The sequence below is a fragment of the Pinus tabuliformis genome, chromosome 7, assembly GCF_031772625.1.
Source record: "Pinus tabuliformis cultivar Carrire ecotype Pingquan chromosome 7, CPIR1, whole genome shotgun sequence".
Classification (NCBI taxonomy): domain Eukaryota; kingdom Viridiplantae; phylum Streptophyta; class Pinopsida; order Pinales; family Pinaceae; genus Pinus; species Pinus tabuliformis.
In genome coordinates, this window is record NC_142293.1 from 201,421,257 (window position 1) to 201,493,345 (window position 72,089).

The window sequence follows — 72,089 nt, forward strand, 5'->3', positions numbered from 1 at the left end:
TGTTATAACACTCTAGTTTCTACTTATAGGAAGCATTACAAGGGTTCTACTCAGAAAAATACAGTCTAGGTAAAAAAAACAAGAACTCAAATAAATTAACCTAACATGCATGCAAATGATAGGAACTCAATTAGTGATGAGATCAGAGATCCAAGATCTTGGAGAGAAAAATAAGCCAGTAAGATATATGCCCCCTAGTGGAGTTGTCAATTTTGTTGTAGGGAATAATGCTCATATGAATAAAAAATTACCCTCTTAGGTTTTCCCAGAAACACGAGATAGACAGGATAAGGGATTAACTATCTTAATACATGACCCATTCAACAATGCAAGAAATAAATCAATATTGACAAAGTAATGCTAAGGAAGAACCTTCTTGTCTTTCCATGTAGATGATTTGGAGTTGTTAGTGTAGATAGGAAGTGCTCCTAGATAGCTCCAAAGGCTTATCTTGCACACAAAGGAACAAACCAAACCCTTCACAACATAATAATATCATCAATCAAAGCCATAATAGATAATAATAAAAACTAAGCATCAATGAATAAACCATTATAATCCAAGCTTCCAAACAATCATTAATCAATCATAATAGAGATAATCAATGGACAATGGTCTGGAAGGAAGAATAGTCGATCTATATATTAATGAGAAGAAGGAAGTTTACAACCAAGTGTTGAAGTTGCAACATGACCTCCTCTAGCTCCTATCTCTAATACTCCCTCTCAATGATGATCTTGATAGCGTAACAATGCTTTGAATTCTAATCCCCTTTATGAATTGCCAAGCTCTCAATTTATAGGAAAATGGAGGCTATGAAGACTATCAATTTCTCTCTAGTACAAATTGGTAAAAAGATTTGGAGTGGTTGATGTTTCCTATTGTCAAATACTTTAACACTATAAGGAAAATACCTTCTAGCAGAGGTTATAACAAAGGTTTTTAGTGTTATAAAATTTTCAAAAAAACATTCATTTGTGATAGTGGATGTTTTAGCAGAGATGATAACGGAAATTCATCAAAGCTAAAAAAATCTAGGTGACCTGGGGATTTTAGCAAATGTTTTTTTGTGGTTCTTAATGGAAAAAGTAGCATTGGTGCGCTATATATATCAAAAGCATTGAGGCTACATACATAAATAAAATCACCAGGGCATTGACTGCAAAGAACACTAGTCCCTTAAATGTATACTTCCCAAGTGCGCATATATCAAAAAATGCCATGAGGCATTCTTTTAAGGAATGACACAGGGCACGCAAACAAATATTGTCAACCCAGTGTTTTTATAACTCGCAAAATCGATGTGTATTGTTTATATAAATGCACTAGTGAGCTAAAATTATAAAAGGACCATTGTTGTTAACTTTAATATTGCACCAGAGCTGGAAATGGTATTTTGTAGGATTGGGGCAGTAGTTTTATGAAAGTGTTGGTGCGTTAAGAATTTCAATGCACCAAGGCATTAATTGCAAACAATACCAGTGCTTGAAGAACTAAATACCTTGATGTTGTCATTTTCAAAAAAGGCATTGATCATCCAAAATAGATGTTGGCACAATGATTTTATATAACATAATGCACCAATGCATGCTTATGTTATGAACACACCAAATTTTTGTATGAAATTTTCTCTTTTTTTGGAAACATCGGCATGTGACAATTCGATTATTGTAATTTTTTAAATCTATTATTCATCAAAAAATCGACATATATATTACAACAATATTCATATAAATTAAAATTTGATTACTGCATTTGTATATGATGTTTGGATTAATTTGTTATATTATTAGATTTTGTATCTCTTCATTATAATATTTAATCATTCATATATTTAATCAGTGGTGTAACATTTCACAACAACATTGAATAATACAATAGAATAAATTAAAATGCATTTTATTATATATAGATAAGAGACTCTTTGTCATACAAAATGGGAGTGTTATTGGTAACCCCTTTTATTTCAATTGGGACACTATGTCCATTACATTCATTAAAATGTTTGATTTTCACAGACAATTATTTCAAAAAATACAACAAGTTGCATTGATATCCAAATAGATCACCATTCTTCGTTGGAATTGTTGTTAGTGTTTGAGCTACTTCCATGATTTAGGTTATTTAGATGAATGTTTTGTTGATTGCATCGATTGTTTTCGTCTTCTTGATCTTGTTCCATTTGAAAACATAAAAATAAAGTGTAATGAGTGTATATACATTGGTGAGAATAATGGAAATTGAAATAACTAATATACATCAATGTAAATTGAATAGCAATGTACCATAGAAAGAAATGACGCATAAAATGTACACATGGTTTTACAACCAAGTCTCACGCCTTACTGCAACAAGTCTTCTATAGTTCCATACCTTTTATTTTTATATTAATTATAAAATCAAAGAAGTAAAACAACATAGATACTTACAAATTCCACAATTAATTTTTGATATGCCAACATATACTCACAACCCATATTTAACCCAATGTCAATTAATTCTTCTCATGGCTCTTCTTTGTATGTTAACACCTATTTGAAGGCATTCAAGGATGTTTTTTGTAAAACAACTTAAAATATAAAAAAAAATGAAACCTTGAGTTTTTATAAGAAAATATTAACAATTACTCACAAACTTTGATATCAACCCTCTTCTTCCTTGTCATCATGTTTTATGTCTTGAATGAGTTCCATTTTCTTTTCCTTTCTGTAAGAAAATACTTGAAAAATAATATTTAATGCTAAATATTTTTTTTATATGTACAAATTCAATCACGATTATATACATTTGAATCACATCATTTTTTAGATGACTCCTCTTGTGATGTCGTTATGTACATTTCTTTGACCATCTCCTTATAAACCTTTTTGGACATTCCTACTAGCATGTTTCACATATCAGTTCGTTGATCATTTAATATTTTCATAGTCTTCCTGAAAAAAGTAATAAACTATTTCTATATTGATATATGAAAACTAAATATAAAAAAATGGATATTAATAAATCAATGGTTTGTATTAATATATACATATGATTCTAGAAAATCATTTTAATTAAGAATATTACCTTTTGAATGATTCTTTTTTGTTATTGCATATTTTTACCCTTGTAAGTTTGACATGTTTCATTGGCCATTTCTATGGAAACGCTTCCTGTAGTTTAGATATAATTTGGTTCTTGGAATCATTGGATTGATTTTTTTATTGTAAGTGGAAAGTAAGTCTATACATTTGTTCCACTAGATCCCTCATAGTTTTGTAAAAATTCACCCCCTTTCATTAATCTCCAACACCACTCTAGATGAGCTCATTAGAGAAATTTTGAGGTCTAAAATGGGCCTCTTAAGAAAAATGTACAACCAGAATAAATTTTATAAGGACCAATAGGATTCAAGATGATGATGTTAACCATGGGGGATGATTCACCATTTTTAGAGTAAAAATGTAAAAAGATTATAAAATAATCAAACTAATTTTTGAACTTGCATGTTCAACTTATCTCCCTATGTTTTTACTCAAATTTCGAGTGAGAGTACTCGTTGAATGGAAAATTTAATTCGTCATCCAAGGAGTACCCATGTTGCATACTTTTGATGGACCCTGCTACATGAAAAATGAGAAATACATGAAAAAACATGATTGTGATCACGTTTATCGTGTATTTCTCATTTTTCATGTTGCATGGTCCATCAAAAGTATGCAACATGGCTACTCTTTGGATGAAGAATCCAATTCTGCATCCAACGAGTGTTTTCGCTCGAAAATTGAGTAAACCCATATGGAGATAAGTTGAAAATACGTGTTGCAAAATAGTTTTTTTCTTTTTTCCCTCTAAAATTTGATGACATAATATAATCTTATTTTATTATTTCCACTATTATTGTATAATTTCCTTAGGAGGCCCATTTTATACCTCACAATTCCTCTAATGAAGGACCAATTCATTGTCATTTATATGTTCTATAAAAAAAATTCTTAGAATGACATTGATCTTTTTATTCGTTGTTTCTCCATGTAAAATATTAAACATATCTGAATTAATAGATTATTTGAAACAATTATCTGATATTCTTAAGTATATTATTAATTAATGTTGAATAGTATTTTTCCATTCACTTGATTCATTCTTCTGCAATTTTTTTATCAAGCTTTTACCTTCTTCAGCATTTAGATTAGAAATAATCTTATCTGCCTTCTTCATTTTGTGACTGTGCATGACATACACTAACTAATACAGATTAGTCAAACTTACGTATAGTTCAAACATATTAATTTTGTAAATAATTTACAAAGGACTTGCCTTCTCTGCTTTTTTCAATGTGTTATAATTGTGTCGATCAATATTTTTGTTATTTGACATCTTCTCAGACATTTTTTTATCAATATACAACTTGCACCATTCAATACAGAAGACATTAAATATATTTTATACATAAATCAAATAATTTTCATCCAAAACAAGCTCTGGTAACACGTGCATTTAGGCCATTAAATGCACCCGGAGTTTAATTGTTCAGTTCAATCAACGAATTTTTTTTTTTATAATTTTAAATTATTACACTGCGATTTGCAATGATAAACACACTGCAATGACTTAATGGTGCTATTTGGCAGAGGCGCACCGATGCGTTATATTACACCAGGAGCACTGGTGAACAGAATGGACATAACCAACAGGGTTATAATAATGTGTTGTATTACACAGGGTGCACTGGTACATTATATTACATTAGTGCATTGTGAAACATACATTATTTTAAAAAGAAATGGATAGGGTTGATAGGTTTTGGATCTAATTCAATAAGTGATCCCCTACTTTACATGTCAAACACCCTATATATAGTAACTACATAAACCCATTAAATCTAAAATACCTAAAATGAAAAACCATAATTGTCAAGTGGTAGATGGATTTAAACCGTAAGTTGAAATTTTGTAGTCACATAAGCAAGAAGAAGCAAGGTTTTAAAATAAGTATTGATCTTTTTTTTTTATTTTTTCTGAATTTTAATTAAATTTAAATAGGAATAGATGTCATAAAATTTGTACTAGTAAAATCAATTGTAAAATTTTTACTATACACAGTTTTTAATTCTTATTTTATTTTTGAAGTGTCAATAAATCTAACAGAAATTGTAAAAAAAATTAACAGTAAAATTTAAAATTTTTGATATGCAAGGTTTTGAGTGAATCACCATACCTTTCAAATTTTGATCTTTCTGGATTTCCAAAATATTATGCTTCTCCATAGTGTTCCCAATATGTCTCTCTTTCAAATGATCTCTCTTTTAATTAAACCTAACAGAAATTGTAAAAAAATATATTAACAAAATCAACAATAAAATTTAAATTTTTTACTATGCAAGGTTTTGAGTGAATCACCATATCTTTTAGCTTATGATCTTCTAAATAATTATGTTGCTCTAAAGTATTTTGTTTCTGCACAATGCTCCTGGTATCTCTCTCTTGCAAATCACTCCCTAAAAAAATTTGGGAAAATAATGAAATAGTGAATAACTTTTTACTATTTAAAAGACTTTATGAAATTAGATTCAAAAAATCAATTGTTGCTCATTTAGAATTCTAAAAAAAAGAAAAAAAAATCGTGTTTTTTCTTCACTTAATTTGAACATCGATGCGTTTAATAATAAAGAGCGTTGGTGTATTTACAAGTAAAGTGCGCCGACATTGCTGAGGCACCAAATTATTTCAACACACCAACGCGATTAAAAAAAAATTGAAATCCTAAAACAGTGTGATTAATATTTTAACACAACGGTGAAGTTTGTATTTAAATGTATCGTAGTTGTATCATAGTATCAGCCATACTAAATTTTGTAACTTTTAAAAATATCTTTGTAATTTTTTTTAAAGTAAGTCGTTTTGCATGCAATTTCATATATAAAATTTTGATATAAGTTCACCAATACATAATCTCTAATAAAAACTATCATGATGATAACCATCTAACAAACATAAAACATCTAAGATACAAATTCAAATTCACTACCATCGTCTAATTATATACACCTCTAGCATATATAAACGTCATTAGATAGCACACAAACCTAATAATCTAACAAGACATCATCATCTTGATCACATCTAACAAAACACAAACAATGTAATTTAACATCATCATCGTGATCACATCTAACAAAACACAAAGATTGTAATCTAGCATCATCACCACACACATCCTCAAGTTAATATACATCTCATGGCAAATAATTGTTATCACATACACATATATCTACAAGCACATTAAAAATCATATCTGTAGGTTTTAACCCTGTACAAAAATTACATGCAAACGAATTCTTAAAACAAACAAAAAAAATATACAATTGCAAGAACATAAAACAAATATGCACAAATATTTTCCCCTAGGTCCCAAAACCGAGACGACCAAATTAATGTTTCATTATATTCCTTTCAATGTTACAATGCATATATATACATGTTGAAGCATTAATATGCCCCAACCTATTAACCCTAGATTGGAACATAACCATAGTTCCATTGACCGAATCTATAAAATATCATGGGAAAAAAACCATCATGCCCAAAACCATGTGCAAAACCCATTCACAAAAACATGGGTAGGTCCACCCACAATTTTTTGGTCTGCCATATATATATATATATATATATATATATATATATATATATATATATATATATATATATATATATAAGTCAAATAAATACAATCAAATATTTGATACAATAGACATAGTATTGCCAACATGTTCTGTAGCAGAAGACAATGGATGGTCAACCACTGCCTCAACGTCTGCCGAACTCTAAGGTGGAGGAGGAGGTGGCTGGTCTGCAGTAGAAGATGATGGATGGTCAACTACTACCTCAATGTCTATCGAACTCTGAGGTGGAGGAGGAGGTGGATAGTCTGCTCTATCAGGAGAAACATGAGGCACATCCTCTAGCTCTGGCATATGATCATCAAGGGAATGACAAGGAGGTGTACTACCAAAAGGATCACTGACACCCTAACCATGATCTGGTGGGGTGGAACCGCGTGAAGGCTCATCTGAAATATTAGGCACAACATGCCTACATCCTATATCACTGCTAGTAGCCTACTAGCTCTGGCGATATGACACATAAGTGTCATCATCTCATGTGAAAAGTCCCTCAAGAGATCCACAAACCTAGGATTTGCATTGATGTCTCGAGCCCTCATAGGGCGAACTCCCTCAACCAAAACTCTAGACAATGTATCGCAATAGTCCATCCTAAATATCATACCAGCCCTACAAGCCCAGATGCCTACACCCCCCTAAGGATGCGCCTCACCCTCTTTGGCATCACACATGTCATCATCTACTCCCTCCAGTGGGGGAGGAGGCATGTTCCCAACGAATGTGTCAATGCCTACAAAATACATAGTACACAATAATAATTAGACAATTTCATTAAATAGTTTAATAAAACAAGTTAAAGAACGTGTTAGAATAAATTTTATTCTAAATAATTAAGGCAATAAAATGAAACTAGATTAATTTAACGAAAACACTAATATCATCTACAGGTTCATCTAATGTGAAGAGGATGTTGGGACAATGTTTCCAATCAATACCCATGTATGGAAACAGAAACAAGATAAAAACATGGTCATCCTCATTGGCCAATAATTCCAGTGCCTGGGTGGAAATCCTAGCCATATTATACTCTAACAGACCCCTCTTGGGCATCATCTAACCCCACATGTGCTTTTGTACATCAGTCATCGACCTAGAAGGGTGATGGTCAAATTTAGGCCTCATCTTTGGAAACCTCTCAAACAATAAACAAAAAATATTGGAAGTGAAAGGGAAGTTCATCCTCCCATGTATCATCACATGACATCTATCTAAAGCCATACAAAATTACCTCAAAAAAATGGCAGACCATCTGATACATCATGGCACCTGAATCAAAGAATCAACATAATACAAAAGCTGACAACTAATACAATTTCCATCACTAGTAATGTGTGCAATGGTGGTCACTAATAATCATAGGTGTTGAAAAGTCTAGCAAGAAAGTCTCAATTTGACTTTGCCTTGATCAAATTGAGAAAATTTGAATTTTCACATCAACAGACAATTTGGAGGCAGTTAACTTGTGTGACACAACTCTTGTCACTTAGTTAGCTTAGTAAATTTAAGTTAGAAGGCTTGGAGTTTAGTAAGGTCAGTTATTTTCAGTTGTATTTAGTTAAACTAGTTCTAACAGTTAATGGAACTAGTGGAAGGTCAGTTATGCAATGGGACAATAGTTTAACTTAGAGATCATCCATTTGTATAGGTGTTGCATGAAATCAATGATCCAACCTTGGGAATTGCACAATCAATTGGAGGAAAATTCCTATAGAATAGGGCCTAATTCCTCAGTATTTTCACAATGAAATAGGGGCTCAAACAAAGCTAAAATTGACTAAGTCTGGGTCAGAGCTTCTCATTAAGCAGAGAGATAGGTTATTCACTTGCAGGGTGAGATTAGATTCACCTAGAAATTGTAATATAGTCTCTATTCATATGATTAATGCAAGCATACTTAAGGGGTTTTTAGCAGTTGCTTTCCCCTAGAAAAATATTAGGCATGTGTATTGTTTCTTATTGTATGTATCAAAAATTTGTTCTAAATTGTGAATTAATTTCCACAGAGTAGTAGATTAGAATTGTGTCTCTTGATTTAGATTAAAATATCTCGAGAAGTTTCAATTATACACCATATTTCTACATCGCATCATAGCATGATTCACATTAGATCAAGAATTTCGAAGTTTTTCCTTAGGAGGTTTGAATTTGCATCTTTAGCATAGCAAGATCTCTTCAGAGTTGGGAAGATGACCTTCAACAGCTTGAGATTAGAGTATGCCTTGGAAGGCAACTCAAATTTCATTGCATGGACTTGATGACAACAGATTGCTAGAATATATCAAGACATACATTTCAAAACCAGGATCAGTTGATGCCCAGAATCTAGCCTAATGGAAGAAAGTTGTAGCAAAGGCGAGGAGAATAATCTTGGAGGGACCGTGAGACCACATTGTCTCAAATATCCATGGGAAAGAAAGTCCTTTCACAATTTTAAAGGCACCAACGAAACTATTTGAGAATAACAATGACCATAGAAAATGGGCTCTCAAAGACAAACTTCGAAACATTAAGATGCAAAAGAATAATACTATTTCGTAGTATCTCACCAGATTTACACAAGTTTAGGATGAGCTTGGAGGGGTTGGTGTGAAGGTTGCAGAAGATGACCTAGTGAGCCTATCTCTTCTAGGCCTTCCCAAAAGTTGGCATAGCTACCAAGAATCCATGAACGAGAGGGGGAAATTACTGAATTGGGAACGCTTATGGTTCAATTTGGTATAAGAAGAAATCGGGAGAAATACCAGAGATGGAGTAACATCCACAAAAGAAGAAGAGGAATTTTCTCTAGTTGGCAAAGGATTGAAGGCCAAGGGAAAGAAGTCCCAAGGAGAGGTTGAATCCAACCAAGGGGGCAAGAAGAAGGACTTGTCCAAAATAAAATGCTTCAATTTTCATGAATTCAGGCACTATGCTACAAAGTGTCCACACAAAAAGTTTAGCAAGAAGGAACATGCAATAGGAGGAATAGGTGAAGCATTGGCTTCACAGTTTGAGTTTGTATTCACCTTGGTCGTATGCATGGCCAAGATTTTGATGGGGAGTGTGTGGTACATGGATCCAGGTGCCTCATTCCACATGATAGGGTGTAGATAGTTTTTTAGCAACCTGGAGGATAAAGATATCCATATGCATATTCAATTTGGGGATGATGGAAGGTAAAATGTTACTGGGATTGGTACAATAACGTTTAAGAGGGATTGAGTCTCCCCTTTTTGTGTCAGAGACATGGGGGCTTCACTCAATGAACCTCTAACATAGCACTTGTGTTCATAGTATACTAAGCAATACCCTTAATTTTACTACATATTGGAAAATACCTCTGAAAATAACATTATTTAACCCACTACCAATGCGAACTCAGTACACCTTCCCAATTTAAAAAACCGCTACTCTCAGTATATATTGTAGGTATCCATTTTTTCATTAACATTTTTTACACCCCTTTATATTTTTTCATTAACTTTGAGCTCCATTTTTATACATACCAATAAATAAACCCCTTACCCCCTATTATATGCTCAATATATATCCCCCAATATGAATGCATGTGGTATGGTATTGCTCCCCCAGTGAAGCCCCATGGTCAGAGATGTTATGTTTGTACCAGGAATGAAGAAGAACCTCATCTCTTTAGCATTTTTGGAAGACCGTGGCTATGGTGTGATCTTTTGTAATGGGAAATCCTTTTTGAGACACAAAGCTGCCAGGAGAGAGAAGTAGATTGGAGTCAAAGTGAGAAACCTCTACAAGCTAGAGGTAGATTTTTCCATGCATGTAGTTATACCTCCAAGATTGAGGTGGTAGCCTTACGACCGACATGGAAACCCTGCTCCTGGACACTGCGCCAGTAAATTAGATGTGCCAACAAGAAAGACTGTGCCTTCATGGATGTAGCCTTCTCATAGTACTTGAGGAGGCCTACATTCCTTAAGAGTGATCGGGTTCTTGCGCTAATAGGGCGAGGGTATAAATCCATCTCCCTCTCTTGGGCCTCCCATGGTTAAACCACATTGTATTGGTCCACCATTTCCTTTTGCTCATGTTGTTGCTCTCTTTGCTAACGTCTTTGCTACATGATTGACATATAAAATACATCAACCTCATCCATAAAACACATTTTTTTGTTAGATGAAAAATGTATTTATAAATATGGAAACATAACTTTCAATTAAAAATAATATAACAAATCCTCGATACACCCAAAAAACAGTAATGCACTGGCTCTGGTGCGCTATCAAATACAACTGCACTAGATACAATGCATATATACGTATAACACATAACTTTTGGTTCACATATATAAATTTTCATCGTCGTGTGTCTCAATCTTATGCATTGGTGTGCACGTATAACCTTTTTGCACTCATAGGGAACATTCAAGTTATCAAATGCACTGAGCTATATTTTTTAATATAATTTTTACGATATATTTGGTAAATATAAACACACCGAGTGTAACCTAAAAATGTATACACTGATGTACAGTTTATAGCTTTTCCCGGTACATTTTCATTTACAAAAAACACCACAAAAATAGCAATGTGTTAGGTTCATGCATCGAATGATGGTGCACCTTATAAATTTATAGGATGCATTGTTATCGGTACGAGCCAAAGTTGTCCAGCGCACTATGCAGAATATTTTTTTTTTAACAATGGATTTTTTGAGCTAATTTTCAATTCTAATTCGCTAAAAAATTAAATTAGAGAGAAACATAGACATTACCTAGAGATTTTCTCCTCAGGGAGGCATTGTTGATACGTAAGTGAGAAAAAAAAATTCACCATCGTTTGAGAAAATTGGAAATCCATGCATTGAGCATGGTATGGAAGGATGGTGAGCAAGAGAAGCACCAATGTCAGGGCACTAGCATGAGGCAAGAGTGGCACTGGTGCTTTAGATCTCTAAAACACTGTGGATGGTAAAAATGAAATTTATGACAGGGAGGTTTTTTTAATTTAACCCTCTTTCGGTGCATTATTATAAAATCACTAATTTGTTAGATATCCAAGAGAACCATTTTTTTTTTAAATTAAAAAGCATATAGTTGTGCTTTTGTTAAGATGCCCCGAGGCATTCTAATACATGTCCCACACTGGTGTTTTATTGGAATATAGCACCACACTTTTTTTTAAATTAAAAACCACCTAGTAGTGCTCTTTAGAAGACACACTAGGGAATTTTAATACATGAACAACACTAGTGCTTCGTTGGAATATAACACCATATTTTTTTTGAAAATTAAAAACTATAGCGGTGCTCCTTTTAAGTATGCAACGAGGTGTTTTACTACAAGAAGGGCACCAGTGTTGTGGGTGTATATAGCACCGAAATTTTTTAAAATTTAATCCTTTTTCGGTTTTATCGATTATTCAAGCATTGATGCATGGTATATTGTGCATGCACCAGGTCCTTATAGTACTAGTTTAGCACTAGGTTGTCGTCACAGTATAACATAGGACTAGGCAAAATTAATACGACTGTCATTTTTGTAAATTTAACCATTTTTTAGTGCTATCAAGTTGTATACACATTGGTGCTCTTTTTTATTTAGTGTACCAATTTTTTTTTATAAAAATAAATCTACCTCAGTGCACCATGTTCTATTTGGCATCAGTGCTTATATCGATAGAAAAACATTAGTGCATTTGTATATTGTATATGCACCGTAAAAAACCATCCACTAAAAAATTTGTCTGCCCAAATTTGCTAATGACCTTCGTTACAAACAAATTTTTGGGCTATTTTTATAGGGGCTTCCACAAAAACCTTTCCTAGAAGGTCTTTTCCTTGTAGTGTAAGCCACTTTATAGTGCTTTATTTGAATTGGAGAAAGCTCTATATGAGGTTGGGGTGATAAGGTTCCATTGTGTAATAGTTTCCTTATGTGAATGAGACTATCACAATGAGTTAACTCAGGATTTTTGCTCGTGACTAGGTGAGATTTTGGTAGCACGGGCTAGATGAAGCGACAAAGCATTACATACTAAGGTAAAGTAGGCTACATAATAGATGACCAACATTATGACTCACTTTTCTTAGTAGTAAGGTGTGTTACAATCTTAAATAGGCCAGAGAAGGAGGTTAACTTTAGCCAAAAGCACAATGATCTCCTCTTAGTTGATGAGGAGGTATTTTATTTTATTTTTTTCTAAAATACTGATGCCCATCGAATATCCGATGGGGTTCTTTAGCAGTCAAATATTCAACGGATTGTCCTATCTCATTGATTATCCAACGATTTCCTATAATCCATTATGTCATCGAATATTCGATGAGAGTCCTTTTATCGTTAGATATCTGATGCTATATCCAATATAAAAATGTGTTGTCTAATTTTCGACAAATGGAAAATAATCGTTGCATAACATTCAATTCCACCATTAATTATTTTTTTCACTGACAACGTCTAATATGCAACTGCTTTATCTTATCAGTTTAACTAATTAAAATAAATATAACATTAATATTATAGTTAAATATAATATAATTAATATAATATTATATGATTATAATATAAATTATGAATATAAAGTTACTATTATATATATCTATATATATATATATATATAGAGAGAGAGAGAGAGAGAGAGAGATCATATAACTTTGACATAGTTTATATATATATATATATATATATATATATATATATATATATATATTAGTTGTGATTGTTTTGAAAGGTTGTAGGCTTAGTTTTGAGGCTAATTTTTTAACAAAATCATCAATGAAAGTTTGGTGATAAAAATGTGACATAACATTCCTCAAGGATACCAAGGATATGTGGAATCGACATCGAGGGCTTCTGAGGATTGAAAATGTTATTTCCCTTGTAGAAATTTCAAGGTCTTGAGGCCAAGGAGAATTCTAATAAAATCGGCTAAAAAACATTGTAGAGGCTCTGGACACGCTGAAGGCGGACATTAATATCATCCATTTGTAAGTTATTTATTATGTGTCTTTGTATTGTAGATTTTTTTTGTAAATGTTTATATGTATTATATTTTAGATTGTATGTCTTTCTATTGTAAATTGTATTATCTTTATATTGTAAATGTATTTTATAATATTCTTTTTGGAGATGTTACTTCTATGTTTTCATCTTGATGTGGACTAGAAATATTATTTGATTATTTCGTGAGGTTCGATTAAGGGGTTAGGTCGAGTTACGAGTTAATTACTTTAAGGGCTTAGGGATAAGGGGTTATTGTTTAAGAGTTTAGGGGTTAAGGGTTAGGGGTTAAGGGGTAGGGGATTAAGGGCTTAGGGGAACAAGGTTAAGGTGTTAGGGGGTTAATTTGGACCTAGATGATTTATAGGTTAATCATGGGTTTTTATGAAGCATTATAAATAACTTTTTAAAGTATATTATGCAAAATATGATATTAAGAAAGAATATGACATTATAATGATGAATGCAAAATAGGAGAAATATGTTTTTATTATGGTCGTGACTTTATATCTTAGAAAGTTTCTCACTTCCTACATGTCAATAAAAGTAACCTCTTTCTTAGATTGTTTCAACATTCTCTTAAATATATTGATAAATGTCACAAGCATCATCACTGATTTGTTTGTTTTGTTTCTTGGTCTCACCTAAGTGTCTTTTTGTTTGTCTTTGTTGTTTTTGTTTTCCTTATATATTATATTTGTAAACTATTATTATATTGATGTTTCAATATTTGATATATATACTAATTTACTTTATTGATTTTAATTTTATAGTATCGCCTCCCTATGGAATTTCTCGACGAGGAAGAGGTGGTTGTAGTACAAGTGTCTATTCAAGAACATCAAGCGATTAATATTGAGGATCAAGCTAATGATCCTATGGAAGAATATAATGATGTTGATAACATAGTTGAAGAAGATGGGACAAATAGATTGATCCAGGAGATATTTAATAATGTTAAAATGGATGATGGTGTTAGCCAATATGATGACCGTGCTTTTGATTTACTTGTACTTGAGAGGAAAACTAAACCTCTTTAAGAAGGCTCAAAAACATCTCTTCTTTTTGGTGTATTGTTGTTGGTCAACTTAAAGGTGGTGAATGGTTTGCCAAACACGTGTGACACAAATCCTAAAGTATGTAATATATTTTGTGCCATTTAGTACTATATACATGATAAAACAATATTTTTTTTTCAGTGTTTTTAATGTTAGTAGGTTGATTTGCATCATTTCATTAATTTGTAACATTTGGATGCAATATGTACGATTAATATTTTTTAGTGCATTAAACAGTAATATTTTTTTATGTTGTAGACTATTATGTGAATTTTTGTTACCACCATCAAGTGTTTTACCTTGTATGTACTGAGATTTACATGCCATTATGAAATACATTGGAATGGAGTATCAAGTTATTCATGCATGCACTAATGATTATATTCTATATTATAAATAACATGCATTGAAATAAAAATTCCCAAAATGTGATGAGAGTAGATTCTAAACCCATAAAGTAACAAAAAAAGTTGCCTCACAAGGTTCTCCATTATATTTCCATAATTCCATGTCAGCGACAATTGTTTGGGTACAAAAGAATAGCAAAACTTATCGATTACCATGTAACGGATAAAAGTGAAGATGGTGTTCTTTGAATGCCTACCGATGGATTTACATTTAGGAATATAGAGGAAAAGTGGCCAAAGTTTAAAAGAGAACCTCGTAATCTTAGGCTTTCATTAGCAGTTGATGGTGCCAATGCATTTGGAGAGCCCAATTCTGATTACTCGGTGTGAACCGTTTTTATTATCAACAATAACATTCCTTCGTGGAAGCCAATAAAGAGGGGGCACATAATGTTGACAGTGATTGTTCCATGTATTAATTTTTCTAGAATAGTTTTTTTTAGCACAATAACATCTCATTTGTCTTGTTTGCTTCATAATTGCATCTTATATTTTTTTGCTAATTTACTCATATATATTCACTTATTCCTTATAATTATGTCTTACAAAATTTTTTATTTACTCATATATGTAGTAATTATATATTGTATGTTCAATCAATTAGGCAAGTACCAGGTCAAAGATATGAATGTATATATCAAGCCTCTTATTCTTGAGTTAGTGGAGTTATGGAACAGAGTTACTATGTATGATATCTCTAGACCAGTAGTTGCACAAGGGGAATTTGAATTGTCCATGCTTGTATGGACAATTCATGATGCCCCAGGGTTAACACATTTACATGGTATGTTATATCATTACCCTACACTTTAATAGTGTTTAATTTTATGAAGTTAATGAGGATATAACATGGTAACAAATTATATATATATATATATATATATATATATTATATATATATATTATATATATATATATAATATATATATATATATATATATATATATATATATTTGTGTGTGTGTGTGAATTATTTTATTTTAATACAACCGGTCGAGAGTGGGATGCAATACATTTATACATTGTGAACAATAAAGAATGGATGGAGGTGTGGATTTAACAATGAAAACAAGCTAATAATGGTAGGTTATCATGGTATGATGTGTCTTCATTGGTAAAATAAGCTCAACGTAGTGGAGATACCAATCTTACATAGAGGGAAATTGATTTAGCATATGGTTTAAAAGATTATTAGGCAAGCATATTCACCCATACTACTTGGTTTTTTTTACAATTATTTTGATGCACATGGCGTGTTTTTTCTCTTAATTTTCAAATTTTACAAGTATAAATATGCATGCTTATCAATTGAAAATTCATTTTTTTATGTTTTTGACATATTGCAGTTGAAATACCACAACAAAATGTGGTGCAATGACCGCAAATTTCACATCAAAAGCTTTGATGAAAAGATGAAAACTTTTGATAGTGGGATATTTGCAATATTTTAAGTTATCAATGTTGCCTCTAGAAGCGACAAACATCCAAAACTCTCTGAGAATTGGTACCATGGGTATCTGCATGATATAATTAAGTGTGACTTTGAATCTTTCAAAATAGTTGTGTTCGATGTCAAATGGTTTAGGCTATGAATCCATGAACGTGACCTTGATAGAATTGTTATTAAGCATGATAACGGATTTACGATGGTTGATACAAGGAATCCTGAGCCAAGATCAGAGTGATATGTTCTTCCAAGCCAATGTGAATAGGTATTTTACGTAGATGTTCCACATAAAGCAGGTTGGTCATATGTTGTTATATATGATCCTAGAGGAACGCCAGTAAAGTATAATGTAGCGGGAGAAGATGAAATTGAAGAAGAAGATGATGTAGAGGAGAAGGGGGTTCATGTAGTGTCAGAAGAAGATGTCGAAGAAGTTCAAGGAATATATATTAATCGAGACAATGTTAATTTGGATGAACTATATGATATTAACGTTGTGACAGACGAATAACTTAAGGAAGTTGAACCTAATGTAGAAGAGCATGTTCCAGATGATGATGATGATGTTGATATGGTGAATCCTTTGAACATGAATTATGAACTAGATGATACAAATGATGAGATGGATAAGGAAGAAGATTAATGATATCAAAATTTTGAAAAGTGTGAGGTATGTATTTATATGATTTCAGTTGATTTGTTCTCTTTCGTTCACCTAAAAATTTTATTTTCCTAATTTTTTTTTTTTTTTAACATAGTCGGTTGTTGGTTATATTCCAAAAAGATTTGGGAGGCTAAGCTCCTGGATTACATGATTGAGGCTCATAGACTGAGCTTGGAGGTAGATTGAGATACAAAATTCTCCTAATATATTGTCATTTCTGACTTGAAGGAAACAAATGCAAGTGAAGATTTTGAAAAACTGAGATAAAAGAAGACAGAATTTGCAGTACATCCTAATCTATGTTGATATGGCTAATCTAGCGAGTCATTGACTCATCGGGCTTGTTATCCAATTCGGCGTTCTTGAGGCTGGATGAGCTAGTGCTGGGTGCATTACGTTTCTCCAGCATGTATTTAAGTATTTTGATTGACTCTTGAGTGTGGCTGAACCGATTGACTAGATTGTTGAACTACTCCTAGAGTGAGGAGACCCTATGGAGGAAAAGATTAAGATCAGCTTCATATTTTTCGCTGGTCATCCGAGCATTTGAGTCAATTTTTGCATCCAGGATTCTTTGGTGCGCTCTGATCTGTTCCAACTCTGCCTGGAGGTCTGCACAATGTAAACAATCTTCACTCTGAGCCATCTTTGAGTCCTTAGAACTGTCCTGTTGCTGAGTGGAGAGAAGGGGCCTGCTATGATGAGAATAGACTATTTCTGCAGTTAAAATAGAGATGGAGTCGGGACTATAGACAATTAGTGAAACAGGGGAGAGGGAGAGGTAAACTATCGGGGGAGAGAGAGGAGATCTAGGAGGAATGTCGCTGCAAGAGGCACGAATAGAAGGAGCTAAGGAGCGGTTGGAGAAAAGGGAGATAACAGAGGCAACAGAGAACTTTCTACTGATCGGAGGACAAAAAATAAGCGCAAGAGTACGGGACCTCAGCTGTTGATTTCTGAAATGCGAAAGGGGAAGTGGATTGATGAAGAACGGATTGATGAGGAGCGGAATAGAAAGCAAGGACCAGCTACAATGAGAAGGGACAGTATCCACGATTAGAATGAGGAAGAGATTGGGACATACACTGATCAGTGAAACAAGGAGGCAGAGGTAACTTTTTGGAGATGAAAAATGATATCGCGGGGAACTGGCACAGCAGGAGGCACTAAAAGCGGGATTTGAGGAGCAACTAGAGAAGAGAAAGATCACTGAGGTGATAGAGAACTCTTTTTTGAACAATGCAGGGAGTCAGGGCCTCAACATCAGAATACTAAGAAGCAGGAGGGGAAGCAAGTCTATGTAGAGCGAGCCACAAGAGGGGTAGGACAAAATCATGAGAAGAAGGAGGGAAAAATCACGGAGGCCACGAGGGCGACCAGAAATCGAGAGGGCAGATGAGGTAGCAGGATTAAGGGGCAAAAAATTTGATGGCAGAGAATTAGCAGAGGCAGGATTGCGATGGATCCTGTCAAGGTACTCCTTGAGGTTGCTACTGGGATCAGATTTGGAAGGACTATCACAAGTCATGAGAGAAATTAAGGAAGATGATGATGGTGTTCCTCATTATTGCAAAGGATATTCCCTTTGAATCTATTGCACGCTTGGTTGGCACATTTATCAGCTTCTTTATTGAAGTCGCGGAGAACATGGAAGAATTGAAGGTCCCAATTTTGGCAGATTAAGGCTTGGCATCTGCTTATTGTTTGTTGGATGAAAATATTGGAAGATTTACACCTGTTGATCATAAGGCTAATAATGGCAGCAAAATCTCCAAAAACCATTGCATTTCTAATACCAAGTTTTTGGAGCTGGATAAGACCTTGATAGAGAGCAAGTGCTTCTACTATGTTATTAGATAGAGTTCCCAATCCCCACTCAAAGGTTGCTACGGTATTGCCATTGGGATTGAAAATGACCCCCTACCCCTACCGCTCCCGGATTGGATTTGGAAGATCCATCAAAAAAGAGGGAATAGGACTTGCTGTTCCGAAGCCATTCTGAGAATTCTTCATGTTTTACTCTGATTTTCCAACTGTGACTAGGAATGTTGGAATGGTGGTTGTAGATGTTTGCTACTTGTATGCCCCTATTGTTGTCTATCAAGCTGCTGATAAAGTCTCTTTCTTATACACAAAGGCTGGCAATATCAATTTTCTTTGTGTTCTTAGTAGCGATGGTTTCTAGCACTAGACTTTAGGCTTTGTTGCATAGTTGCCTAGTGATGGTCTCCTGGTCCCTGAAAGTCTTGTGATTCCTTGCGAGCCAAATTTTCCATTGGAGGGCATAGGGGAGAGCATCCCACACCCTTTTAGCTATGTTGTTTTTCTTATGCTGCTAGGGGTAGCTCTTCTTCCATTTGCTTAGGATCTCACCAATGGAATGTTGTAGGTTCCAAGTGAGAGGGCCAGAAGGGGAGATACCATTCCAACAAGAGATTGCAAAGGGGCATGAAATGAATAGATGTTGGATAGTTTCTTCTACCCCTTGGCAGTTTGGGCATTGGGAGGGCCCAACTATACCCCTCTTTTGCAAATTATCTAAGGTAAGGATTCTCCCTTTTAGGAGGGTCCATATGAAAAATTTTACTTTGGGGATGGCCTCATACTTCCAAACGATTTTCTAGTACATCCAAGGAGGATCAGGATAGTCCCTACTGCACAAATAATGATGGCCAGCTTGAATTGTGTAACTAGAACCTGTGGGGTCCCATCGAAAGCCATCAATGCCATTTTTGATGATTGGTGCAATGTTGTGGAGATGAACCTGAAGACTGTCAATGCTCTTTTTGAGATTTCTAGGAATGGGAGGGAAGCTCCATCCCTTCTAGGTTTGTGTATTTATGTCCCATTGAGAAATTTGATCCAAATAATGTATTCCTTTATTGTGTAGGAAAAGGAGAATTTGATCTGTACCGAGCTGACTGCTGATAGGTTGGTTCCCCATAATCTTGTCTACTCCAATGTTGATTTTGCTGCCACCTTTGGGAACCTTAGAGATATTTTGTGCCATGAAGGGGATAACTTTTTTGCAAAGTTTCCATACTTTTGTGCTGCTTCTGGTGGGTATTTCGCTTTCTAATAGCTGCTGCCTTGGGCTGCTAAGATATTTGGCTTCAAGAACTATTTTCCACCAAGCTTGTTGTTCATCAATTAATATCCATACTATCTTGCCTCCAAAGGCCAAGTTTGTAAGTTTAGGAGATCTGATTCCAAGTCCTCCGCATTCCTGGCATTGGATAACTTGCTTCCAGCTTGTAGAAATTTTGAATAATTTAACACATATTCAACAGAGATTATCCTGATCATACAATTTAAGCGGAACATGTATAATACATAATCTCCTCTACGTTGATCATCAATTTACAAAAGCAGAAACATCCACAGGCACACATAGAAGCATCAATCAAACTCATAAACACAGTATGTATCCCGGGGAAAGCATCTCGCTAAAAACCCCACACTATCTGTATATTATATTGATTGAATCATGTAACATTACAAAGTATAATACTTCTCACAAGTATCTCCACCTGTTACACATAATACAGCTCAGATCTGATCTCCAAATCTCTTCCACTGCTTGCCTGCCTCCACTGCTCAATACCTGCTCAAGAACTGATGAGAATGGCTTCCCAAACTCGTTTTTCACCTGCAAAATAGTCACTCACTCTTTGTGGACGTGAGCAAAGGCTAAAATGTGGGCCAAATACGTGAGCAAACTCATTGGCATACTCAATCCTTTGATTGTGCAAGATCTGATGGACAACTATAGTCACAACTGATAGCAATCTGATTCTCTACCACTTGTCCCTGTTGAACTGAACATGCACTGACATGCAACTGAGTTAACTGATGTATTCTTTAGTTGTATTATGAGTTAATAATTAGTTTAACAACTCATCATTAGTCTATCTGCAGTTAGACTAACTACAACTAGTTTAACTAAGTCAAACTGAACACAACTCCATCAACTGTACCTCCAGTCCACTAAACTCAACTCACTTGAGTTCTAACAGAAGTCATGCATGCAACAACTCAACTGACTCATAAGAAAAGCGTATTTCCTTCTGACAGCTGCATGTGCCACCTCTGTAGCTCAAACTGAAGTGCTCCAAGAGAATAAGATCAAGTTTATAGTCCAAATATTATTATGAGATAATAATATTTGACTTTTCTATTTTTGACAGCTAGTCTAAAAATAGACTTTGATCACTCACACTATGATCACTCACACTTTCATCAAAAATAGAAGTCCAACTATTTTTCCCAACTTGATCAATCATCCATAAACATAGACATGATCCATATGTCTAAAAATAGACTTGCGCCAAAAATAGCCTGCGGGCCCACTTAGTGAAGCCGACTCTTTTCACTAAGCTCCATCATCTTGTTGCAATCTCAACAAGAATTTCTTGTTGCACACTTTTCAACACAGCTAACCAAGTTAAATTTCTTCTTTTCATTTTTCCCTCCTTGCTAGAGGAAATGCCTAAGGATACTTTCCATTTTGTTATGAAAAGGGGTGGGAGCCTCTATAAGAGTGAATTGATAAAGTGGGAGAGAAGAGAGACCAGGCTGGAGGAGAACCAATCGACCTGCCGGATTAAGCCAAATGGATCCCCATTGCTGAACTTTTCTTTTTAATTTATCAAGTGTTGTATCCCAGATTTCAGCTCTTGTGGGTCCTATACTCACTGGCATTCCCAAATAGTTGAAATGATCCCAATTTAGCTTGCAAGGAACCCCAAAGATGTTGGCTATGTTATGAAGTGTTTGGGTTGAGGCATGCCAACCATATATGCAGCTTTTTAGATGATTTATCATGCCTCCAGCTTTCCAGAAGAGCTTTGAATCTTCGAGCAATAATTGCAGACGCTCCTCCTATTAACAAGGTGTCATCAACAAATTGGGAGTGGTTGATGTTTTTGACTCCATCTTCATATTTTATGCCAGTAATGAGACCAGCCCGCCTCTTGTGGTCAAAGGCACTACTGAAGAATTCAACCATCAGGATAAACAGGTAAGGGGAATGAGGATAGCTTTGCCTCAGTCCTCTTGAAGGTTGAAAAGATGGTCTGGGCCTGCCATTAACAAGAGGGGATATCCAAGGTCAAGTGATACAAACTCTAATGAGATCAAGAAATGGAGCAGCAAAACCCATTTTTTGAAGAACAGAAATCAGAAAAGAGTGGCTGACCCTATCAAAGGCATTTGCCAAATCTAGCTTCAGGATGAATCCCTTTTTGTTCCTAGTATGGCTAGAGTGTATTGCTTCTTGAACAAGGAGAATGGAGTCTGATATTTGCCTATTTTCCATGAAAACACCTTGGTTTTCAGATATAATCATTGGCAGTAAAGGCTTAAGGCGGGCTGCTAGGATTTTAGTAAAGATTTTATATGAGGAGTTGCAAAGAGATATGGGACGGAAACAGGAGAAGTTGGTGGGTCGATTCTCCTTGGGTATCAGGGCTAGGTGGGTTGAGTTTGTGTAACCTCCCATTTTTTTTTGCATTGAATCCATTTCACCAATTTGATGAGGTCCTTTTTAATAGTTTCCCAATGCGCTCTATAGAAGCAAATTGGGAAGTCGTCTGGTCCTAGAGATTTGTATGGCTGAAGGGCTCAGATGGCTCCTTTGATTTCTTCTTCCTCTATCTCTTTGTTCAAACTTTCATTTATTTCAGCAGTAATCTTTTTTAGAAGATTTTGTAAAAGGTATGTATAATCTTCTTCTTCTCCTTTTTCAGTTAGGAGTTCTTTATAGTGATCTGAAGTGGCTTGTTTGATGGCAGCTTGGTTGATTTGTTGTTTGCCTTCACTATCTATAATAGATGTAATGTTATTTCTGATTTTCCGAAATGTGGCCTTCTTGTCGAAAAAAGTCGTGTTTCGGTCCCCGCCCTTCAACCATAGTTGTCTCGATTTAATCCGCCATTTATGTTCCTCTTCTCTTCTGATGCTATAAAGTTGGTTGTAGAGGTTGTCTTCCTGATTTTTATCTACCTGTTGGTATTCTCGCTTTTCCATTGTGTTATGGAGTTCTTCTAACTTAGCTTTTGCCTCTCTTTTCTTCGTTTCTAGCTCTTTGTAGTGGGTTTTTGCCCAATCCTTAAGAGTGTGTTTTACATTTTTGTGTTTTCTTTCCCAAATGAAACTTGGAGAACCTTCAATGTGTTGTTGTTAGGTTTGTTGAATAAGATCTTTGGCTGCTGCATTATCATTCCACAGAGGACTATATTTGAAGGGGAGAGGTCCCAGAGGGCAGTGGGATTCGAGGGTCAATGTGGTAGGGTAATGGTCTGAGGCTGCGAAAGGGAGAATGGAGGCATGAACAACATAGAAGGTGGAAAGAAGGGTTACACTCACCAAAATTTGATCTAATCTTTCCATGATATTGTTTTTCCCCAACCTACGATTATTCCAGGTGAATTTTCGGTTCTTTGGAATTACATCTACAAGATCACCATACTGCATTATATTCTCCAGTTGATTTCTAGAAGGATCTGGGGAGAATTTGCCTCCTCGTTTCTCATTAGAATGAAAAATGAGGTTTAAATCTCCCCCCAGAATGATTTTGCTATTATCTTCTTCCGCTATATTTGTGTTGAGAGAGTCCTAGCATTGCTCCTTATCTCTATAATGATTTGGTACATAGACATTGTAAATAACTATCTATTGGTTGCTCGAGTTGTTCTTCAATACAGTCTTTATCCAGTGTTGATTTACTATTTTTGTTGTGTTGCTCCAATTAGTTTGATGCCAGAGCATAACAATTCCCCCAAAGACTCCTCTAGAATCACAAACACATCCTTTATATTGCTTATGTTGTGCAATAATTTTATTCATTTCTAGTTGTCCCTGCTTAGTTTCTTGAACTAATACAATTTTAGGTTTCTCTTGATTTATTAGGTCTTTTAAGGAATTTGCTTTGGAGGGGTGCCCTAGTCCCCTGCTATCCCATGAGAGGACTTTCATCATTTCAAATGAGAATTGTGGGGAGTTGCTCTTCCTCCCTGGTCCTTTTTTACTAAATCCTTGTCTATTTGTCCTAAGATGTAGGACTCTATGGGGTTCTGTATGCCCATTGCTATATCCTACTGGGCATTTTCATCTTTGTGTTGTTTTGCTAACTTCCTTCCAGACTTCTTTTGATTGTCAAGAGTAGCACCATGCTCCCTAGAGTTGCTTCTGGTGATTCTAGGTGGGGGTGGGTCGGGTGGGAATGAGGAAGAAATGATCAGAGAGAGAGTGGATTTAAAAGGATTGGATAGGACCGCGGTAGTAGGTGTATCTTCAGGAGGGGAGAGGATGTGGAAGGAGTTGGAGGAAGGAGAAGAGGGTTGAGGATCAGGCTAGTGATCAGGGTTAAGAGAAGGGAGGGATGAGGATGATGGAGGATTAGGAGGAGGACGAGAAGAAGGACCAGCTTCAAGATTTGGTTTGGAGTTAGGGAAAAATTTCTTTTTTTTCACTGTTTCCCATTGCTCTTCTTGCGGAGTGTTTTCTACATCAATTAGTTTAGTACAACGATTAGAAAAATGGCTATATTCGTGACATACCTTGCACTTGAATGGAATCTGCTCGTAATCTAGTTGTTGAATGTGAGTCCAATCATCTACCTTGAGTTTGATGGCTTCTGGCAGTCCTTTGCCCAAATCGACTTCTACACAGATGCGAGCACAATCCTGCATATTATCCTTAGGTTCACTTCGATCAATGTATTTTCCTACAGCATTTCCAATAGCACAAACTGATTCATCTCCCCAGTAGTGAAGGGGAAGGTGAGGTAGCCTGACCCAAACAGGAACAGCACTAGGTATGTCCAACTCTGGATCAAAGTCCGAAGTCCACTTGTTGAGATATAATCCTCTTGAATCCATGAAATAGGGCCCATTTCGGAAGATCAAGTCTTTATCTTCTTTTGTTTCAAAATGAAAGGTGAAATACCCTTTCCCACAAAATCTAATAGAGATTTTCCCTTGTGTTTTATCAGACCAGTTCCTTTCCACCCATTGTTGCACTGTTTTTGGTGATGGCGAGAGTCTAGTAAATTGCCCAATGAGTCCTCATTCTGCTAATGCAAGGGCTACCATGCAAGGCAAGGTTGGAGGTAAGTTTACTTCCTGCAAACCATCAAGTTTTTTCACGAATTTAGAGACTGTGGGGCGAGGTCTTTGAGGCGGTAATGATCTGACAAAAGCAGAAAAGGCCTGCTGAAGAGCGGCCTCCTTTGGTGGAGCCTCCAGAGGGGCCATGCCAAGGGGCCGAGGCCAAAGAAGAGATCGCAGTCAGTGGAAACCTAGCAGAGCGCGCGTGGAAGAGCCTTTCCTCAACTTGACAAAATTTTTAACCGAGGAATAGTTTTATCGATATTGTCTTTATTTTCCTAATTGTTATGCTTGAATGTTACCGTGTTTATTTCAAATATATTATAGTAGATAGATTGGGTATCAAGGAATTGAGAGTTATGTGAGGGGGGAAGGGGCCATATGAGCCTCCACCTTCACGTGGTTGGCCTTGTTAAGTAGAGAATATATTATTCTTAAAAATAAGAGAAACTCATTTACATTTATACCATCATTCAAATTCTGACTTTGGTTCGTTAAGCAGACGTATCGGGCGAATTGGGCGATGGCTGAACCAGGCAACATGACAGTCGGGAAAACTTGTGAAGTAAAGTTGGCCCATAGTTGCCCATGAATTGAGTTCCCACTAGGGTGTCTCATAATGATTTTTAGAAAATTGACTAAATTAATGTTTAGGTGTTAAAAGTCGATTTATAATTGATTGATTATGCAACATGGATGTACTAAAAAATGATTATATTTTGTTGTCATTGATGATCTAATGATTTGTGTTGACTAATTTTCACAGCAAGGAAAATTCATGAGCCCTGGACACATCCCCACAAAGGCGGAGCGACCAAGCATCCATAGGGGCATCAGGAACCTGGCACACCAAGACGTCTGCCCGATAGGGGTGCCCGTGCGACAAGTTGGTGGGTCGACCTAACATGGCAAGGGGAGCCCACATAAAAGAACTAATTTCAACCCATGACTGCCCATGAACAAAGTTCCCACCAAGGGGTCTCATAATTAATTTTAGAAAATTGACTAAATTAATGTTTGGGTGTTAAAAGTCAGTTTATAATTGATTAATTATGCAACATGGTACTAACAAATTATAGTATTTTTTTTCATTGATGAGCTAATGATTTGTGTTCACTAATTTGCACAACAAGGTGAATGCTTGTGCCCTAGGCGCACCTGCACAAAGGCAGGCCGCCAGAGCACCTATGGGGTCATCCCTTGCTAATTGACATGCTAGGTGGCCCACCTGGTAGAGGCGCTTGTGCAACGATTTGGTGGGTCAACTTGACTTTGCAAGGGGCACCCGCACAAAATAAGTAATGTAGGCCCACAACTTTCCAACAAAGTTCCCACAAGGGGGCCTCATAGTGATTTTTAGAAAATCGACTAAATTAGTGTTTGGGTGTTAAAAGACGGTTTACAATTGATTGATCATGCAACATGGAAATAAAAAATGATAATACTTTGTTTTTATTAATGAGCTAATGATTTGTGTTCATTGATTTGCACAACAGGTTGAATGCCCGCACAAAGGCGGGGAATGTGGGTTCCCATGGGGGCGTCACATATTGGGCATGCCAGGGCACCCGCCTGGTAGGGGCACCCGTGCGATAAGTTGGTGGGTCAGCCAGACTTGGAAAGGGGCACCCACACAAAATAAGTAATGTTGGCCCATGATTTCCCATTAATAGAGTTCCCACAATGGGGGTTTCATAATGATTTTTTGAAAATTAACTAAATTAATGTTCAAGTGTTAAAAGCTAGTTTATAATTGATTTATTATGCAACATGGTACTAAAAAATGATGATATTTTGTTTTCATTAATGAGATATTGATTTGTGTTCACTAATTTGAATGCTAGGGCGATCGCCCGCACCCTGGGTGTGCTCGTACGAAGGCGGGGAAAGCGAGCGCCCATGGGCGCGTCGTGTGTTGGGCACGCAAGGGCACCTATGTGATGAGTTGGTGGGTTGTCCCAACTTGGAAATGGGCATCCGAACAAAAGAAGTAATATAGACCCATGACTACTTATGAACAAAGTTCACACAAGGGGGTATCATAATAATTTTCAGAAAATTAACTAAATTAATGTTTCGGTGTTAAAAGTTAGTTTATAATTGAGTGATCATACAACATGGAAATAACAAATGATAATACTTTGTTGTCATTGATGAGCTAATGATTTGTGTTCATTGATTTGCACAACAAGGTGAACGCACGCATGAAGACGGAGTGCCTTGGCGTCCATGGGGACATCGCGTGCTGGGAACTATAGGGTGCTCGTGCAATGAGTTGGTGGGTCAGCCCGACATGGCAAGGGGCACCCGCAAAAAAGAAGTAATGTTGGCCCATGACTAGCCATGAACAAATTTCCCACAAGGGGGTCTCATAATGATTTTTAGAAAATTGACTAAATTAATATTTGGGTGTTAAAATTCGATTTATAATTGATTGATTATGCAACATGGAAATAACAAATGATGATATTTATTTTTCATTGAGGAGCTAATAATTTATGTTCACTGATTTGCACAACAGAGTGAACGCTTATGCCTTGGGCGTGCTAGCATGAAGGCAATGCACCCGGATGCCCATGGGGGCATCGCGTGTTGGGCACATCAAGGCACCTGTGTGGTGAGTTGGTGGGTCAACATGACTTGGCAAGGGCAACCCGAACAAAAGAAGTAATTTCAACCCATGTCTGCCCATGATCAGAGTTCCAACAAGGGGGCCTCATAATGATTTTTAGAAAATTAACTAAATTAATGTTTAGATGTTAAAAGTTGTTTAATAATTGATTGATCATGCATCATGGAAATAACAGATGACGATCTTTTTGTCATGGATGAGCTAATGATTTGTGTTCATTGACTTGCGCATCAGGGTGAACACTCGGGCCCTTGGTGTGCCCGCACGGAGGTGGGGCACCTGAGCGCCAATGGGGGCATCATGTGTTGGGCATGCCAGGGCGCCCGCTTGGTAGGGGCACCCATGCGACTAGTTCGTGGGTTGGCCTGACTTGGAAAGGGGCACGCACATAAAAGGAGTAATTCCAGCCCATGAATGCCCATGAACAGAGTTCCGACAAGGGGGTTTCATAATGATTTTTAGAAAATCGACTAAATTAAAGTTTGGGTATTAAAAGTCAGCTTATAATTGATTGATAAAGCATCATGAAAATAACAAGTGATGATATTTTGTTGTCATTGATGTGATGATTACTTTTTTTCACCGATTTGTACAATAAGGAAAACACTTGAGCCCTAGGCATGGCCACACGAAGGTGGGGCACCTAGGTGCCCATGGGGGTGTCACATGTTTGGCACACTAGGGCGCTTGTGCGATGAGTTGGTGGGTCAACCCGACTTGGAAATGGCTACCAACACAAAAAAAAAAAGTAATGTTAGTGCATGATTTTCCATGAATAAAGTTGCCACAAGGGGATCCCATAATGATTTTTATCAAATTGACTAAAATAATGTTTGGGTGTTAAAAGTCAGTTTATAATTGATTGATCATGTAGCATGGAAATAACAAATGATGATATTTTTTTGTCATTAATGATCTAATGATTTGTGTTCACTAATTTGCATACCAGGGCGAAAACCGTGCCTTGGACTTACACTTACATTCACACTATTATTTCCAAATACAAAAAGACAAAACTCTACACATAAGATAAAAATGGCTAGATCCTAATAAGACAAAACCTTGCACATTATGCTTGAGTTTGAGGAAACTCTAGCTCGACAACTTCCACTTGTAGTGCTATAGTAACATATTGGTACCAAGCTTTACATTGTGTTACTATGTCCTCAAACTTTAAAGGGAGATTTGGCCGATATCTGACTATGGCCTCCATAGCATCTAGATAAATAGTTTTGGAGCCAATTTGAGATTCATTCCATAATAAGAATAGTTTCATGTTTACTTTGGCAAGTCTAACTACATACAATTGCATGTTTTGTCTGGTGATTTCCAAATCTTCTCTAGTAGTGATCTGCCTCAAATTGTTCAAGTATTTGTGGATTTCTTATTTGATGATGGTTCTACCCTTCGTATCTACAAATGGTCCAATAGAAATAATCTTGTGTACTCTGATGAAGGATTCCAAACCATTGTACAATCATGCATAAGTGGTTATTATGTTGGCCACATAAGTACCGAGTTGCATGTTACTTTGTATGAATATCCTAACCTCGACCTTTTCCAATTTTACTTCTTATCTAGTTTCCTAGCCAACTCTGGTGGTGCATTCTTGTACTTGGTGCCCCATTCCTAGATCGCATTGATGATTGCATGATTCACATTCAATACTTTTACATTTTCCCATGATCACTTTTGCATTACATGTAAGGGCACTACATCTTTGTGAAGGGTAATCATCTCATCATAAAGTTGTCTCATGTTGCCTCCCAATAATTGGATTTCATCATATATCACTACTCGTAGCTCCTTGAAGTGAGAATTAGCAAAAGACAATCTTTGGTTCTCAACTTGGAGATGATCAATCTATTGTCTTGCATCAGCTAAGTCCTTTTCCAATTGTTTTTTTTCTTCCATCAAGAAATATGTGTTCACTTTTACAGCTCCTGCAAAGGCTAGATTTGTTGTCACGACTGTCTTTGAATTTCTCCTGGTGTCGATCACAGTTGCTCTCTATGTATGGATGGAAGTAGGATGAACTAGGTCATTAAGACTCTCATGTACTATTCTACTCTTTAACTAATCAAAGGTCAAGTTGGAAATATTATCTTCATCTGGAGGAGATATTCCCATTTCACTGAATGGGATGTAGCCACCTGTAAGAAGAGGTGAAGGTTGACTAGTGGTTGGTTCTATAATGGGCACAATTTCAGCCTCTTGGTTATCTTCCTCCCGCTCAATCTCCATGTCCTGGTCCTGTAGTTTCTCCTCCATCTCTCGTGCAAACTCTTCATCCTACATTTTCCCATTTTCTTCCAACTATCTCTATTGTTCTTCCACTAGTTGTTTTTGTCTCACTTCTTCTCCTTCCTTCTTCAATTCTTTCAGTGTTAGCATGTCTTTCCTTTATTTCCTTTCTTGCTCTTCTTTCTAGATATGTTCTTCTTCTTGTTTTCGTTTCTCCTCTTGCCTCTTCTATTCTTCCTGTTGCTTTCTCTTCCTTCCAGCTGCCATGGCCACTCTCAGAATGATAGGATCTACTTTGAACTTACAACTGTGCTCCGCTTTTGGATCATGTGTAGTTTTCCTCTTGTACTTGATGCTTACTAGAGTGGGCACTTCCTGCGACTTTCCTTCATGGGTAACACTTTGCTTAGGTATTGCACTAGAATGGTCTGCCTCTTTGCCTGGTGCATGTGATCGGGAAGCATTATAGCAATTCTTTATCTTCTCTTCCTCTATCCTGGAATAAGGCTCATATAGCTAGGCAAAGTGCAATTTAACACAATGTTTTTTGCATACTCCTCTAGGGTCATACCTATGGAATCTCATTGTACTAAACTTAAGGCTTTCAAGTTCTTTCACTTCTGCTTCTGCAACCTTTAAGCTCTTAATCTCATAGGATCCTAGTTGCAAAGGAAATGAATGTCAAAGTGCTTTCTTCTTCCTCTGTAGCACTGAAAATAGACCTATGATAAGATGATAAGCAATCTCCTGCATGAGCACTTTATTTGTCACATACCTCAACAAAAGATGAGGAGGTTTTTGACAATCGAATACTTTGAGGTATGTGCCATCCGGTGAGGCAAACCAATCTGTTACTCTTGTCACTGTCTTCATTGCCTCATGGGACATGCAAGGGGCCTCTTCCTCAAAGATCATCTGATATAAGACCTTGAAGAAGTGCTCAACAAGCCTTTCATACACTCCTCAATAGTTGCATTCTGCCAACAATTTTCAATAAATGTGGATAGGGGGTTCTCTAGGGTTCCACCTCTAGTTTAGACCAGGGAATTCATTTCGAGCACATCTTCCATCCAACAAGTATGCAAACATGTAAAATTGTGTGTGCTTGCCTTGCGATGTGTTTTTCACGTTGTTCAAATTGATTTGTAGTTGTTGAGATAATAAATGAGACCTATTGAATATCTTCCTTTTTGTGGCAATCAAATACAACATGTAGATCCACCCTTTGAGTAAGAATTCAATATTCCTTCATCCATAGACTTGGCAGCACATAACCATCAATTACTGGTATATTGTTTTGAGGGACTTGGTTTTGTAAGTATTACTAGGTTTTAGGTGAAATTTGGTCAGTTCCTTCCACCATAACTTGATCACTTCTTTAGTATTCAGATAGCTCCAATGTGCATAGAATTGAGAATCCAAGTGTTGCTCAGGCTTGGGCAAGTTGTAAATCAAGTGAATGTCATGTGGTCAATAGGGGGCAAGTTTTTGTCCACTAACGTTGTTCAAAGTCATGATCTTGGTGTTTAGGCCCTACAATATCCACTTGATAACATCTGCACATGGTAGTACTGAATATATGTCGGAAACCTTGCAGAACCCTAATTGTTGGATGTTTACATAAACTTGCCTATCCTCCATATCTTCTTTGAACTCTGTTGAGATGAATACATCTTTGATGGTGAGCCAAGTGACAGTAGAATCCTTTTCAATATAGTATTGTGTATTTGATGGGATAGGAACCCCTGTCATGGTATTGTCAATGGCCTCTCCAGTATTAGTCTTTGTGACCTCCTTTGATGCTTCCTTATTGGGAGGCATGGTGCTACCTAATGATGAGAGATTGATGTGTTCCAGATCTACAGTACCTGTTGCAAAAGATGCACTCATGGCTATGACAAGTCAATTCAAGAAAGATCAGTTCAACAAATAAATTTCAAGCATAAAAACAATCACTAAGGGAAGGGATTGCACAATGTTGGGCTCAAGAGGGGTAGACTAAGCACTGGAAATACGCATTGCACAACTATGGAAGAAAATTGTGCAGCTCAAGATTGCAAGGGAGTTCATTGTGCACTACATCTGTGCAATGCATAGTTTCTATTGGGGGAGAGAGAGCTTGGATTGCGCAGTGCGCAATTTCCGCTGACAGACAGGGGTCAATGCTGCTTGTGATTGTACAGTGCATAGTTGGGGAAGGCCAATGAATGCGAAATGCATAGTTGCAACTGCAAGGAAGGGCTTTTGCTAGAAGAGATTGCACAATGCGCAGTTGGAGAGGTCAGCAAGGCTTAAGATTGTGGAGTATCTTCTAGGAGAAGGGCAGGCTATGGATTTGCCACTGAAGATGGGAAGGTTGTAGATTGGCCCAAGAATCAATCAGATTAGTCACAATCATCGAGCAAACAAGATTGTGTAAAGAGAAGAGCATGCATGCATAAACATACCCAACAATAGTGATTGTCGGTATTCGAAAAGATAAGAAATGTGATGCGGCATGTGTAAAGAAGCTCAAAAGACTGAAACGACACTTGTAAAAGTTAATAATAACATAAACGCCACTTGTTACAAGAAGAATTAGGCGAAAAAACACTTGCAAACACAAAAGCAACAAAAAGTGACACTTGAGAAATTTACTCGGAAAAGCAACACAAATTGAATCTGAAGCTCCTTGAACTTGTGAGGATGGCTAGAGCTCCAATGGCGAGTGTGAGAATGAGCTCTATGAGCCTCTCTTATATAGATTAGCACTCACGAGATTAGGGTTAGGGTTCCTGACATGCATGCCTAAAGTCAAGGGGGAACAGACATGTGTCTTCATATCAATCTTGGAAACTTGTGCAACATTGTTGGATAAGAATGCACACCTCCTATTTTATAGGAATGCGCAGTTGACTAAACTCAGGGATTCCACAGTTCACTGGCTGAAGACACTACATAGTTCCCAGTGACAAGGGACTGCACATTTTCATCTCATGAGGTGACTGTGTAGTTTGCTTTAGCAACTGCATGCTTCAAGGGTTGCATAGTTCAGTTTCATAAGGAGTTGTGTAGTTCCTTGTGACAGAGGATTGCACAATTCGTCAAGACAAGGCAAGCAACTGGTGTTTGATCAAGGAAGGACATAGCTTGTGTTTGAGAAGAGTTTATTTGTCTTCAGAAGTTGTGCAACTGTTGTCAACAAGGCCTAACTGTTGTCATGATAACACGATTGAGACATCACAAGCCTAACATGAAAAATAAATCATTGCAACACTTACTAAACAATAAGAACACTTGACCCCAGTTAGAACGACAATTCTTATGATTGAAGGTAGCTCCAAAATCCAAGCGTAGGCAAAATTTTGGAGGGGGGTTTGTAGCAGCTACAACAAAACCACACAAATGACTTGGGTCGATTTACTTGTGTTATGGCCATAAATGCATAGAAGGCTAACTCTTTCTCCTCTATCTGCTCTACAACATGAACTTGTTGTTGAAGCTCTCCATTGTTGCTCTTCTAGTCAGAAAATCTCTTTCTATAATACTTCTTCATATGGTTTTCCTTATCACAATAATGACAATAATCTTCCCCTTGTCCAATGCCATTTGCCATGAAGAATACTAATGGCCTTAATTACCTCAAAATATTTTCAATCCCGAATTTGCCAATCCCTAATTACTTTAAACAAAACTATGTCAAATGCTCAAATCACTAATAGGTAAAACCACTTCTTCAAACATATCTATATTACGACATAATATAGATATCCAAAATCTGGCCTAATATGTATTCCATATCATAATCTGCATCAAAAATTTAATAGTGGCAATGATTTAATTTAATTCTCTTTTTAAGAAATGGTTCATTTTTTAACAAAAATTTTGAAAGCTTATTTACCCAATTCAACATCTTCTTACAACGAATCTGCCCTGTGATTGTCTATATGATCAGTGATTTATTTTCACATTACTCAGAAACTGCCCCCAATTTGTCTTTTAGCAGGGAAAAGTTCAAGTTTAAATCTCCGCAATCAATATCAATAATATTGATAAAATGTTATTCAGTAATCTGTAAACCATACCTATGTTACTTCGTAATATGTAATCCGTAACAATGTTATTGAGCGCTCTGTAATCCGTAACTGTAATATGAAGCATCATTGTTCCATGGCAGCTTTGTCCGCAACCTTTTGCGCCTTCTGAAAGAGCTCCACAGTTCACTAACTCGTTTTCCATGCCCTAACCCTAACCGGTCACCTCAGAGATTGCCAAAACACAGTAATTTATGATGCTATCGCTTACTTTCTTGTCATTTTGAAGCAAATTCTTCAGAGAAGCGAAATTGTCCACAATGCGTAATTGCATTGATAAACCCACCAACATCATCTGCATTAGCAAAAGAAACAATCTCCATCCCTGCAGATTGAGAGGAAGCGAGTGCAGTTGAAGGGGCAGCAGGGGATTCAATCCAATTCGATTCGGTCCAAGTGAAGCAAATGCTTTTTCTTCATGGACAACAATTTACAATGGAAAAAATCAATAAAATAGAAGATTAAACATTAGGCTGGAATCAAATCAAATAAATGCACGCATACGCCCTATCGGTTGAGTAGAGCCAAAAAGGACAGAGAAGAGGCGCCGAACGAGAAGATGATGAGGCCTTCAAATTATTTAAATTTCTTCTGCATAATTTGGTAATTTGCCCTACAAATCCCAAACAATACCTTCGCAACTTTTACCTCTTGCTCTGCAATTGATGCGGACACCTGCACGGTTAAGATGAATCTACTCGTAAACAAAACAGAATGACGGTGGTAATCCATAAATTTTGTGAGTTCTAACCTCTAAAAAACTCGAAATCCCATCTCGAACAAAGCAAGTGGACTCCCAGAAAAAAGAAACACACAATTTTTGTAGTTAGTTTAGACGCCGATGAGAGGGTGAAACGCTTCGAATCTTTTCCACTGCAAGGACATGACGCCTTCGCTACAGTAAAGAAATCTCTAGATGCGGCTGCAACTTCCGTATTGGACGGGGCTCATGATGTCACCTCATCAGCTTTCTTCAAGAATGCTGTTTATACAAGAAATACAGTGAATCAAGCAGAAGAAAGAAAGAAAAAAAAGGAAAAAAACAAAAAACAATCACACCAAGAAAAACCTAGTTTAGCATCTTTTACCTATACGTCATGTGGATGGTTTCTTTTTCTTAAATTAGAATTAAATTAGAATTTGTTCAATTCATGGAACCGCACATGAACAGGGGTGGTGGCGCAGTTGGTTAGCGCGTAGGTCTCATAGCTTATCTGAGAAATCCTGAGGTCGAGAGTTCGAGCCTCTCTCACCCCATAGCTTCTTTTGCCTACTCGACGGAGTATTGAACTCCATTAAATTTTCTTTTAAAATTTCTGAATGCAGTAATCTATGTACGCCAAACAGTTTGTGTGGCGCATTCTCTGAGAAATGTTAATGAACCGGCGGTGGTACTCCTCGGATTTATGTACCGAGTGCTCGGAATCTTGGAAACTTTGAACTCCGGCAGCAGGAATCGAATCTGCACCGGGATGACCATTTAAAACCATTATATAGTATGAACCGCCTCCTCGACGGAGTATTGAACTCCATTAAATTTTCTTTTAAAATTTCTGAATGCAGTAATCGATGTACGCCAAACAGTTTGTGTGGCGCATTCTCTGAGAAATGTTAATGAACCGGCGGTGGTACTCCTCGGATTTATGTGCCGAGTGCTCGGAATCTTGGAAACTTTGAACTCCAGCAGCAGGAATCGAATCTGCACCGGGATGACCATTTAAAACCATTATATAGTATGAACCGTCGACAGCAGGGTTCGAACCTGCGCGGGCGTAGCCCAACAGATTTCAAGTCTGTCTCCTTAACCACTCGGACATATCGACTTTAACGACCAATTTCTTATATGGAATAATTCACAGAGGTAATCAGTTCCTAAGGAAACTGAGATCTATTTTTTTTTGCAACCATCATATGATGTGGCAAGCCTTTGTTCACCTTATTTCAGTATTATAGATTTGAATTATTTTTTCCTTATTCATATTATTTCCCCTTTTTAATTAAAAAATTATCAATATAAATAAAATAAATCTAAATATTTTTTGAGACACAACCTTATATTTATATAGATTAATATACAACAACAACAAAAAATCCAACTTCCCACGAATTAATTGTTGTAATTTTTAAATAAGATTGTTTTCTTAAAAAATTATCATTGCATTAATATATGGTTTGATAGGCATGGTATTTAAATGATATTTGATTAATAATTTTATGGTTAAGTGGTATTAGGATTGGATTATTGAATATATAGTTGTAATGGAAATATATACTTAATTTAGGGTGTTTTAATTAAAAAAATATTTGAAATAGTAAATTATTTTTTCATATGGGATGACGAGGAGAGTGAGCCTGAGTGAGCAAGGTTAGCATGCTCTCACCTCATAATGTGTTACTTTTGTCAGCTATGCATGATTAACATGTTTGGTGTTTGGTTTTTAGGAGTTACCATAATGATACATTTTGTTAACTGAATTCTTTTTATGAGGGTTTATATTTGGGGTTGGATTATAGCAAATGTTAACTTCGTTTTTAGATGGTTTGCAGTTAAGTCGGTAATGTTGAAGGTTTCTCTGAGGCAACGGAGTAACTCAATGGGCATCATGACAATGCAACAATGTGATTTTGTATCCGATATAGTTATGAATTTTGTATATTTCCTCCGTCTCGAGGGATTGGTGAGCATACTTTGTGCTTTGCATCTAGTCTAGTCAACTTTTATTATAGTTTTTAAAAAAAGGTCTAAAATGGGTCTCAAAACAAAAATGTACAACAAAAATCAACTCTATAAGAACCAATAGGATTCAAGATGATGATGCCAACCATGGAGGATGATTTTCCATTTTTTGAGTAAAAAAGTAAAAAAAATAAAATAAAATAAAAACATTTTTTCAACTCGTATTTTCACTTGTCTCCCTATGGTTTTACTCAAATTTTGAGCAAGAGCACTCGTTGGATGCAAAATTTAATTTCTCATCCAAAGAGTACCCATGTTGCATACTTTTGATGGACCCTGCTACATGAAAAATGATAAATACATGAAAAACGTGATTGCAATCATATTTTTCATGTATTTCTCATTTTTCGTGTAGCATGATTCATCAAAAATATGCAACATGAGTACTCTTTGTATGAAGAATTAAATTCTACATCCGACAAGTGTTCATGCTCAAAATTTGAGTAAAACCATAGGGACATAAGTTGAAAATACGAGTTGAAAAAATAGTTTTTTCTTTTTCTCCCTCTAAAATTTGATGATGTAATCCAACTTTATTTTATTATTTTCACTATTATTTTATAATATTCCATAGGAAGCCCATTGGGAGATGAATATATACTTTGGGAGATGAGTCATTTCAATTCCTATGTAGTAATGAAGATGTCCCACAGATATCATGATATCACGTCAATGCACATCTTGAACTCGTTCTTTTTTGGATGCAATATAGTTTCCATTGTTCCTCGTTACTGCCCCTCCATTCGAATATCCCTCCATCAGCTGAAAGTACAAACAGCCAAGTAAGTAAAGGTGCAAACAGCCAAATCAGGAGTACTAGAAGGTAGCCAAGCAAGTGAAGGTGCAAACAACCAAATCAGGTGTACTAGAAGGTAGCCAAGCAAGTGAAAGTACGAGTTTATCTTGAGTTGCAAGCCAAGCCTCCCTACTAGAAGGCAGTTGAGCTATTGAAAGGGAAAGAACGAGTTTATCATTGAATGGGGAGCTATGCCTCCCTAATTTTTGAAGGAATTCATTAGAGACTTCAGATGTATAAGTAGAGAGGCTTAGGACCTCAGTTTTTTTAGTTAGTTAGTCACCAATAGTCAATTACCAAGAGTTAGTAAGAATTTGAACTTTTGACTCTAGAACTAGACCTGTAACAGTTCTTGATGTAATACAGTGTTTTTATAATGAAGATGAGTTTTGTTTTGAGCTAGCATAGAGTTAACTCAGAGGGCTAAAGCTCTTGGGTTAGGGCCTGACCCTAGCAGCCAAAGCTCCTCTTTATTGTATCTTTAAGTAGCATAGCTTTTTGTTCATTTGTTGAAGTAGTTCATTTCCATTGCAGCAATAGCATAGATGCATGGTTTGATTGTTCATTTGCTTCAGTAAGTCATTCCCAGTACAATATGATAGCATAGATTTCTCGTTCTATTCATTTACTTAAGTAGTTTCTTGCTTTTTTGTTTATTTGTTTAAGTCGTTGCATTTCCATTACAGCAGGGTAGAACAGATTAGTTGTGTTTTAGTTTGCTTCATTTATGCTTTCGTTCAATTAGCATGGTAGAAAAGGAAAGATCCACAAGGTTACCCACATGTGTCTTGGCCTCACCTCCTCCCTCTGGGACCATGACGTGAGGAAGAAACCCTGGAACAACCCCAAAAACACAAGATTTTGGTTTTCACGGGGAGTTTGTTGTTTAACATAGTCACTGAGCTCATTTCATATCACTTTGTTCCTTTAATGGTCATATGCTCCTTCGCTCTCTTCTCGTCATTTGATCTCCCTCACATCCCTGTCATTCTCCTTCAGCATGAAAATCTGAGTGGAAGCTGTTAATCCATGTTCAAATGGTTTTTAACCATAGATCGCCTCACACAGAAAAACTGACCAATCACCACCCGAATTCACTTTTAGTGTTTGACTTTGTTCACTTTAAATCCCAACCATCGTTTTGCCTTGTCAATTCCGATGGCTATTGCACACCCCCTCACCAACCCGCTTGGTCAAATCTCCACCGTAGATCTGCCTTGCCAGATCTGGCAGCCTTCGCGCGATATCGTGTGGATTTCTGTCTGATCGTTATCCGCTCGAGGGCACGCGAATGAGCGGTTTCCCTATGCTACGTGTTTCCCGGGAGGCTAATCGTGTAAAATTTTAGGAAACCACTTACATCTTTGAGGGCGCACAATATTCTGCTTACTACACTCTAAACCCGCTCCCCCATTTTTGCACGTTCCTTTAAGCACTCACATCTCCACCGTCGATCTGTCCCCTGATCTGACGGTCATCTTATCACCTCATCACTTTATCGCCTTAAACTCCCACTATTGATCTGCCTCGTCTAATCCGACGGCTGTTACTTCACACAGTCGCCAACTGGCTTTGCCGATCTCCACCACCCATCTACCGATTGATTCCACTATCTCTTGACTTCACCTCCTTGACATAATCTCAATTGTCAATCCTGTTAGTTAACCTTGTTCGCCCATCTGCCGATTGATTCCACTCATCCATCTCTTGACTTCACCTCCTCGACATAATCTCAACTGTCAATCTTGTTAGTTAACCTTGTTCACCCATCTACCTATGTACCCTCCTGTGATCTGATCTCATTCGTTTGTTTGTCTTTCACTCGCCTAATCCAATGGCTCTTAGGCATTGTTGCTCCCTCATGTCCTTTTTTCACCAATTTGACCTCCGACTACTTCTTCCGCTTAGACACAGACTCAACTTAGTTTCCATTGTTTACCCCTTAGTCTAGTTTTGATGCTCTTAGTTCTGCAACTTAGATAATTAGCATTAGATTAGTGATTGATCTAGTAATTCTTCTTAGCATAGTTGTTTAATTGGTTAGCTAGGGTCTGGTGTGAGTTTAGCATTACATGATTGCTTTCTTCATTTCTGCAGTAGAATAGCTCTCCCCTAGAATAAGTTTGCTCTTCGTCCATCAAAATCAAGCTTCTTCTGGCCCTATAGAAGTCTTGCTTGGAACCCCTGGGGTCCCTTGCCAGATGAGCAGTGACAACAGGCAGTACCTTCACTTCTACTTATGTATATAGCAAAGTCACCTCCAAGTTTGTATGAACCCCCGGTTGATAAGTAAAGCTGGAAGCCCTCGGAGTTGTAGCATTCTTGCTGCAATACCTAGGCTCATCACTTTTTTTGGTGCCATTGTTGGGGAGGTGTCAGAGTAGGAGTGATTACTGCTCCTTCTTCTTCTATTTCTAATCTCTAACTTTCTTTTCTTCTACTTCTAGTCTTCAGTTTTCTTCCATTACTTTATTTCTTCAAAAGTAATGTAGTTTCTTTCTTTCATTTGTCATTTATCTGCTTTCCTTTACATTCTGCAATAAGAATTTCAATTCAGCAAGTAGTTTCCTTTTGTTAGTAGTCTTTCATTCAGTTAAGCAATTTCATTCTGCAAGTAGTTTCCATTCTATTAGTAGTTTTTCATTTAATCAGCAATTTCCTTTTTGCAGAATACTTTCCAACTTTAAAGAAAAATATTACAAAAAACCAAAAACATTTCCTTTCATGCCTCGTAGGAATAGGGATAATTCAGAAAAATTCAACCCCCACTGCATCCAACAGTCAACCTTCTTTCTTCTTCACTGACGATGAATTGGAAGACCCTTTAGGTGAGAAACCTTACCTATTTGGGGAACCCATAAGGGAAGAAGAAGAGGAAGAACCCATTCCTACTGAACCAATGGTTGAAAACCAAGATGACAAAGGAAATAGAGAGAGAATTGAGAGTGCCTTCCCCATTATGGAAACCAATGGGGACACCAAAATTAAGAATATAAGCCTCTCTGTTTTACCTAATTTCCATGGCTTGACCACAGACGACCTTGACACTTTCCTGTTTGAGTTTGTTGTTATATGTCGAACCTATGACTATACAGAGGATGAGAAAAAGTTAAAAATGTTTCCATCTACCCTCAAGGATGCAGCATTGCACTGGTTCATGGGTTTACCTAGAGATAGCATAATAACTTGGGCTCAGATGCAGCAAGCCTTTAACAACAAATGTAGGGACTACTATAGGTAAAACGACACTAAAGAAGAGATTTTTAGGATGACCATAGGCCAAGATGAATCCTTAGAAGACTATGAAGAAAGATTCCAACTCAGTTACAAAAGGGCCAGGTGCACACTTGACCCTGAGTCACTGAAGTTGATCCTACTTAGAGGAGTAAGGGAGTATATCCTAGATACCTTGCATTTGTTAGCAAGAGGAGATATCTACCAACTACCCTATGGGTATATCAAGACTGTCATTAGAAACCATTCTAGGGCTACCAGGAAAAAGGGTAGGAGTAGTCAACCTATGGCCAGTACATCATCTTCCAACTCATCCATCAAGGGTGAAATTGGAAATATGCTTGAGGAATTCAAAAGTGAGATGTTGCAAACCATTGTCTTACAACTGGATTCCATGAATATCAAAAGGAAGCAAGAGGAATCAGAGAGAACCTTGGCCATATTTTGTCCTAGATGCACCAAGAGGCATCCTAGGAATGAATGCCCATTGAACTGTATTGATATTTGCTAAGTCTGTGAAGAAAACCACTCCACAGGCAAGTGCCCTTCTTTACCTGGACTCAAAGTTGTATATTAAGGAGCTGAAGGGGTCACTGAGAAGCTTTGCTACATCAACCAAAGGAGACCTCTTGGGCCTAGACCATACCAGTAGGGTATGCAATGATCATCCCATGCATATTACAGACCCAAACAAACCACAACTAGACCCCCCCTGCTCATCCTTCCTGGTCTACACCCCCTCCTTGGTCCTATGCACCTCAGTATCATTCCCAGCTAGCCAGCCAATCATTTCAACCTTACAATCAGCCACAACATCAGTGGAATACCCCACCCCAGGGGTGGAGGCCCCAATTCAACAATGTTCTAGCTCTATTGCCTCCATCACCTACCCAACCGCAACTCCTGCACTCTGCTCCACCTAGGAAACCCTAGATGCCTGCCCAGCCAAATCCAAACCCAAAAAATAGGCAGGCTCAACAAACATATGGTGGAGAGACATCATACCCAGCTTATGTTGTTGAAATCTAGGAGATCAACCTAAGATCTGGGAGAATTATCCTAGATAACCAACCTCCCTCTCCACATAAGGAGGTTGAGGAAGACAGAGAGGAAAGCAACCTTAAAGTAAATCCACCCTTTCCTGAAATATTAGCCCAATCACTCTGGCCTACCCCAGAAGAAACCGAACTTCTGGGAGAATTGAAAAACCTATGTGTAAAGATTCCCCTTCTCTAGGCAATCAAAGATGTTCCTATTTACAATAAATTGATTAAGGAGAAGTGCTTTAAGCATCCAGGAAGAAGAAAAAGGGATGCCCCTACCATTAATGTCATTGGGCAGTTATCTGACTTAATGTTGGGGCAGGCAATATGTCCAAAATACTTAGACCCTGGAAGCCCTATAGTTGATGTGCACATCAATGGCACCATTGTCCCACACACTCTGATTGATCTTGGGGCTGCCATTAATGTGATGACCAAGGACACCATGCTCAAGCTTAACCTCCAGGGGTCATTAAGGAAGACCACAACAATGCTGCAACTTGTAGACCGTTCCATAGTCACCCCTGAGGGAATTATGGAGGATGTGATGGTCTCCATTGATTCTTGGGAGTACTCTGCAGACTTCTGAGTTCTCCAGCCTAAGGCTAAGCTTACTAGTTACCCTCTCATCCTTGGGAGGCCATGGTTGGCCACAACTGATGCCTACATTATTTGCAGAGCTGGGAATATAACCATCAAGAATGGGCACATGTCCAAACAATTAGTCTTATGCCCTCCTGCTCAACCCTCCCTAGAAAATGATTTACCTTTATGGTTGGAGGAGGAGGAAGAAGATGAGCATTATTCTGCCCAACTTTATGCTATGGAAGCAATCATAGGAGGAGGATAGGCAGATGAGGATGATTTAATTGAACACCTGCTCCAAAGTCCAATTCCTAGCTCATTGCCCTTAGAAGAAGAAGTAAAGGAAACAATGAACAATCATCAAATTGACTTATGGTTGGCTGATTCCAATCCACTCCGAGTCAAAACCATAGAATTTGGCCTAGAGAAAACCTTGAAGATTAATCCATCTCTTTCTACTTTAGAAGAGGAACAACTATGCAAATTGTTGAAAGAAAACCTAGAAGCCTTTGCTTGGAGCTATAAATAAATGAAGGGAGTACACCCCTCAGTGTGTACTCACAACATATACATCAAGGAAGGTTGCAAGCCAGTCAGGAAACCACCAAGGAGGATGAATCTATCCCTTAAAGCCATCGTCAAAGAAGAATTGCAAAAACTGTTAGATGCAGGGTTCATATACCCTATCTCTCATAGTGAGTGGGTCTCTCCTTTAGTGTTAGTTCCCAAGAAGAATGGTAAGTGGAGGATTTGTGTCGATTATAGGGAATTGAACAAAGCCACAAAGAAGGATCATTTTCGCTTACCCTTCATTGACCAAGTGCTAGATGGCCTGGCAGGGAAGAAGTTTTTTTCTTTCCTAGATGGATTTAGTGGGTACAACCAAATCCAAATTTGACCAGAAGACTAGGATAAAACCACATTCACCTCTCCTTGGGGTAATTTTGTCTATAGGGTCCTTCCTTTTGGCTTATGCAATGCTCCTACCACTTTCCAGAGAGCAGTCTTGATTATTTTTGCTCAACTAGTGCATGACGCTGTGGAAATCTATAAGGATGATTTTACACCTTATGGTTGTGATTTCCAAGAGGCCCTGACTAACTTAGGCAAAGTATTATGCAAATGAATTTAGATGAACCTGTCTCTCAGTCCAGAAAAATGTGAATTCTTAATGACTAAAGGGACTATGCTAGGGCATTCCATATCTCAGCAAGGACTACAAGTGGACCCAAACAAAATAGCAATCATTCAAAGCGTCCCACCTCCACAAAAGCAGAGAGATGTTAGGATTTTCTTAGGGCTAACTAGATACTACAAAAGGTTCATAAAGGACTTCAACAAGTTATCCTCTCCTTTGCTTGGATTTTTGGCCAAATATTCTGCATTTATATGGTCAAAGCGCTGTCAAGAGGCCCTAGACATTTTAAAGGGTAAATTAACCACTGCACCAATCCTTAGAGGCCCAAACTGGGCCCTCCCTTTTCATATCCATGATGATGCCTCACATAAAGCCATAGGAGCAGCCTTAGGTCAGGTAGAGGAGAAATTGCCTTATGCCATCTATTTTACTAGTAAAAACATGTCAAAGGCTGATTTAAATTATACTGTGACCGAAAAAGAACTCCTAGTTGTTGTGCATTCACTAAACAAGTTTAGGAATTACATTACAGGCTATCATACATTTGTGCATACTGATCATGCTGCAATTAAATATTTAATGAACAAACCAGGTGTAAATGTTATAATCATAAGATGGTTACTTTTATTGCAATAGTTTGATCTAAATATTGTTGATAAGCCTGGTAAGGAGAATGTTGTTGCTAACTTTCTATCTAGGATGAATCTGCCTGCAGGTGATGAAGGAATGGTGGATGATCAGTTACCAGACGAGCATTTGTTTACTATTTCAGTGCTCTCCCCATGGTTTACTGATATAGCAAACTATCTGGTGTCAGCACAGTTCCCACCAAACCTACCCTCTAGAGAAAAGAACAAGATAATTAGGAAAAGTGACCCCTTCACCTGGCTTGGGGGCAATCTGTTCAAACTTGGCCCAGTTCAAATCTTGAGAAGGTGTGTAAGGGAAGAGAAAGTCTTTGACATACTTCTAACCTATCATGATGGGCCTTGTGGAGGTCACTTTGCAGCAAAGAGGGTAACATTCAAAGTGTTGCAAGCAGACTATTATTGGGTTACTCTTCATCAGGATGTGAAGAAGTATGTTAGTCAGTATGATCGGCGCTAGAGTATGGGAAAGTCGACTCCAAGAGATGAAATGCCCCTACAACCTCAAGTGACTTTCGAGACATTTAACAAGTGGGGCATGGACTTCATTGGGCCTATCAACCCTCCTTCAAAGAAAAAACAGTACATCATTGTGTGCACTAATTATATGACTAAGTGGGCTGAAACCAAGGCAATTCAGGCAACAACAGAAGAAAATGTGGCTGAGTTCCTAAGGGAGAATATATTCTACAAATTTGGGTACCCTAGAGAGCTAGTCACATACCAAGGCAGCCAGTTTACCTCCAGCATGATTGAAGAACTGCTCAAGTATCACAAAATCAATCATAGTACCTCCACTCCTTATCATCCACAAGTTAATGGGCAAGTGGAGGTGACCAACAGAGCACTCGAGAACATCCTAACCAAGGTAGTGAACAGCAGCAGAAAGGATGGGCAAAAAGACTAGTTGAGGCCCCCTGGGCCTATAATATAACATGGAAGACCACCACTGGGTTTACACCCTATGAGCTGGTCTATGGGAAAAAGGCTTTAATGTCTATTGAATTTGAATATAATACATTGAGGATGGTAGACCAACTAGATTTGAATCTCAGTCAGACACAGATAGAAATACTGTTCCATTTGAATGGCTTGGATGAATGCAGAATGCAGGCCCTCCTCCATACATAGATAGTTCAACTTCAGAGGAAAATCTGGCATGACAAGCACATTAAGGCGAAGCAATTTCAAGAAGGAGACTGGGCATTGTTATATGACTCCAGGTATAAAGACTTCAAGGGAAAGCTGAGGATAAGATGGCTCAGACTTTATGTGGTGGAAAGATTCCATGACAACGGTTCAGTGCAGATCAGAACTATAGATGAAGAAGCCATTCCATTACTAGTTAATGGACACGGACTGAAAATGTACAAGAGGCCCTTATCTAAACAAGAGTTCATTGACAATATCAATAAGACAGTGATGATGGTGGAGCAAGTTTCAGCTCCTTCCTCATCAAGTCATTGAAAAAGAAAAAACATAATACGGATTCAGGTGAAAACTTCCATGAGGTGCCTGAATCCCATCTTTGGGTTGAAAACCTCCATGAGGGGGCCCAAGGATGAGAAAAATGGAAAGAAAAAAGAAGATCCCTAGGTGAAAACATTCCTTGAAGTGCCCAAGAAAAATATCTAGGGTGAAAACTTCTCTGAGGAGACCTAGGTGTTTTTTTTTAATATAATAAGAGAAAAAAGAAAAAAAAAATATAACTGTTATTTGCAGGATGATGAGAAAGACAATCAGGGAGCAAAGAGAAGATCCAAAGGGGGGCCTGCCTCACATATGTTCATCTCCTCCACTCCTTACCATGCATCCCTCCATAAATTCCATTGTTTTTCACTTCATTGCTCCAATTCAGGTGAAAATTGTGTTTTCTACAGGGACCCCTCACCTCATCCATTACCATCATCCCTGCCTTCACACACACTCCTACTCCCTCTATCCATTCAGTAGCATCAAATCTACAGTCAAGAAACCATCAGCAGACAGCAGAGGAGGAAGAAGAATGACCATCAGCAGCACCTCTGATCTTTGACAACTGCAGCATGGCATTAAGGCCATAGGTAAGTATCCCGCTCACTCACTCATATGCATCATTTGATCAAATTTGTAAAGGTTAAGAGGTAGTTGGTTTGTAAGTAAAAAGGTGGCCAGTTTCCTCTAAAAAAAAGGCTAGTGGATTACATACATAGGAAACTCTGTTTTCTCAGGAATTTTCTCATTTCCTCTTCAAGCCTCACAAGCAAGATGCTCATCAAGTATATCTCATATGAGGGTAGATACAATATTGTTTATGGCTACCATTTTAGAATTATTGAAGAACTAAGATTTGGGGTAGAAACACCAGTTCACCAAAGATTCAACATATCATATTTTCCGATGCAATCACTCATGGACTCCAATAGCAAAGTAAAGAAAGGAAATTCCCAACCATTGGTTCACCATGGGTTGATTAGAATCCTCATTGAGGATGCCCTCCTAAACCCCAGGATCCCTATAACATGGACAGTCTTCAATGACTTACCAGTAGAGGATGACATCAAAACCTTCATCTATGGTGTTAGTCCTTCTATTAGTGAGGAGGAGGAAAAACAAGAGGAAGAAGATACAGAGCTAGATAGGGATGAGGTGGATAAGGAAGAAACTAATACAGAGGGACATGATGAAGAAGACACTAATATAAAGGAACATGATGTTGAAACAGAAGAGGAAGAAGGCATTGAAAAAAAAAAAGGAGCAGCAAGAAACAAAAGAGCTAAGTGGCTTCAAGGACATAGAAGCAGTTGAACAATCAAATCCCATGGCCCTAATCCGCACCATCTAATTGCAAATGATCCTCAACTGGCACTTAGATATCTTTGTGCCCAAAAGAAAGAAATTTCACATTTTGAGGACATGTTTAGGCTACTAAAAAATGATAATATACATGTCTGCATAAGGAGATGGAAAACATTTCCACATAGCTTGAAGATCGTAGAATATCAGTGGGAAGAAGTAGAAAGGAAAGCAGGCTTCTATGAACAAGAAGAAGAGACCGCAGCAGAACCATAGGATGTCAGAGAGGCTACCAAAGCCACTAAGTTGCTCAGAGGATGAGCAACACTTTCAGGAGGGGATGATGATGAGCCTCATCATTGAGTAATTATATGGGCCTTAATTGGCCTTAATTCACCTCCTAGCTTAGTCAAACCAACTATTCTCACAACTTATTGCATACTTTTGATTATATTTTGCTTATGAGATGAGTTAGAATTGGATATTTTGCTTTGTGGTCTAACGTGCATGTAATGCAAGAATAAAAGATAAAATCAAGGAACTATGGTAAAGACCTTGGTAAAAACTCGAATGGGACTAGGGAGAGGAATTACAGGAGGTAAATCCTCCTCATTTACTGCCCCTCCATTCGAATATCCCTCCATCAGTTGAAAGTACAAGCTGCTGATGAGCCCTGGAAATGGGTAACTATATGGGCTCATTTTGCCTATTATTCTCATTTAATCCACCATTATCCATATTTTTATGCATGCTTTTGAATATATTTATGTTAATTGAGTGAATGGGAATAGTCACTTTACCACAAAGTCTTATACGTGCTTATTGCAGATTTTTGGACATTTTTGGACCAAGTTCAGGCATTTATGAGCATATTGGCAGCCAAATTTGAAGAAACAAGGCTGAGGATTTATAGGAGGGGTGTCTCTTGCACTAAATGACCCCTTCCTTGAGTTCTCCATCATCAGCTCGGAGTTCAACAATGCACCAAAGATGATTTCAAGGGGCAGCCGAGCAGGTCTAGTGAAATGGCTATTATCTGCAATTTTGGGCAGCCAAGCTCCTAAAGTTAAGGAGGACTGTTGGGAGTCATCATTGGCATAAATAGGAAGGATTAAAGCCTTAGTAGTTTAGCCATTTGATAGTCTATTTTCACACTTTAGTGCAGCTTTGTAATCAGATCAGTTTCGAGTTTCTTTTGCAGACAGTTTTTGTGATGTAACTATTGTTTTTTGATCAATGAAGATGAATCCAACTTTGAACCAGCTCTGAGCTTTCTTAGAAGGTTGTAGCTCTTGGGGTTGGGCCCAACCCAAGTTCCCAGTACCTCCTCTGTGTACTTTTATGTGTTTTTACTGCATTCATAGAATAATTTCTATTATATAGGTTAAAATCTTACATTGTTACTTAGGTTGTTTTTTATGACTAAGATAGTTGTTCATACTTCAGGTTGATTTGATAGTTTGATAAAAGAAAAGATCCACAAAAAGGCTACCAAGCAGTCCTTTATCTCCTTTCTCCGACCATGAATTGAGACCAAGGCACACTTGCTGCCACAAAAACATTGTTTATGCCTTTTAATGCAATTGCTAGTGTTAGATTTTGAGTTGGAAAAGTTGATATCAATTTTGTTTTCATGCTTAGATATGTTCTTGCTCAGTTTCCATAGCTTTATTGCATGATTTCCAGTCTATAAACTCCTATTCATCACATTTATGGTTTTTAGGTCAGATTAGGTCAAAATAGATAAACTTCTATTTTTTAGTCTTTGCTTGGATCAGTTTTGGAAAGTAGTGTGCAGAACACCTGTAAAACACTCCAGCCTATCCTTCCTCCATCATACAACCTACTCAAATCCCTCGCTCAAGATCTCCTCCACTCATTCGCCACACTTTCCCAACTTGCCCTAATTTCTACATTTTTGTGCAACATTGCTTCCTTCATCTTTCAACAAATCTAACCATCTTCATCACTCCTGAGCTTCATTTACCAGGTCCTAGATCCCTTAACATCCTTATCCATCCTTAATTTCCACTTTTTCACCATTTTTCTACCATCAACCCTCTAAAAACCACTTTCAGCATGTTCCTGTAGAACTTCCTGTAGAATTTCTTGTAGATCCCCTGTAGCCTCCTGTAGAAGTCCATGCGAGCGATTTTTCGAGATCTGAGCACGGTGGAAATATCTAGAAGGTGTTAGGGACCCCTTAGGTCATCTCCACACCTTCCCAACCTCCTGCAATTACCCACTCCATTTCCTTTCACCAATAAACCTCTGCACAGTAAAAAATAGTAAAAACACATGCATAATAATTCTGCATAAAATTGGTCAAAAATACAAAAAGATGATTTTTCCATATTTTCCTTCAGAAGTAGTTTAAACACATGCATTTTACCTTTTCAATAGTCAATGGCATCCATTTCAGTAGCTTACATCTCTTTTCTTGCACCAGTAGGGTTAGTCGATAAAACTAGGGTTCGCTAGGGTTTGCATTTCCTTTCAGCTTTCATCTTCTTTCTGCAAGTAGACTAGACTCTTTTGAGTTAGATTTCATTCATCACAGTTAAAAGCTTCTTCTAAGAACTCATAGAAGTTGGCTTAATCTCCTAGCGAACTTGTGCTAGCTGATCAAGTGACAGCCTGCAATAAGAGCTAGTACTTTTGCATATAGCACCGTTGCTTCCAAGTTTGTTACGAACTACCGGGTTGATAAAAGTAAAGTAGGGAGTCCCAGGAGTTGCAGCATCATTGCTGCAATAGTAGAGCTCACCATCTTTTTGGCGCCATTTCCGGGGAAACGTCAGAGTATTTTGTGATTACTGCTTTTCTTCTATTTTCTACTGCAAACTTCTACTAAAGTAGTTTATTTCAGCAAGAGTAGAGTAGTTGCTTCATTTCAATTCTGCAATTTCAATTCTGCAAAAGTAGATTAGAGCATTTCCTGCTTTCTTTTCAATTCCGCAAATTCATTTCAGAAAGCGTAGATTAGTATTTCATGCTTTCATTTCAATTCCGCAATTTCATTTCAGCAAGCGTACATTAGCATTTCCTGCTTTTATTTCAATTCTGCAATCTCATTTTAGCAAAATAGATTAGTCTTTTCCTACTTTTATTTCAATTCCGCATTTTCATTTCAGCAAGATAGATTTTAGTTAGTTGCAGTTCAATCTATTTCAGTTTTTGTAGGTACAAGCAGAAAAAAGAAACAAAAATCACCAAAAAAAAAGATTTCCTTTCATGCCTCGTAGGAACAGAGACAATTCAGGAAAATTCCTACCCAACACCCCCACGACATCACTAAGTAACCCTTCTCTCTTCTTTGGTGGCAGTGATCCAGAAGAACCTATAAGTGAACCTCCAGAGATATACGAAGATCCTATAATAGAAGAAGAGCAAGAAACCATTCCTCTTGAGACCATGGCTGAAAACAGAAACGGTAGAGGAAATGGGGAGAGAGTAGAAGGTGTCTTTCCCATCCGAGAGACCAATGGGGACACAAAAATGAAAAATATAAGTCCCTCAACCTTAACTCACTTCCATGGGTTGACTACTGAATACCTTGATACCTTCTTGTTTGAGTTTGTTGTCCTTTGTCAAACTTATGACCATGCAGAAGACGAGAAAAAGTTGAAACTCTTTCATTCTACCCTCAAGGATGCAGTACTGCGCTGGTTCATGGGGCTACCTAGAAACAATATCACAACTTGGGCTGAGATGCAACAAGCCTTTAACAACAAATACTAGAACTATTGTACGTCAAAAGATACAAAGGAAGAAATCTTTTGAATGACCATGGGAAGTGATGAATCTTTAGAAGACCATGAAGAGAGGTTTCAACTCAATTATAAAAGGGCTAGGTGCACACTTGACCTCGAACCTCTGAAGTTGGTTCTGCTCAGAGGAGTCCCTGAAGACCTTCTAGATACCCTCTATTTGCTAGCCGGGGGAGACATCTATCAGCTACCTTATGATGACATAAAGACTGTGTTTAGGAACCATTCTAGGGCAGCCAGAAAAAGAGATATGGGAAGTCAACTCTTAGCCAGTACCCCCTTATCTAGTTCATTCCTTAAAAACGAATTTGCAAATCAGATGGAGGATTTCAAAAGTGAGATGAGACAGAGTATTTCCATGCTAATGGATACCTTGCGAATCCAAAATAAGCAAGAGGAAGCTGAGAGAGCTTTGGCCATCTTTTGTCCCAGGTGCACTAGAAAGCATCCTAGGAACGAATGCCCATTGCACTCTGTAGAAGCGTGTTTTGTCTGTGAAGAATACCATCCTACAAATCAGTGCCCTTCCTTGCCCGGATTTAAAGCTACGTACCAAGGGGCTGAAAGAGCCACTGAACCACTCTACTTCATGAACCAAAGGAGGCCACATGGACCCAGACCTTACCAGCAGGGAATGCAAGGGTCATCCCAGACTTATTACAACCCCAATCAAGTCACTTCCATGCCTTCTTGGGGTCCCCCTGCTCATCCCTCCTGGTCCACACCCCCTCTTTGGTCGTATCCATCTCAATACCATACTCAACCAGCTGCTCACTTGTTTCATTCTCACGCTCAGCCACAACCTAAGTGGAATGCACCTCATTAGGGGTGGAGGCCCCAATACAACTCTCCTCCCACTCTTTTGCCTCCACCACCTGCTCAACCACAACCATTACCTCCTGCTCCTTCAAGACAACTTCAGATACCTACTCAACTGAACCCAAACTCCAATAACAGACAGGCCAACAAGTATATACTGGAGAAACAACATGCCCCACCTATGCTATGGTGATTCAGGAGATCAACCTACGATCTGGGAAGGTCCTCCCAGATAGCCAACCTCCTCCTAAGGAGGATGAGGAAGAAAAACAGGAAAGTGAACCCAAAGCCATTCCACCCTTTCCTGAGAGACTAACTAGAACCACACAACCAAACCTAGAAGAAACTAAACTTCTGGGAGAACTTAAACAGTTATGTGTGAAAATACCACTTCTCGAGGCCATAAAAGATGTACCAATCTATAATAAGTTGATCAAAGACAAGTGTTTCAGGCACCCAGGCGGGCATAAGAGAAATGCCCCAACTATCAATGTCTTAGAACAACTGTCTGACCTGATGTTGGGGCAGGTAATCTGTCCAAAATATCTGGACCCTGGGAGTCCTGTAGTTGATGTCTACATCAATGGAACCATAATCCCCCACACCTTGATTGATCTAGGGGCTGCCATTAACATAATGACCAGGGACACTATGTTCAAACTAAACCTTCAGAGTTCCCTAAGAAAGACCTCAACAGTACTGCAATTGGCAGACCGCTCCACTGTGACTTCTGAGGGGATTGTGGAAGATGTCATGGTCTCCATTGATTCCTAGGAGTACCCTACTGACTTCTTGGTCCTTCAGCCAAAGGAAAAACTCACTGGGTATCCCCTCATCTTGGGAAGGCCTTGGTTAGCTACTGCAGATGCTTAAATCAATTGTCGAACTGGGAGCATGACCATCAAGAATGGGAATATGTCCAAACATCTAGTCCTATATCCTCCTACCCAACCTCTGCTAGAACATGGCTTACCTATCTGGTTGGAGGAGGAAGATGAGGATGAAGTTTATTCTACATCATTGTGCACAGTGGAAGCCACCAGGGGAGGTCCTCAAACCGAGGATGATCTTATTGAGAATTTGATTCAAAATCCACCCCCCAGTGTGCTACCATTAGAAGAGTTGGTGAAATAAACCCAAGCCAATGCTTTAGTTGATCTCTGTGTGGCTGATCTGACCCCTCACCAAGTTAACAATGTGGAATTTGGCCCTGCAAGAACCTTGAAGATCAACTCATCCCTATCCACCTCTCAGGAGAAAGAGATGTGTAGCTTGTTGAACAACCATTTGGATTCTTTTGCTTGGAGCTATAAGGAGATGAAAGGAGTCCACCCTTCAGTCTGTACCCATCACATTTACATTAAAGAGGATTGTAAACCAGTCAGACAGCCTCAAAGGAGGATGAATCTAGCCCTTAAGGACATTGTCAAAGAAGAACTACAAAAGTTGCTAGATGTAGGATTCATCTACTCCATCTCTGATAGTGAGTGGGTTTCTCCTTTGGTGGTTATGCCCAAGAAAAATGGGAAGTGAAGAATCTGTGTAGATTATCAAGAACTTAACAAAGCCACCAATACGAACCATTTCCCTTTGCCTTTCATAGATCAAGTGTTAGTTGGCCTAGCGGGGAAGAAGTTCTTTTCCTTCCTAGATGGGTTTAGCAGGTACAATCAGATCCAAATCAACCTACAAGACCAAGATAAGACCACTTTCACTTTTCCATGGGGTACCTTTGCCTATCGGGTCCTTCCCTTTGGGTTGTGCAACGCTCCTTCCACTTTCCAGAGAGCAATAATGAGTATATTTGCTGACCTGGTTCATGATTCAGTGGAAATCTATATGGATGACTTTACCCCTTATGGTTCTAACTTCCAGGAAGCTCTGACTAACCTGAGGAATGTTTTAGCCAAGTGTATTGAAATGAACCTGTCCCTCAGTCCCGATAAATGTGAATTCCTAATGACTAAAGGGATCGTGCTAGGTCATACAATTTCTCAGCAAGGTTTACAAGTGGATCCCAACAAGATTGCTATCATCCAAAGGGTCCCACCTCCTCAAAAAGTAAGAGATGTTCGGAGTTTTATAGGCTTAGCAGGATATTATAAAAGATTCATTAAAGATTTTAGTAAGCTAGCCTCTCCATTACTTGGTCTTTTGGGAAAATATATTGAGTTCATATGGACTGACAACTATTAAGAGGCTCTGGATGCTTTGAAAGGTAAGCTGATAATTGCCCCAATCTTGAGAGGTCCAAACTGGGCCCTACCTTTCCACATTCACACAGATGCCTCAAACAAAGCTATAGGAGCAGCCTTAAAACAAGTTGAAGAGAAGGTATTGTATGCCATATATTTTGTCAGTAAAAACCTGTCCAAGGCAGAGTTAAACTATACTATAACCGAGAAAGAGCTCCTGGCTGTAGTCCATTCCCTATAAAAGTTCAGACACTACATCATTGGCTATCAAACATTCGTGCATACTGATCATGCTGCAATTAGGTATTTGATGAATAAACATGATGTAAACGCCCGTATCATTAGATGGTTACTTTTATTGCAGCAATTTGATTTGACCATTGTTGATAAGTCAGGTAAGGAAAATGTTGTTGCTGATTTTCTGTCTAGACTAGATTTGCCTGCAGGTGAAGAAGGGATGGTGGATGATCAAAACCTCTTGGAGGTGAAGAGGTTTTCCTTGGGTGAAAATCTCTTGGAGGTGCCCAGGGCAGATAGTGAGGGTGAAAACCTCTTGGAGGCGCCCCAGCTGTCTCAGACTAAAAAAAAAAAGAAAAAAAGGAAAAAGAAAATGAAGAAAAAAGAAAAAATAAACCTAATTTCTTTTGAATAAATTGCAGGTTGTAGGAAGGTCATTACAGGTTTTAAGAGGATCGCACAAGACAAATACATAGGACATGACTAGGCTGCATGCATCCCTCACAGTCCATTCCTCCATCATCGTTACCCTTCCCCAAGATTTGGCCTCATTTGGTCTGAAATTTCACATTCTATAGGAAACTTTGTATCTTCTACAGGAGGATCCTGTAGAAACTACAGAAAGGCCAAAATCGATATCAGAAGAGGACCCGAGGGTTGGAAATCTATCTATGAGGCCTATGAACCTCCCTGCCTCCATCCATCACCCTATGTCACCTTTCCATCTCTGTACACCTTCATTGCACTCGTTTTTATGTCCCTGCACAGTCACACACAAAAATTTTGTTTCCTTCATGCTGCAAACAAAAAAATTTAATGACAAATCAAAGCAGCAGCCTTTTCACTCACCCTACCTGATACCTTCCATCTATGATTCCTTGTTAGCCGAGACCCTCGTTAGCAGTTGTAGCCCTACTCAGATATTAGCTTGAATTTCAGAAGGAGAAGCAGCTACAGGAAATCCTACAGGATTCCTATAGCAGCTGATCCCTCTGAAAAACATACTCCAGAGACAAGGTCAGCAAAGTAGGGCATATGAAACATGCAAGGAGCTATGTTTGAACATGAGAACATCAGCAAAAGTCCGAGGTAGAGCATGCAAAGCGCAAGCAGCAATAACAGTGAAGAAATGGGTTCTAAAATCTGAAATATGCATAACACGGCCGCGACTAAGCAGGTAAGTGCCTAAACCTATTCCTCAATTACATGAATCATATTTCAAGGCTGTATGACTAAGGGAATGGTTCTGATTGAATGGAATCGGTTGCCAGTTAACTGACCACCCTCGTTCAGTTACACATCCTCATGGAATTCATATGAGCCCCGTCAAATTCAAAACTACCAATCAGATACGCAACCAGCACGTGTGGTATGTCCATTCAGGAAAAAACATTCGCGACTGGTAGTGGTGGTGGCGGATAACGGGAGTAAGGGAGATGATGGTGGTCATACGACATTCAGAAACATTATGACCGTGACGTAGGATCAATGGTCTAGATGGGGATAACGTACCTATCCGGCCACCTCATCTCCTCACCACGAATCACACCAGCAGTTAAAAGACAGCTCAGTTGAAACATTCAACACCCTTTATTCATTTTGCATTCACGACGTTCTCGATTGGAGTACGCACCTACCACTTCCAGAGTAGCTAACTAGTCATCCTCCGCCAGTTTTCTACTTGTTTTTTTTAAATCTCCCACCTATCGAGCTCTACAGGAGCACAGTTTCATTCTACAGGAGCTGGGAGATTTCTATAGGAAAGGCAGAGAACAACTCTGCAGAAAGAAAACCCGGGATTTTTGTCGAAATTCAAGCTCAAAACAAGGTAGGCTCAGGAAAACTTCTCTGCACATGATTTTTTTGAGTAAGGTGGTGAATTAAACACGACATTAGATTGAAAAAAGAGAGTGAAAGTATGCCTGCACATTGAAAAAAAGTGAAAGTCTGCCTGCATATTTTCCCTAAGTCTACATAGTTTCTGTTTTCTTCTCTAAAATTTGCCTCCTCCTTTTTCAAATTCTCCTGTAAGGAAGATACATGCAACAGTAGAGACCAGCCTATGTGTGTGAAAAGAGAAAAACGAATTTGCATATCTATCTATGTGCTGAGAAAAGAACCTATATCCTTTTCTTTGTTCTGTAAATATTTTCTTTTCAAAAAAAAGAAACAGAAAGCCAAATTCAGGATAATAGTAGTTTAAAAGTAGGGGAATTATTGCAATTTGATGTTGTAAGGAGAAGCACATGGGGAATTCCCTCTTGAGTTCAGAAAAAATTGAATTCAGCTATCCTCTGTTTCAGTGTTGACTGTTTTTTCCACCTGAGCATTCTCTTTTCTGGTTAAACCACAAAAAGAAGCACTCAACACCATGCCAGGAGGATTCATAAGAAAAGAACCTTTAAACTCTAGCAAATTACATGAGCACCCTGAGGTGGTGGCACTCTTCACCAGGGCAAACTGGATATCCTTCTTTGACAGAATTCAGGGTTATGGTGAGGAGGTGACTGAAGAGTTTTTGATGTCCCTAAGACCACATTTGAAGACACATGCCACAGTTAGTTTTAGGGGTTTGACCCTAGAACTTACACCTGATTTCATCAGTAGAATTACCGGTCTCCCACTGGGGATCCCTTGGAGAAAAGAGGAGAAATCATTGGGACAAGTTGCTAAGAAGACATTTTTTCTGCTTGAGGAGCATCCTATAGAAGATAAAAACGGGGTCAGAAGGACAAGCTTTCCTCCTCTATGGAGTGAATTCAATTACCAAATAATGAATTATATCACATGTGAAGGGAGGTTCAGCATCATTTATGGTTATCATTTCAGGTTGTTACATGAATTGTGGTATGGGATGGACTTGCCTCCAGCTAGAAAACTGAGCATCCCATATTTTCTCCTTCAATCTTTAATTGAATGTGGTACAAAGCTAAATGCAGGGGTCCCAGAACAGTTGGCCCACCATGGGCTCGTCAAACTATTGGTGAAAGATGCTTTACACACCTATACTATCCCCATAGCTTGGGAAATCTTCAGGAATACGTCCAGGGATGATGACATTAGAACTTTGACTGAGGACATTAGCCCATCCAGCAGTGATGAGGAGGAGAAAAATGAAGAAATTGAGAAGAACAATGATGAGGGAGCACAAGACATTCAAGAAGAGGGAAAAATAGAGGAAGAATAGAAGGAAAAAGAGGAATTTGACAAGACTATTGAGCCTAAGGCAGAAAAGGAGACAACATCAAAAATAGAGAAGGGAAAAAGGACAAAGTTGGGAAGAAATAGGCCAAGAAAGCCCAAAATAAGACTGCCACAGCCAAGGCAGGGACCCAACAAGAAAAAGAAAAGACTCACCCTGAGATATCAATAACATAAGCAGAAACAGTGGGCATAGAAATTTCTACAGGAAGTGAAGAAAAAGAACAGCAGAAAGAAACATCTCCTGAAATGTTGGCAAGGGAAGCAGCAGTTGTACTTGCTCCATTAAGCACACCTACAAAACAAAAAGGAAAAAGAAAAAGGCAAACCTCCTTGTATTTTAAAGCCAGAAAAAGCACAAGGATCAAAGTGGGCAAACCCCAGCCACCATCAAAGGAACCAATTGTCATTGAGGACACACCCACTACAAAGAAGGAAGAGTTTCCTTCCAAGATATCTATCACCTATGAAAGAGGAAGCCCAAAAACCTCCACATGGAAAGAGAGAATTAAGTTTATGGACTCAAAGGCAGTTCTACAGGAAGCTAAAACATCTCTACAAGAAACTCTAGCCAAGTTAAATGAAACTGAGAAATCGGAGGAGAAGGAAGCCAAACAGTCACAGGGGGAGAGCAAGGCCACAGAAATACCTAAACCAACCCCTCAGCCTAATTTGGGCTCATATTACAATCTATTAGAGGGTGGGAAAATCATCCCACAGAAATTTGTTGTACCTTTATTCTTCGAATTAGAAAAATAGAGGGTCAGAACCCACACATGGATGCCAATCGCCAAATCTAAAGGAGTTGAGGACATAGGCCACATGGAGGACAAGCTAAAGGAATTAAGAGGGGAGTTGGCTATGGTGAGGCACATAGAAGGCAGTAAAAGAGCCCAGCTACAGGAGGATAATGCACTGTTGAAAAAGAAGTTGCAACTACATGAAGTTCATAAGGGAGATAGGTTGTCCATTTTGGGAGGGCAGCAGCAGCAAGAAGGTCCTCTAACAGACAAGGAAACAACCGAGAACTAGCAGAAATAGGGAGAGCCACAAGCTGATGTTGAGATGCTAACGAAACTGCTGCAAGAAAAGGAGTCTCAGATAGCAGAAGAAGTGCAGGTTTGAAAACAGTAGTTACAAGAAAAAGAAGCCCAAATGGTCTGCATGGCCATCTGGGCAATAGAAGCTTTGCAATCTAGGCAACCTACTAAATCCTATGCATTATATCTTAAATACCAATGGCTGCAATTTCAAATTAAAATATTGGCCCAAAGGGGCACCATCCCATTCCAAAATTACAATAATTTTATGCATTTGTGTGACAGTAGCTCAGTTGAAGATAAGGCCAAGTTCGTAGAATTATATTTACACAACTTGGCACTTCCTAACATGAATCTATGGGACCCAAACACTGCATTAGGAGATCTGCAACTCATGGCCATGGCTTCTTGGTTAAGCAATGAGGAAAAGAGGGCAGTAGAGATTCAGAAGATTATGACCAGAGAGCTAAGTGAGCCACTCATGATAAGGGCAAAACCAAAAGATCCCTCAACTCTCATATATTCCCATCGGCACCTTGCATACAACCCTCACATTGCACCTGACTATGTTTAAAGGCAAGCTCAGGCCATTGCTCACTTTGAAGATATGGAAAGACTGTTTGGTGATAATTGCATTCATGCTCGCGCAAGAAGATGGAATACATTATCCCATAGTCTGAAAATAAGAGAGTATCACTCCCCAACCAGAATGAGGGAGGCTATGAGAAGAGTACCCCTATACAAAAAATCAATGCAGAACTTGAAATCCAATTGGATTGGCCTTAAGTTCAGCCCTCCACTACTGCTAGGGCTGTTAGAAGGGGTCAAGGAAGAAGAAGAACAAAGACAATGGGAGGAAGTGGACAGAAAGGCACGTTTTCATGATAGAGAAAAGGACATAACCTCAAAGGCATGGGATGTCAGAGAGGCAGTAAAAGCAATCAAAGATGATGAACTGGATTAGTTGCTCAGAGGATGAGAAACACTTTCAGCAGGGGGATGATGATGAGCCCCAGAAATGGGTAACTATATGGGCTCATTTTGCTTATTATTCTCATTTAATCCACCATTCTCCATAGTTTTATGCATGCTTTTGAATATATTTATGTTAATTGAGTGAATGGGAATAGTCACTTTACCACAAAGTCTAATACGTGCTTATTGCACATTTTTGGACCAAGATCGAGCAGTTATGAGCAGATTGGCAACCAAATTCGAAGAAACAAGGCTGAGGATTTATAGGAGGGGTGTCTCCTGCACTAAATGACCCCTTCTTCGAGTTCTCCATCATCAGCTCGAAGTTCAACAACCCACCAAAGATGATTTCAAGGGGTAGCTGATCAGGTCTAGTGAAGTGCTTGTTATCTATAGTTTTGGGCAGCCAAGCTCCTAAATTTAAGGAGGATTGTTGGGAGTCCTCGTAGGCATAAATAGGAAGGCTTCAAGCCTCAGTAGTTTAGCCATTTGATAGTCTATTTTCGCACTTTAGTGCAGCTTTGTAATCAGATCAATTTCAAGTTTCTTTTGCAGAGAATTTTTGTGATGTAACTATTATTTTTTGATCAATGAAGATGAATCCAGCTTTGAACCAGCTCTGAGCTTTCGTAGGAGGCTGTAGCTCTTAGGGTTGGGCCCAACCCAAGTGCCCAGTACCTCCTTTATGTACTTTTATGTGTTTTTACTGCATTCATAAAATAATTTCTATTATATAGGTTAAAATCTTGCTTTGTTACTTAGGTTGTTTTTGATGACTAAGATAGTTGTTCATGCTTCAGGTTTATTTGATAGTTTAATAACAGAAAATATCCACAAAAATGCTACCAAGCAGTCCTTGATCTCCTTTCTCCGACCATGAATTGAGACCAAGGCACACTTGCTGCCACAAAAACATTGTTTTTGCCTTCTAATGAAATTGCTAGTGTTAGATTTGAGTTGGAAAAGTTGATATCAGTTGTGTTTTCATGCTTAGATCTATTCTTTCTCAGTTTCCATATCTTTCTTGCATGATTTCCTATCTATAAACTTATGTTCATCGTGTTTCTGGTTTTTAGGTCAGATTAAGTCAAAATAGATAATTTTTTTTAGTCTTTGCTTGGATCAGTTCTGGAAAGTAGTATGCAGAACACCTGTAAGACACTCTAGCCTATCCTTCCTCTATCATACAACCTGCTCCAATCCCTCGCTCAATATCTCCTTCACTCATTCACCACACTTTCCCAACTTGCCCTAATTTCTACATTTTTGTGCAACATTGCTTCCTTCATCTTTGAACAAATCCAACCATCTTCATCACTCCTGAGCTTCATTTACCAGGTCCTAGATCCCTTAACATCCCTATCCATCCTTCATTTCCACTTTCCCACCGTTTTTCCACCATCAACCCTCTAAAAACCACTTTCGGCCTGTTCCTGTAGAACTTCCTGTAGATCCCCTGCAACCTCTTGTAGAAGTTCACACAAGCGATTTTGCAAGATTTGAACATGGTGGAAATCTCCAGAAGGGTGTTAGGGACCCCTTAGGTCCTCTCCACACCTTCTCAACCTCCCGCAAATTCCTACACCATTTCCTTTCGCCAATAAATCTCTGCACAGTCAAAAATAGTTAAAACACATGCATAATAATTTTGCATAAAATTGCTCAAAAATACAAAAAGATGATTTTTCCATATTTTCCTTCAGAAGTAGTTTAAACACATGCATTTTACCTTTTCAATAATCAATGGCATCCATTTTAGTAGCTTGCATCTCTTTTCTTGCACCAGTAGGGTTAGTCGGTAAAACTAGGGTTTTCGTTTCCTTTCAGCTTTCATCTTCTTTTGGCAAGTAGACTAACCTCTTTTGAGTTAGCTTTCGTCCATCACAGTTAAAAGCTTCTTCTAAGAAATCATAGAAGTATGCTTAAGCTCCTAGTGAACTTGTGCTAGTTGATCAAGTGACAGCCTGCAGTAAGAGCTAGTACTTGTGCATATAGCATCGTTGCTTCCAAGTTTGTTACGAACTACCAGGTTGATACAAGTAAAGTAGGGAGTCCCAAGAGTTGCAACATCATTGCTGCAATAGTGGAGCTCACCAACAGACAAGCAAGTAAAGGTGAAAATAGCTAAATCAGGAGTACTATAAGGTAGCCAATCAAGGGAAGGTGCAAACAGCCAAATTAGGTGTACTAGAAGGCAACCAAGCAAGTGAAAGTACGAGTTTATCTTGAGTTGCGAGCCAAGCCTCCCTACTAGAAGGCAGCCGAGCCAGTGAAAGGGAAAGCACGATTTATCATTGAATGGGGAGTTGTGCCTCGCGAATTTTTGAAGGAAGTCATTGGAGACTTCAAATGTATAAGTAGAGAGGCCTAAGACCTCAATTTTTTTAGTTAGTTAGTCACCAATAGTCAGTTACCAAGAGTTAGCAAGAATTCGATCTTTTGACTGTAGAACTAGACTTGTAACAGTTCTTGATGTAATACAGTGTTTTTATAATGAATATGCGTTTTGTTATGAGCCAGCACTGAGTTAACTCAGAGGGTTGAAGCTCTTGGGCTAGGGCCCGACCCTAGCAGCTAAAGCTCCTCTTTATTGTATTGCTAAGTAGCATAGATTTTTGTTCATCTGTTGAAGTAGTTCATTTCCATTACAGTAGTAGCATATATGCATGGTTTGATTGTTCATTTTCTTCAATAAATCAATCCCAATACAACTTGATAGCATAGATTTATGGTTCTATTCATTTACCTAAGTAGTTTCTTGCTTTTATATTTATTTGTTTAAGTAGCTGTATTTCCATTACAGCAAGGTAGAACAGATTAGTAGTGTGTCAGTTTGCTTCATTTATGCTTTCGTTCAATTAGCATGGTAGCAAAGGAAAGATCCACAAGGTTTCCCATAGGTGTCTCGGCCTCACCTCCTCCCTTTGGGATCATGACATGAGGAAGAAACCTTGCAGTAATCCCAAAAACACAAGGTTTTGGTTTTCACAGGGAGTTTGTTGTTTAACACAGTCACTGAGCTCATTTCATATCACTCTGTTCCTTTAATGGTCATCTGCTCCTTCGCTCTCTTCCTATCATTTGATCTCCCTCACATCCCTGTCATTCTCCTTCAGCATGAAAAGCTGAGCGGAAGCTGTTAATCCACGTTCAAACGGTTTTTAACCATAGATCACCTCACACAGCAAAATTGACCAATCATTGCCTGAATTCACTTTTAGTGTTTGACTTTGTGCACTTTAAATCCCAACCGTCGATCTGCCTTATCAAATCCGACGGTTATCGCACACCCTCTCACCAACTCGTTCGGTCAAATCTCCACCATATATCTGTGTTGCCAGATCCGACGGTGTTCGCACAATATCGTGTGGATTTCTGTCTGATCGTTATCCGCCTGAGGGCACACGAAATGAGTGGTTTCCCTGTGCTACATGTCGCCCAATGAGGCTAATTGCGTAAAATTTTAGGAAACCACTTACAGCTTTGAGGGCGCGCGATATACTTCTTACTGCCCTCTAAACCCATTCCCCCATTTCTACACATTCCTTTAAGCGATCCCATCTCCACCATCAATTTGTCTCCTGATCTGACAACCATCACATCACCCAATCACTTTATTGCCTTAAACTCCCACCGTCGATCTGCCTTGTCTGATCCTACGGCTGTCGCTTCACCCGATCGCCAACTGGCTTGGCCGATCTCCATCATCCATCTGTCGATTGATTCTGCCCGTCCATCTCTTGACTTCACCTCTGCGACATAATCTCAACCGTCCATCCTGTTAGTTAACCTTGTTTGCCCATCTACCTACGTACCCTCCTGCGATCCGATCTCAGCCGTTCGTTTGCCTTTCACCCACCTGATCCAATAGTTCTTAGGCATTGTTGCTCCCTCACGTCCTCTTTTCACCAATTTGACCTCCGACTGCTTCTTCTACTTAGACACAGACTCAGCTTAGTTTCCATTGTTTACCCCTTAGTCTAGTTTTGATGCTCTTACTTCTGCAACTTAGATAATTAGCATTAGATTAGTGATTGATCTAGTAATTCTGCTTAGCATAGTTGTTTAATTGGTTAGCTAGGGTCTGGTGTGAGTTTAGCATTACATGATTGCTTTCTTCATTTCTGCAGTAGAATAGCTCTCCCCTAGAATAGGTTTTCTCTCCTTCCATCAAAATCAAGCTTCTTTTGACCCTATAGAAGTCTGTCTTGGAACCCCTGGGGTCTCTTTCCAGATGAGCAATGACAACAGGTAGTACCTTCATTTCTACTTGTGTATATAACATAGTCACCTCCAAGTTTGTACGAACCCCGAGTTGATAAGTAAAGTTGGTAGCCCTGGGAGTTGCAACAATCTTGCTACAATACCTAGGCTCATCACTTTGCTAAGGTTGATCTCTACACATATCCTAGCAAATGTAAAGATTCATTTTGTTGTTCTGTCTAGATCCATTTTTTTTAATTTTCCAAATACTTTATGGTGCCAAAAAGGAAGAGGGGGCTTTGGAAACCTCACCCAAACTAGCATCATTGTTACTACCATGCTTGTTGCATCAAAATATGGGAACCATGGGGTAACAAAAAGCTCGACTCTACCCTAAAACCATGGCCCTTCGTTTAGAACCTTTTCCATATCTTTTTGTGCATCATATTGTACTATGAAGAAGACTTTAGAGCACAAGTAGAGATTGTAATTTTCTGTTCAAGAAGATTACACCCACTGATATAAGTCTCAAGTCTCGACTAGAAACCATTAAATCAACATATTAGTGCCTTAGATTGTATATAATCAAAGTATGATTTTACCTCTAGGGTGTTTACGTCCATAGCTGGAGCCTCGTTTATTTACTCAACAATACAAGGTCCTAGAAAATTTTGGGTCTAATCAACTAGAGAGATAGCCGTTCGTTTCAAGGAATTCTTAAACGAGATAGATCCATTAGGGTTTCTGAAGGTTGTAGAACCCCCCCAAATCCTCATATTTAAATTTATGGTAGAATCTTTTGCCACATCATAATATTTTAGTTGGATAGAGTCCTAGAGAAATTTTCCTTCATATATCAAAACTTGATATGTTACTAGTAATCCCACTCATTTGGGATGCTTAGATTTAGTTGTTCCACTAGATCTATGCCATGGATCCAACAGATTGTGGCCTTCCCAATTAAATTCTTGGCAGAGATAAGGTATTTTTCTCTTTCTTTTTGGCTTTTGTCCAAATCTAGTTATAAACACTGGAGAGGAGATTCGTAGATGGGTTGATCCAGAGGTAATATATCTTCACTCAGATCTAAATCCTTGTCTCAGTCCATTGATTTAGGCTCCAATAATAATAATAATAATTGTAACCCTCGCAGGAAGATCTACGATTCCAAAATCCAAATTAAAAAAGGGAACATAACCCCTGCGAGAGGATCCTTAGATCCAGACTCCAGATTTAGAAAGGAGAGTATTACCTCCACGGATCGATGTACACATATAGTTGTATGTATGTGTGGGATCAAAGGATATATTAAGAGATGGCCAAACAACGTCACTAAAAGACTATTCCCCCAAACCCCCCTTATTGACTCCAAAAGCCAACCAATGTGGCCAAAGCTTGATGATTCCTTTTGATCCCATTCAGAAAATGCAGTGGTTGCATTCTGTTAAAAGTACTTGCATAAAATATGCTCGGAGGGTGTCCTTTCCTCCATGGACAATAACTATGGCAATTGATTGTATTCACCCAAAAAATGGTTAAAGTCTAGATCTTCAGACCATGATGTCCCCACGAGAAGGATCTTCAACCCAAGGCTCATGGCAGTGGATGGGGAAACCTACAAAAAACACAAATCTTAGAAAATTTTGCATACTCCATTCTTTGTTGTGGAATCAATAGGTCATCCTTAGTGATTCATTAACATTGATTCTTACATACATATTCTATTTTAATTTTATATATTCAAACTTTATCTATTTTTATATACTGTTTTAACTATTTTTTTACTCTTTTTTATTACTTTAATTTTTTGTTTTTAATCATTTTTTATTGATTTAAACAAATTAGAAAATGTGTTTTTTTTTAATTATTTAATTTTTTTAACTAAATTTTTCAAAAAAAATAATTAAAAAAATTACAATAATGATGATTTTACAATTTACAATAAATGTTGAAATTTTAAGGTTTTTTGTACTCATAATATTTGGTTTTAATTGCACAAAAAAATGTCAGAATTTTAATGTTTTCTTTTGTATTCATGATATTTGGTCTTTAATGACATGATTGAAAAATATTGGAATTTCAAGGTTTCCAGTCATCATGATTTTGGTTTTTAATGCCATGGCTGAAAAATGTTAAAATTTTAACCCTAAAAAAAGAGTGATGCAACAACACCAATTTTCGATTTCAGAGTGTTTTTCCATGTTTTTTGCACAAAAATAGGCATTTTTTTGCTAGAGTTCTTGTTTTGAGATTATAGTTCTCACTAAGTTGGTAATGTTATTCATTTTTTGTTGCTTCTTTCCACTCATCATGAGAAGCGGGTTTTTTAAAGGAATTTGGTTCAAGATTAGTAGATAAATTCAATTCACAATCATATGAAATATCCATATCATCTACATCACCTCCATCTTGTTTGGTAGAACCTTTGGTTCCTGTTTTTTCAACCTCATCAAAATGAACACTTTCGAGTGATTTGGAGAACCATGTTGGGGGACATTTTTGAGATGGTCCAGGTTGCTCCTGTTGGAAAATGTAACTATGTTCAGTCTTCATTAATGTACTTGAGTCATCATGTAATGTACTTGTCAAAAGAACAAAGAAAATTATTTATTATTATTACTATGACTGATTAAAGTATGGGTTTCATGATTGGGTCACCTTGTTTTAGGTCAAAGTCCCCATTGAGGAATTCTAGGATTTATTATGAGTCAATAGGTTTATTGTACTTTAAAGAGACCCTTCTTGGGCTTTTGAATCATGTAAAAAGATTAATTATTGATTCAAATATGATTTATGTATCCTCCACACCATGTCGGTCTAAAAGAAGATCAAGTCGGCCTAAGGACCCTATTCGACCTCACATGGATCCTATAAATAGAAGCTCATCGAATTCATTTGGAGCATCCTTCTCACACACAAGTTCGATATCTCTTGTAGATGGGGAAAAGTGTGAAGTTCTCTTGTAGTTGGGAAAAAGTGTGATGTTTGTTGCCAGGAAGTTGAAGTGAATGCTAGTTGGGGAAATTCTAAGGAGAAAAGAAAATTTGAAATTTTGGTGCCTCTCTCTCTCTATGTTTCATGCTCCAAATTAGTAGATCGAAGTCTTCCAAGTTTTTCTTTTGTCGGAGGCTGCCAGTTGCCGGAAGTTGCTGCCAAGTTGAAGTTGTTGGAAAGGGGTTGAAATTCTGGGAGGCTGACTTAGTGTGGAGGGAAGGTCCTTAGTCTAAGGTGAAGAGTATCAAAGAATACTATTGAAAGGAAGAATTTATTGAATGGGTTTTACCCTCGTGGGGGGCTTTTCCCTAGCATAGTGCCTACATATGGTTTCTATTGTTCTATATGTTGTTGCTTTGGTAATTGCTTGATGAACTAAAAGAAAGAAGATATAAATAATCATAATAACAAGAAACATCACAAGTAATTATCAAGAATAATAAAATCTTTCTGCCTTTCTGATTTTCTAACATGGTATCAGAGCTTTGGTGAAGAAGGAAGTAAAAAGCATTCTCAAGCACTTGATCAAGGAATCATTCAAAAGGACTATCTCAGGGAAGGAGGCTACTATATTCAAGGAAGATGTCTAACACAATCAAGGGAAAGAACAAACTTGAAGGGGCCTCTAACTATAGGTCCTAGAAGAAGAGGATTTACCTAATCCTTGAAAAGAACAAGGTATTGGACTTGGTCAAAGGAAAAGTAAAGAAGCCTATAAAGGATTCCAGTGATGCTGAGAAAGTGAAATACAAGGAGTTTGAATTGGTGGCCATCACTCTGATGGTAGAAGGAATAAAGGACAACCTTGTCCCATTCATAGCTAACATTGATCATGCTCAAGAAATGTATGAAGCCTTGTCAAAGTTATTTAACATTAAGAACATTGGTCAAGTAGCAAGTTTGAAGAATTAGATAAGGACCACAAAGATGACTAAAGAAGGCATTGTGGCAACCTTCTTTGTGAAGATAGATAGAATCAAGGATGACCTCTTGGCCATTGATGAAATTATTCCAGACAAAGAAATCATGATCACTTCCCTATTAGGATTACCACCTACTTGGGTTTCATTTGTTGTGGGTCTTAATAGTTGGTAGGAAGCTCCCACTTTGGAATAACTATGGACTGCCCACAGTAAGGAATAATTGAGGATCTCTTTAGTTGCCAATTATGAAGGTGTTTCAAATGCCTACATTTCTCAACATAAAGGAAAGAGATCAAAGGGACCAAGGAAGAAAGTTGACATGTCCAAGTTAGAATGATAGCAATGCCATAAGAAGGTTCACTACAAGAGTGACTATCCCCACAATCCAAAGAATAAGAAGAGAGATAGAGATCATACTAATTTTGTTGAGGAAGGAGACTCAAAGAAATCCAAGCCTGAAGAATCTGACATTAGGGACTTACACTAGTAAGTCTGTTAAAATTGGAAACGAGGGCCAAACTCCATGTGGGTCATCTTGTTCATGGTTGATAATATTTTTATTAGACTCCTCTCATCGAGAGGTGTAGGGTTGATCTAAAGATCATCCGATTCCAATAAGTATTTATGGAGATATGAATTTATTTTGTTTATGGAATAATTATCAAGCCTACCAACAACTCATGTAGGCTTAGAAGCCCAACAGTCGCATCTATTAAATAATCATCAAATGTGTATAAATACAGGAGTAATTTTCCTCATTTGGACTCACTCAACTCATCACATCTCTCTCTCTCTCTCTCTCTCTCTCCAGCGCAGTAAAGAGTCTCTTCTTTCCCACGCAGTAGGTGACTCTCTCTCACATAGGTGGAAGGAAGGATGCAAAATTTAGTGCAGCAACTATAGAACCAAATTTTGACCAACGTTGACCAGAACATTCCCTCCTCAGAACTACATTGTAGGTCCATCTGAACCTCTGAAGACCACATTTTTTGGTGGTGGAATCAAGCCGATCCGATGGTCAGTTTGCGAGATATCGACTGCCCTAGTTTTGATGATGAAGCCGCTAATGTTGATGCTGCTGATCTAGGGTTTGCTACTGCTGATATAAATCAGATTTTTGTACTATTTCTCTCTGTTGAATTATTGAAGATAAAAGAAGATTTGATCAAAGGGTTTCCCCATATTGGGGTTTGTCCCTGGCTAGCCACCACATCTTGTGTCTCTTGTCTTGGCTTGTTTTCTATCGATTGTTTAATGCTCTATCTGCACTTTACTTTATGTACATGTGATTGCTAATCTGTGGATAATAATAAGAAAGATAAGTAAACTGCTATAAGCATAGAACATACCATAAATTAACATGGTATCGGAGCTGGGGTGAAGACAAAGCCCGAGCAAGAGAAAGAGCAATCACCGAAGAGAAGATTGGCAAGGCTATCCTAAAAGAACCATGGGGTCCTCAACACTCTTCCGTGTCGAAGACAAGCTCCGTGAGAAGTCTGACTATCACGGATGGAAGATGTCTATCGATCTAACCTTAGATGATCAAGGAGTGTTGGACCATGTAAGAGGCAACATTGTTGAGCCTCCATCAAATGCATTCGCTGCTACTAGGAACAAATGGAAAACTAGCAAAGTCAAAACAAAGAAGATCATCTGGGACTCTATCGACAAGCGCTTGGTGGCCTACATCTCTAACCTGAACACCTCCAAGGAAATCTACGATAGACTGGTGAGTTTATTTAAAGTTAATGATGCAAATCAAGTTTTTTTCTTAGAAATAAGCTGAAGAAAATTAAGAAGGGCAAAGATGAGAGTATGCAAGCATACTTCTTAAGAATCACCAAGGTCAGGAACGATCTCCTATCTATTGGGGAGACTATTAGTGATAGGGAAATGGCACTCATGACTCTTGGAGGATTACCATCCAAATGGTACGTGTTCAGGACTACTCTTCTGAACAATAATTTAATTCCTGGTTTTGAGGAATTAATGGCTAGATGCATTCAAGAAGAATCAAGGGTAGAAGAGCAAGAAATTCCCATGCCTAAAGGTCCTCCTGCTGCCTTTTCTTCTCATGCTAAGAAAAGTAATAATTCGGGGACTAAATAAAAAAGAAAGGATGGACCCAAGGATGAAAGAAAAGGACAATGTTACATTTGCGATAAAGCAGGTCACTATGCAAGGGAGTGCCCTGATAGAAAGGACTCGCACTGGGACGATGATAAACATCCCTCTCATGCCAATCAAAGCAATGGAAAATCTAATAGCAGAGGTAAAAGGAGTGCTAGAAGTCAAGGAATAGGACAATCATTCAAGAAGGCTAGAAATTCCAAGTATGAATCTAACATTGTTGAAAATACGCAGGATGAATATTATCTACCAACTGCTCTATCTGCCTCTGCTCCTTTGGACTCAATGGGAATTTGGTTCATTGATAGTGGTGCCTCAAGGCACTTTACTGGTTACAAAGAAGTTCTCCATAATCTGATAGAGAAAGAAACTAACCTAGAAATTGTCCTTGGAGATAATATGAAATATCCCGTGAAAGGTGTAGGCAATGTCTCTCTTAAATTGAATCAAGGTAATACGATCCACTTACAGGATGTATTATATGTACCTGACCTCAAAAAGAACCTAGTGTCCATCTAGGCAATGGAAGACAAAGGCTACAAGGTGACCTTTAGCAATGGCAAGGTACGTATATGGAAAAACAATGTTAAAAATGCCTTCACTCTTGGGTTTTGAGTTGATTCATTATATCAGGTCGGAGGAAGTCCGCTAGGTGTCATGTCTTGTGACACATCTCAAGTCTTGATCGAGAATCAAACCGAAAAGAAGATCAAGATGTTAAGGAATCATAATGGAACTGAATATGAATCTAACAAGTTTCATGACTTTTGTAAAGAGGTTGACATTAAGAGGGAGACTACTACACCTTATACTCCTAAACAGAATGGTGTGGCGGAAAGGAAGAACCGCACAATTGTGGAAGTTGTCTGTGCCATGTTCCATGATCAAAGACTTCCGAAGTTTCTATGGACCAAAGTTGCAAACAACGTCATTTATGTACAAAACCAATGCCCTCATCAATCATTGGGTTCCAAGTCTCCTGAAGAAATGTTCACCGGTAAGAAACCTGATGTATCTTATTTTAGAATTTTTGGAAGCCCTATATATTTTCATGTGCCGAAAGAGAAAAGGAATAAACTGGGTGAATCTGGAAAGAAAGGAATCTTCGTGGGCTATGGTGAAAATACTAAGGGCTATAGAATCTATGTAGCCAGTCAAAGGGAAGTCATAATTAGTCATGATGTCACCTTTGACGAAGATATGGCCCTCAGCAAGGTGGAAAATCTTCCGACTTTGAGGAGCTCTCAAGAAGCCGACACCAGGGAACCAAAAGAAAAGGATGATGAAACAATTCCTGATGTGGAAGAACCCATGGATCCCAGTGATCCACCTGAGCCTTCCTATTCTAGGAAGAGGCTCTCTTGGCTTAGGGGGCTACTCGATGATGCTGAAGGACACACTGCACCCCGAGGAACCTTCCGTGAAAGTAAGAAACCCAATAGGTATCAGGGATACCTGACCATCATGAGCATGATCATACAAAATGAGCCTTCATCATTCTCAGATGCCATCAAGCATCAAGTATGGAAGGATGATATGACCGAAGAATATGAGTCTATTATGAAGAATGATGTCTGGGAAGTAGTTCCTAGACCCCAGGACAAGACAGTTGTCACTTCTAAATGGCTTTACAAGATAAAGTTTGCAGCAGATGGAAGGACAGAAAAATATAAGGCTCATTTTGTCGCTCGTGGCTTCTCTCAGAAGGAAGGTATAGACTATGAAGAGATATTTGCACCTGTTGCCAGATATACCACCATCCACTCAATCATAGCCCTTGCGGCTTCACAAGGATGGAATCTACATCAGATGGATGTCAAGACAACATTCTTACATGGTTCGATCAAAGAAGAGGTCTACGTGGAGCAGCCCGAAGGATGTAAGATTCATGATCAAAAATCTCATGTATGCAGGTTGAAGGAAGCCCTCTATGGGCTGAAGCAAGCACCCTGAGCATGGTATGAGAGGATTGACAACTACTTGATGAAGCTGGGATTCACTAGGAGTGAAGCTGACCCTAACCTCTACTTCAAGGTTGAAGATTACAACCTCTCATACCAATGTTGTATGTGGATGACCTCTTCCTAACAAGTGCATACCCTCTCGTTCACAAATGTAAGAGGGAGTTGGCTTCTGAATTTGAAATGAAGGACCTAGGACTAATGCACTATTTCCTAGAACTTGAAGCCTAGCAGAAGCCAAGGGAAATTTTCCTATCTCAAGGAAAATATGTGGTGAAGATATTGGAAAGATTCGGTATGGTATACTGCAAGCCTGTAACTACCCCGATGGAGCTTGACTTTAAGAAGATAAGAGGTAGCACCGCTGGACCTATTTTACAAAATTCCACCAAGTATCATAAACTCATCGAAGCATTAATGTTCTTAGTGAACTC

At 38.1% G+C, this 72,089-nt stretch overlaps 2 non-coding genes across 2 annotated transcripts; one reads left to right on the plus strand and one right to left on the minus strand.

The window, feature by feature from the left end:
- Positions 1–35,419: 35,419 nt before the first annotated feature.
- TRNAM-CAU (transfer RNA methionine (anticodon CAU)) lies at positions 35,420–35,506 on the plus strand. The gene is given in 2 exon segments: positions 35,420–35,457; positions 35,471–35,506. It is a non-coding gene; the product is annotated as a tRNA-Met (tRNA).
- Positions 35,507–35,990: 484 nt separating this feature from the next.
- TRNAS-UGA (transfer RNA serine (anticodon UGA)) lies at positions 35,991–36,072 on the minus strand. Its single transcript has one exon. It is a non-coding gene; the product is annotated as a tRNA-Ser (tRNA).
- Positions 36,073–72,089: the final 36,017 nt, after the last annotated feature.